This window comes from Callithrix jacchus, chromosome 16, assembly GCF_049354715.1.
Source record: "Callithrix jacchus isolate 240 chromosome 16, calJac240_pri, whole genome shotgun sequence".
Taxonomy (NCBI): domain Eukaryota; kingdom Metazoa; phylum Chordata; class Mammalia; order Primates; family Cebidae; genus Callithrix; species Callithrix jacchus.
In genome coordinates, this window is record NC_133517.1 from 75,688,999 (window position 1) to 75,761,087 (window position 72,089).

The 72,089-nt window shown below is 39.2% G+C and overlaps 1 protein-coding gene and 1 long non-coding RNA gene across 3 annotated transcripts; one reads left to right on the top strand and one right to left on the bottom strand.

Moving 5' to 3' along the window:
* Positions 1–24,298: 24,298 nt before the first annotated feature.
* On the top strand, positions 24,299–52,462 carry HAS2 (hyaluronan synthase 2). The gene is made up of 4 exons (XM_002759268.7): positions 24,299–24,871; positions 36,937–37,563; positions 47,364–47,465; positions 49,546–52,462. The coding sequence occupies exons 2-4, from the start codon at positions 36,937–36,939 to the stop codon at positions 50,473–50,475; spliced, it is 1,659 nt and encodes a 552-aa protein (XP_002759314.1). The 5' UTR covers positions 24,299–24,871; the 3' UTR covers positions 50,476–52,462.
* LOC128929930 (uncharacterized) lies at positions 24,570–26,412 on the bottom strand. Of its 2 annotated transcripts, none has more exons than XR_008477252.2 (2): positions 26,337–26,412; positions 24,570–25,187 (listed from the first exon to the last, which is right to left on the bottom strand). It is a non-coding gene; the product is annotated as an uncharacterized LOC128929930 (long non-coding RNA). The 2 variants fall into 2 exon arrangements; XR_013527805.1 differs by having other exon boundaries at positions 25,570–26,412.
* Positions 52,463–72,089: the final 19,627 nt, after the last annotated feature.

Here is a 72,089-nt window from a genome sequence, read left to right on the forward strand (position 1 = left end):
CCTCTTTATTTCAAGAGTTAGAAGACCAGGGCTCAGAGAATTTCAGCAATGTTAACGAGACTTAACAAATAGAGCCTGGCATTTTAGAGGTGGGCTCTCGAATCAGAATGCCTAGGTTGGAGTTTCTCCTCCACCACTTGCGCTATGATTTTAGGCAAGTTGTTTAAACTTTCTGTGCCTCTGTTTCATTATCTATAAAACAGGAATAATAATGTATATCTATGGCATATAATCTTGATACAAAAATTAAACTAATTAACATGTGCAAAGTGCTGATTCATTCGTAAGTATTAAATGTTAGCTTTCATCTTACCCTGATCTCACACACCAGTGTACAAGGCAGTGGGTCCTGGAACTTAGTTTCCTGACCACATGGACTGTGCTTCTGAAACTATACCACATGCTCTCCGATATGGCAGTTTAATTAATTATCAACATATACATATATACGGGGATATTGAGCCTGCTATGTATGCAGTACTGCACTAAGCGCCTTACTCTTTAACTCTCAGAATGATTTTAATGTGAATATTACAGGTTTAGAAAACCTTACGTGCAATTTCAAATTCAAAGTAGCTCCAAAAGTATTTCAAAATTCACTGGATGACTTGAACTCCTCTAGAGGCAAAATCTGCCTTGATTGACATAAAACTATTTGCAGACATGACATGCTTTATTCTGTGTAGTATGAATCTTTATCTGATTCATTATAGAATTATTATTAATACTATCCTTGGTTGTCTTTCCTTAGAGAGAAGAGCCTTTCTCTGTTGCCCAGGCTGGAGTGCAGTGGCACAATCTTAACTCACTGCTGGCTCGAACTCCTGACCTCAAGTGATCCTCCTGCCTCAGCTTCCCGAATAGCTGGGATGCATGCCACCATGCCCTCCTAATATATTTTTTAAATTTTCTTAGAGAGAGGGTCTTGCCATGTTGCCCAGACTGCTCTTGAACTCTTGCTCTCAAGCCACCCTCCTACCTCCCCAACTTCTGGGATTACAGATGAGAGCAATATCTTTTATAATGGAGTGCTGTCCCAAATCCCCTGAGAATGTTAATATGCATTATTTCATTGTTAGATAATGATATGATTTGAATCTGTATCCCCATCCAATTTTCACGTTCAATTGTAATCCCCAATGTTGAAGGTGGGGCCTGGTGGGAGGTGATTGGATCATTAAGGCAATTTCACATGAATGGCTTAGCACCATCGTTTTGGTGCTGTTCTTGTGATAATGAGTGAGCTCTCCTGAGATCTGGTTTTTGAAAAATGTGTAGCACTTCCCCACCTCTCTCTCTTGCTTCAGCTCCAGCCATGTGAAGTGGCTACTCCCATTTTACCTTCCATCATGATTGTTAAGTTTCCTGAGGTCTCCTCAGAAGCTGAGCAGATGCCAGCATTATGCTTCCTGTGTAGCCTGCTGAATCATAAGCCAATTAAACCTCTTTAATTTATAAATTTATAATTTAAATTTATAAATTACCCAGTCTCAGGTATTGTTAGCAATGTAAGAATGGACTGATACAGATAATATACAGTTTTTAACACCTCATTGACTTTGTATCATTCAAAACTTCTACACTCTCTCTTTTTAGGATGAGGAAAATGTTTAATAACTGGGTTGTGGTGGTAGATATATACCTCTGTAAATTTACTAAAAGTAAGCTTAAAACAAATACATCTTATGGTATGTAAAGTGTACCTTAATAATGCTATCTTCATAAGACCATTAAATTAGAAAACATATATAATTATTAAGAATAAGTTTAATCAGGGACACTTGTAACATTTCAAGTTTAGTATCACCCTGACTGTGATGTTTAATGTTTTTAGCCTGAAGTAGAGCTTAGCTGATACAAATACTTTAGTGCCATCCATACAGGGTTTGAATTTGTAATGATATAAATGGGACTACTGGTTTCTGTTTTTTTGTTACAATTTTCACAAAAGAGAGAAGAAAAGACAATTATACTAAAAAGAATAGTAAAAGGAACATGAAAAATTAATGAAATGGAAGAAACAAAATGGCATAAGATGGTATAAGTCCAAATACCATCTCTTTTCTAATTTTCCCTGAGTTATCTCACTGCATCAGAATTCATTTTCTCCCTCTGAGCGTCCACAGAATTGTATGTCTCTATAATGAAATTTAATAACTCATCCCAGTCATCTGCAACTATTAAACAGAATAGGGCTTACCCTAGACAGCAAAGACAGTTTGTATTCATTTTTGCATTATTCACTGTGTATAAAAATGCATAAATAGGAGTTTAATAAACATCTAAATTATATTGAACGATTTTCTCAATAAAAATTTATACATAAAAATTGTTTTTCTTCTAAATTCCAAAACACATCTGGGTTCCAATAGTTTTAATTAAGGCATTATAGGTCATTATTATTTGATTATTTTATAAAGGCAAAACCCAAAGGCTGAAAATTTTAAGTTACTTGTTTAAAATGACACAGCAGTGGCTGAGTATGGTGGCTCATGCCTATAATCCCAGCACTTTGGGAGGTAAAGGTGAGGGATTGCTTGAGCTTAGGTGTTTGAAATCAGCCTGGGCAACATGACAAAACCTGTTTCTACAAAAAGACAGGTTAGCCGGATGCAGTAGTGTGTACCCATAGTCCCAGCTACTCAGGAGGCTGAGGTGTGAGGATCGCTTGAGCACAGGAGGCAGAGGTTGCAGTAAGCCAAGATTGTATCACAGCACTCCAGCCTGGGTGACAGAGTGAAACCCTGTCTCCAAAATAAAAGAAAAAATAATAAAACGTGACTATCAAACAGTGGAGCTGGGATATTTCAATCTATGTCTAGCTGGCTTAGAACCCAAATCTTTACCTGCCTCTCATGAAGATATTTGCAATTGCGAGTATAATATTAACAAATAAAACATCTTGATTTTAAAAATGCTCTGTAATAAGCCAATGTTACAGACATGTAAAATTTTCTAACAGAGTTGGAAATATTTTAATTTAGGGAGTCAGAACATTATCTAATTTACTTTCTTCTCTTCAGAACCAATGTGTTCTATCAGAAGACTCAAAAATTTTTATTTTTTTCTTTATTCTCTTTAAACAGTAAGAATTGTGTTATTAATATGTGAGCTAAACAAAACAGTCAGAAACAGATAAGCTAGTAAAGAAAAAGCATATAAAACAAAAATGTTTATAATCAATTCCATTTTTCTCTTTTTATAAAAAGCACTTTAACAAATTATCTCCCAAAGCCTATCTTATCATGATGCAGTTGGGTCCCTTGCCATGGTGAGCGGCCACAAGATGAACTATCAGATTTAAAAGTCAATAAATATACTACAGTCCAGTTTCCCAGGAAAAATAAAATGTTTTGAATTTGACTTCCTTTCTATCCCTAAAATGACTTTGGAAAGAAAATACTGACGAATTCCTTATTGATCTTTTTCCTTTGTATGTTTTGTTAGTTGTTTTTTCTTAAAAAAACATAAAGTCTGTGAAAAGTTGTTGTTCATTAATGAAACTCAAAAAGCAGTCAAATCCCTTTGAAGTTTAAGACAGCATCTGTTCTAGTGACCAAAGAGAGTAGAAAATTAACATCTCCATCACATGGGTTTGAATGTCAAGTTACTGCCACCCAGAAGTTGCAGGTGCAAAGATACAGTTTTGTTTTATAAAGCATGTTTGTGGGTCTGTCTGTGTGTGCCTGTGTATCTCTGTGTGTGCATGTGTACAAAATAAGGACCAGGTCTCAAAAAAATTCATGTTTTCAAGTAACTTACAAACATATTTATATTTATTAAGCTAAAATTGTTCTTCAGGTGGATTTTTCTCAGTTACCTGTCAAAACCATTTAGAGTTCAGTCCATAATGATCTGGGTCCTGTTGCAGAAAATGAAAACATTCTAGTGGACAACTTAACTTTGCCAATTCAGCTAAATGAAATGAAGATATTTAATAGGAGGAAGTCAGATTCAAGCAGCATACAGAAGATGGTTATATCTCTTCTCTTTCCCAGTCAAGGTTTTTAAAAGTTACATTCGAATATTATAAAAATAATGATAAATACCATATTTTAATTTTTTTTGAGACAGCCTCACTCTGTTGCCCAGGCCCAGGCTGGAGTGCAATGGGACAATCTTAGCTCACTGCAACCACTGCCTGTCAGGTTCAAGTGATTCTCATGCCTCAGCCTCCTGAGTAGCTGGGAATACAGGCATGTGCCACCACACCCGGCTAATTTTTGTATTTTTAGTAGAGATGGGGTTTCACCATATTGGCCAAGCTGGTCTCGAACTCCTGGCCTCAAGAAATCTACCTGCCTAGGCCTCCCCATGTGCTGGGATTACAGGACTAAGCCACCGTGCCCAGCCCCATATTTTAATTTTAACTTTATGTATGTATGCATTAATTTGTCAGTATTTTGATATAGCGCTATGGCATTCAGGAAAGAGGGATTGAGGCATCAGTTCACTTATTTGTGCTATCTTTTATAAATCATATCAGTAATACGACTTCTATAATTTCCAGTTTTGACTTCCTTAGAGTTTACTGAAAATCTAGAAACACCTGAAAAACAATCCCAGTGTAGAAACCTTCAGTATTTTTAAGTTTCTCATTTGATGCCAATGATTTCAAACTAAGGTTGATTTTATAGTCCTCCCCACATTATATTTTGTTAATTTATGTATAATTTACTAACATAAGTAATTATAATTACTGTAAAAAGTACAGAAATCTGATTCTGAGAAGATAAAGTAGACATACTTTTCCCTATTCCTCCCACTAAGTACAACTAAAAACCATGGAAATTGTATAGAAGACCTGGAAGGATGGAGAAAAAAAAAAAGAGCAGACTGGCTAGGGACTTTGGGATCTAACGAATGACACAGTGGTGGGTTTCCTGGGATACACTTTTTGCCTCAAAAATCTCAGGTATGGAGTTGAAGAAGCTGGTCATCCCAGACAAAACAACAGTTACACCAACAATCAAAAGACCCCATCGAAGCCCTCTTTACTTAGATAGAGGAGCAGAAAAGGAGCAACCCAGTAAGACAGAAAACTTAAGCAAAACCTGCTTTACTTCAACAAGGCACTGCATAAAAAACTGTGACATATCTACCCAGGCCAGCAAAGGGAGAGTGGGGAGCCTACAAATCCACCCTCATTAGGCTGTGCCCCAACACCCACAGCCTTTTGCTTGGGTGCTGTCGAAGACTGAGCAGAGAGCCAATACTGCCTGCCTGGTGATAATGAGGCCTCCCTCCCCTGAGGTATCAGTGGAGATGATTTAGGGAAACTGAGGCTCCACCCATACCTGGCAGTACTGAGGCACCCTTCCTACTCTGTGCTGTCGTGATGCCAGCAAGGCCCAGTGGAGGTAAGTGACTTTTACTACTGCCCAGTGGTAAGGAGGTTATACCCTTGTCCCACCCATGGTGTCAGTGAAAGACACAACAAAAGCAGTAACACACCTGTTACCCCTCCTGGCCAGGGACCTAACAATGGAGGCTTAGTGGAAAGCAGAATTCCCACCTGCGCCAAACAATAACAAGGATATCCCCCAAGAGATATCAAGGGTAGACAAGTGGAGAACCTGGACTTCACCCTAACCTGGCAGAACTGAGGCAATACAACCTGTTTCCTTCCCAGTGTAATGTCAGCAAAAATGACCAGAGCAGGGTTTAAATAAAATCCAGTCTCATAACACAACACCCAAAATGTCCAAGTTTCAAATGAGAAACATTCATTATACCATGTACCAGGAAGGTTTCAAACTAAATTTAAAAAAATATCTGCAGATACCGATACCAACACCAAGATGACAGATATGTTGAGCTGTGTCACAATAATTTCTAAAACAGTTACTACAAAAATGCTTCAGTTATTTTAAAACAGCACTAAAATGAGCAATTGCAAACACTTGCAAGGAAATTAGAAAAACAGTCTCAGCAAAGAAATAGAAAATACATGCATTAATACTAGATTTCAATCCACACTCTCAGCAATGTACAGAATATCCAGACATAAGATTAATAAGGAAACAGAGGTCTTAAATAGCACATAGATTAAATGGACCTAAATGACATGTACAGAACATCACACCAACAGCAGCAGAATACACATTCTTCTCATGCGCCCATGGATCTTTCTCCAGGATATACTACATGTTAGGTCATAAAACAAGTCTTTATAAATTTAAAAAGACTAAAGTCATGCCAAATATCTTTTATGAATACAATGGAATGAAACTGAAAATTAATAGCAGAAAAAAAATGGGAAGATTTACAAATATGTATAAATTAAGCAACACAGTCTTGAATAGTCATTGGGTTAAATAAGAAATTAAAAAGAAAATCAGAAAATATCTTGGGACCCATGAAAAGAAAATACAAAATACCAAAACTTATGGGATACAGCAAAAGGCATACTCCTAGAGCAGTTTATAGTCATAAATATCTACATTACAAAAGAAGAAAGATCTCAAATAAACACCTAACTTTATATTTTAAAAAACTTAAAAAAAAAGAACAAACTAATCCCAAACGATGAAGTAGAAGGAAGGTAATAACAAAGATTTAGAGCATAAATAAACAAAATAAAAAATAGAAAAAGAGGTTAAGAATCAATAAAACTGAATTGGATTTTTAAAAAATATAAAACTGATAAACAACTAACTTAAAAGAGAATATTCAAACAATTAAAATAAAAATGAAAATAAACATTACAATGATGTTAACAGAAATAAAAAGAATCATAACAGATTATAGTCATGTGCCAATTAACAATAGAGATACATTCTGAGAAACGCATTGATAGGCAATTTCATTCTTGTGCAAACATGATACAGTGTACTTACACAAACCTAGATGGTATCGCCTCCTACACTTCTAGGCCACATGGTAAAGTCTGTTGTTCCTAGGCTACGAATCTATACAGCATGTTATTGTACTAAATACTGTAGGCGATTTTAACACAATGGTAAGTATTTGTGTATGTAAACATATATAAACATTAAAAAGGTACAGTAAAAATCTGGTATGATAATCTCATAGAACCACCATCATATATGAGATCCATCACTGACTGAAACATCATTATATGGCACATGACACTACTATGAACAAGCATTTGCCAATAAACTAGATAACCTAAAAAAGTTGATAAATTCCTAGAAATATTTACAAGCTATCAAGATAAACCATGAAGAAACAGAAAGTCTGAAGTGAAACATATAATTCATATGTAGACTGAATCAGTAATCAAAAACCTTCCAACAAAGAAAAGCCCAGGGCTGGACAACTCCAGTAGTGAATTGTTCCAAATATTTAAAGATAAATTAATGCCAATTCTTCTCAAACTCTTCTAATAAATTGAGGAGAAGAGAACACCTTTAAGCTCATTTTATAAGGAATTACTCTGATACCAAAGAAATCACAAGAAAAAAAAACTATAGACAAATATCCCTGATGAAAATAGATGCTAAAATCTTCAACAAAACGTCGCAAACCAGCCAGCCACGGTGGCTTACACCGGTAATCCCTACACTTTGGGAGGCCGAGATGAACGGATCACCTGGGGTCAGGAATTCGAGGCCAGCCTGGCCAACATGGCAAAACCCCATCTCTACTAAAAATACAAAAATTAGCCAGGCATGCTAGCGTGCACCTGTAATCCCAGCTACTCAGGAGGCTGAGGCAGGCGAATCACTGGAACCTGGGAGGCAGAGGCTTCAGTGAGGCAAGATTGCGCGACTGCACTCCAGCCTGGGTGACACAGTAAGACTCTTGTCTCAAAACAAAAACAAAAATAAAAACAAAACATAGCAAACCAAATAAAAAAACAAATGTAAAAGATTATATACCATGATAAAGTAGGATTTATCCCTGGGATTCAAGGATGGCCCAACATAAAAAAATCAATTAATGTGATATACCACATTAACAGAATACAGGAAATAAATACAAGATAAATCACATCATCTCAATAGATTCAGAACAAATGTTTGACGAATTCAATACCCTTTCACAATAAAAAGTCTCAACAAACTCAGACCAAAAGAAAATTACTTCAGCTTAATAAAGGACATTTATGAAAAGCCCGAGCTATCACCATGCTCACAGGTGAAAAACTGAAAACTTTTCTTCTAACATCAAAAGATCAGGAAAAAGCCAAGGATGACTGCTCTTATCACTCCTGTTTAAAATAGCACTACAAGTCCTAGGCCAGAGCAATTAGGCAACAAAGAAACAAATGGGAGTTAAATGATGAGACTTTATGGACATAAAGAGGGGAACAACAGACACTGGGCCCACCTGAGGGCAGAGGGTGGTGGAGGGAGGAAATCAGAAAAAATAACGTAACTATGGGGTACCAGGCTTAGTATATGGGTGACAAAATAATCTGTACAGCAAACCCCTGTGACACAAGTTTACCTATATAACAAACCTGCACATGTACCCCTGAATCTAAAATAAGTTAAACAGACAAACAGCTAGACTCGGTGGCTCACACCTGTAATCTCAGCACTTTGGGAGGTTGAGGCAGGTGGATCACCTGAAGTCAGGAGTTCGAGACCAGCCCAACCAGGAGAAACCCTGTCTCTACTAAAAATACAAAATGAGATGGGCATGGTGGCACATGCCTGTAATCCCAACTTCTCGAGAGGGTGAGGCAGGAGAATCGCTTGAACCTGGGAGGCAGAAGTTGTGGTAAGCCGAGATCACGCCATTGCATCTCCAGCCTAGGCAACAAGAGTGAAACTCTATCTCAAAAAAAAAAAAAATAATAATAACAACAACAACAACAAAAAAAAAAGGAAGAAGTAAAAAATTGTTCCTGTTTGCAGATTATACATACACACACACACACACACACACACACTCCATTAAAAAACTAATAAATAAAGTTGCAGGATATAAAATCAACAGCAAAAAATCAGTTGTCCTATATACTAACAATGCATTATGTGAAAAGGAAATTAGGGAAATTATCCTATTTAGAATAGTACCAAAAAATAAAATAGCCAGGCACAGTAGCTCATGCTTGTAATCCCAAGACTTTGGGAAGCTGAGGCAGGAGGATTACTTGAGCCCAGGCGTTTAAGACTGGTCTTGATAACACAGCAAGATCTCATCTCTACTTTTTAAAAATGTTTAAATATTAGCTGGGAATTGTGGTGTGTCCCTGGGGTTCCAGAATGCAGGAGACTGAGGCAGGAGGGTTGCTTGAGCCCAGGAGGTCAAGACCACAGTGAGCCGTGATCATGCCACACCGCATTCCAGCCCAGGCAACAGAGCGAGATGCTATCTCAGAAAAAAGAATAAAAAATCAAGGAAAAAACTTAACTAAAGAAGTGAAAAACCTGTATACTGAAAACTATAAAACATTGATGAAATGAATTTAAATGATACAAACAAATGAGGAGGCATCTTGTATTCCTGAACTGGAAGACTTACTATAGTTAAAATGCCTATATTACCCAAAATATTCTACAGATTCAATGTAATCCAACCAAAATCCCAATGGCATATTGACAAAAAGAGAAAAAAAGGATCCTAAAATTCATGTGGAACCATGAAAGAAACAAATAGCCAAATCAATCTTGAGAGAGAAGGACAAAGCCAGAGGCATCACAGTTCCTGATTTCAAAATATATTACCAAGTTACATAACATAACTGATGTAAAGACAGACACATAGACCAATGGAACAGAATAGAGAGCTCAGAAACAAATCCACCCAGTCAACTGATTTTCAACAAGGGTGTCAAAAATACACAATGGGGAAAATATAGTTTCTTCTACAAATGGTACTGGGAAAACTGGATATGTACAGATAAAACAGTAAAATTGGACTCTTACACCATACACATAACTATACTCAAAATGGGTTAAAAATTTAAATGTAAGACCCAAAACTATAAAACTGGAAGAAAATTAATAGAAAAAGCTTAGTTTTGATGATGATATTATGGATATAGCACCAAAAGCACAGGCGAAAAATAAAAATAAACATATAGAATTACATCAAACTAGAAAGCTTCTTCATAGCAAAGGGCAACTTGTAGAATAGGAGAAAAAAATTAGAAACCAAATATCTGATAAGGGGCTAGTCTCCAAAATAACAAGTTTTACAACTCGTTAGTAAAAACCTAAAACACCAATTAAAATATCAGCTAAGGACTTGAATAGATATTTTTCCAAAGACACACAGCCTAACAAGGATATGAAAAAAATGTTCAACATCACCAATCACCAGGGAAATGCAAATCAAAACTATACAATAGTATCTCATACCTGTCAGGATGGCTATTACCAAAAAAGTAAAAAACAAGTATTGCAAAGATGTGGAGAAACTGGAATCCTTGCACGCTGTTGTTGGGAATGAAAAATGTTGCAGTGACTATGAAAAGTAACATGGAGATTTTGCCAAAAAATTAAAACTATAATGTATTTCAGCAATCTTACTTTTGGTTATTTATCCAAAGAATTAAAATCAGAATTTTGGCCAGACACAGTGGCTCATGCCTATAATCCCAGCACTTTGGGAACCAAAGGTGGGAGGATCACTTGAGCCCAAGAGTTTGAAACCAGCCTGGCCAATGCAGTGAGACCCCATCTCTGTACATCTGTTTTATTTTGTTTTTTTATTAGACAGGTGTGGTGATGCATGTCTGTAGTCTCAGGTACTCAGGAGGCCAAGGGAGGAGGATTCTTTGAGCCCAGGAGTTTGAAGCTGCACTGAACTGTGATTATGCCACTGTGCCCAGGACAGCCTATGCAAAAGAGCAAAACCCTGTCTCAAAAGAAAAAAAAAAGGAAATTAGACAAGACATTAGCACTCTTAGTCCATTCAGAACAAAATATTTTAGAGAATTTATCACCAAGCAGACCTACCTGAAAAGAATGGGCAAAAGATGTTCTCTAAATAGAAAAACAGTAATAAAAGAAATCTTAGAAAATCTGAAAGGAAGAAAGAACAAGAGAAAGAGTAAAGATGTGAGTAATTGCAATGCATTTTCTTCTTCTGCTTGGGTTTTCTAAATTTTGTTTGATGGTGGAAATAAAAGTTACAACTTACATGATGTGATTGTAAATATATGGAGAAGAAATTTTTAAGATAATTATAAAAGGTGGAGGCTAAAGGGATTTAAAGGGAGGTAAGGTTTTTACATTTTACTCAAGGTGATCAACTTCCAATACCAGTAGTCTTTGTGGTAAGTTAGGTTTATATAACTAAATATATACATTATACAAGAGGTATATGTATATACAAGAGATAGACTGAAAATAATTGCAAACGAAATAAGATGAAACTTTTTAAAATGTTTAAGCATCCCATCAGAAGGAAGGAAAATAAAATATAGAAATGGAAATTAGGGAGAACAAGTAGAAAACAAAAATTTAAATGGCAGCCTAAAGCCCTAATATAATAATATTAAATGTAAATGGTCTAAATACATTGATTAAAAGACACAGATAAGCACATTGGAATAAAAAACATGACATAAGTATATATTGTCTATTAAATACTCATTTCAAATATAATAATACAGGCATGTTGAAAATAAAATGATGGAAAAAGATATTTCATGCAAACATTGAAAGAAAACAGGAGTGACTATATTAATATTACCTAAACTAGATTTTAGAGCAATGAAAATTACCATACATGAGAAAGTACATTATATAATAAAAGGGTCAATGTACCAAGAAAATGACAATTCTAAATATTTATGCATCAAACAACAAAACTGTAAAATCCATGAAGGCAAAACTGACAGAATTGAAAGGAAAAATAGAAAAATTCACAATTATAGCTAGAACTTCAACACATCTCTCTCAACAATTGAGAAAACAACTAGAGAAAAAAATAGCAAATAGAACTCAAAAATATCAAAATAATAGAACTCAAAAACATCATTAACCAATGGCTCTAATCAACATTTATAAAACACTCCATCCTGCAGGAGCAGAATATATTCAACTACCCACAGAACATACACTTAGAGCTGGGAGTGGCTCACACCTGTAATCCCAGCACTTTGGAAGGCTGAGGCAGGTGGATCACCTGAGGTCAGGAGTTCAAGACTGGTCTGTCCAACATGGTGAAACTCCATCTCTACTAAAACTACAGAAAAGAGTTGGCCATGATGGCGCATGCCTGTAATCCCAGCTACTCAGGAGGCTGAGACAGGAGAATTGCTTGAACCCGGGAGATGGAGGCTACAGTGAGCCAAGATTGCACCACTGCACTCCCTCTAAAAAAAAAAAAAAAGTACCTATGCCTAGAGAGATATATCTCAACAAATTTAAAGGAATTTATAAAGAATGTGTTTTCTGGTCACAATGAAATCAAACTAGAAATTGATAATAGAAAGGGCAGAAAGTCACCAAACATATGGAAACTAAGCAATTACATTTTAAACAATCCATGGGTCAAAGAGAAAGTATTTAAGTACACTTAAAAACACACTCAACTGAATGAAAGCAGAAAATCTCAGCATATCAAGATTGGTGGGATATAGCCAAAACAGTGCTGAGAGGGAAATTCATTGTGCTTATATATGTACATCAGAAAAGAGGAAGTGTCTAAAAAGCTATGGGAATGTTAAAAAATAACTAGCTATTAATTTAGGTTTTCTTACATATTCTTATAATCCTAGTTGCTATTTCATTCTACTACTACTAGTTTGCAAATGTATATGACTATGAGACAAAAAAATGTGTTGATAATTGGCAAGGTGAATAACAAATCAAAAGATAGAAGAAACATATAGGCCCCTATGATGTAGTAGCAGAGACAGAATAAGGTAACAACGATGTTGAATCACTATCCTGGATTTCATTTGGTGCATATTTCCTATCATTTCCAAATTTCAATTAGTTTTTTAAAATTCATTATGTTTTGTTTGACTTTTAAAAAAATCTGTCTGTTCAGCAAAAAAGAAAAAATAAATAGACTCATGAGTGTGTCGTGTAATGAAATTCTGTCTCTTTTGTTTCCAAGTAAGCTTGACACATTTATATTCATTGTAATTGCCACTATAATTGGATATAATTTTACCTTCTGGTTTCATATATTCTATTTATTGTGGAAATGAAAATGACACTTTAGATTTGCGCACTTCACATACCTCATATTGATGGCTCATATGAAATTAATTTATGACCAGGAGACCTGTTTATAAATACTGAGGACCTAAACAAAGGAATGATACATGAGCCAGAGGGGGGAAATTGGATTTGAAAAATATTTAAAGGTAAAATTAAAATGACTTGATTGTTAATTGAATGAGGGAAGTAGCAGACAAGAAGCTAATCTCTAGCTAGGAACCCTTAGTAAAGATTGGCATCATACAAGAAATGGAGTAAGTTACACCAAATACCCCATTCCTCTTTCTCTGCAAGTCCTGTTCTCTGCCTCCCAGGTTCAAGCAATTCTCCTGCCTCAGCCTCCCAAGTAGCTGGGATTATAAGTGTGTGCCACCACAATGGGCTAATTTTTGAATTTTCAGTAGACACAGGGTTTTGCCATGTTAGCCAGGTTGGTTTCAAACTCCTGACCTCAGGCAGTCTGTCCACCTCAGCCTCTCAAAGTGCTGGGATCACAGGCATGAGACACTGCACCTGGCATCTATATATACTTCCTAATATATGTGCATGTGTACATGTATATATATATGTGTGTGTATGTATATGTATACATATACACGTACACACATATACATGCACATTTTGCAAACTTTACATATATACACACAACTTAATTGCAAATGTAACATATATGATTGTATATATACATATATGTGACATATACATACACACAACTGCAAAATTATATATATATATGTATGCACACATAACTATAAAAGATGATGACTATGATGTGAAAGTTAGGCATGGAATACAGTCAGAGCTAAGAGAGGGACCAACGAGTACGAATACTGAAGTGGACAGAGATGGAAAAGAGTAGCGTAGACAGAAAGAGTAGTTTGGGACTGAGAGATATTGTAAAGAAAATGTGCACTAACTTGTTTCATATCATGTACTATAAAGAAAAACACTTGCAATTGGGTTGGAAAGTTTAAGTTCAGATCAGCCTAAGGAGTTTGGAGGACAGTGGTCCACAAAGAATAGTACAAGGGGGCCTGATTGCTATAGGTGTGGATGAGCTTCAGTGTGCAAGCTAGGGTATTCAAGGCATGTGTGCAAAATCCATCACGTTATGGGATGTGGCCATGAGTCGAGAAAACAGAGGGATGGGCTGAGGGCCAGAGGCAGGAGACTGGTACCTGGGTGCTGGTGGCTGGTAGTGCGTTCTTCTAGCACTGCTGTTCTGGCAGAGTATGCTGGAGCATTTTAATTTTGGCAAATATTTTGCCAACTTGTTTTATAACTATTAGGCATTTAGATATGTGGCATATGAGTCACTATTAGTACTCTTGTGCTGAGTCCTACAAATGCTAATGATAAGACTTGTACCTGGCCTACAGTAGATGCTTAATAAACTTCTGGTGAAAGAATATGCAGCAACAATGAACATGATGACTCAAAATGAGGAGAGATGGCTGAAAGTAGATCAAATTGGCCAGAATTTCCAAGAGGTGAAGTCTTCTGCTAGGGTCTAATGTGATAACAGTTAAAATAAATAAATTCAGTTATTTGGAAGAGAGTTAATCAGTCATATCTGAATTATTATGCTTAGAAATATTTTGTGTTTTATTTAGAACTTTAAATGGAATTAAAACATCAATAATAACAAAAGTATCCTTTCTCTTTGCTCTAAAAGCAAAGGTGTAAAGACTCAGTTTTAGTTACCTATTTATTCTCAGACACTCCTAGAAACTTGTCAAAAATGCTGACACAAAAATTCAATTTGGCCTGAATCTCTGACTCACTCTGTGTGACCTGGATGGGTCACTTGACCTCTATACACCTCAGATCATTGAGCTGGAAGCACGAGATGAAGCAAGGGTGTGCTGAAAACCAGATGAGAACTCTGTTAGTTTCCCTGGGTAAACACAATAGGCAAGAAAGAAAACACTCAACTATTTCAAAGAAGTATATAAACTTGGCTTTTAAGCCTTTTTGAATATGGAATTTCCCAATATTTAAGTATACGTGGTGAATACCCCTATAGTGAATTCCTTCTAAATTACATACTGCGGCTGATAATTAGTACTTTAAGGGGATTTTGTTTAGAAATTAAAAATCACATTTGTAGCTTTTAAGCGTTCAAGAAATCTTGACCAGCTTTTTACATTTTTGAATTCTGAGCATAATCTAGTAAGTATACAATAGCAGAACAGGAGAAACTGAAAATCTCCATTGTTGCCAAGGAGCAAGTTCTTAGGGATCAGTACACCTGTCATCTTTCAACCTAACAGTGTTTTCAACAACAACCATAATTATGCAAACATTTATTTCTGGCTTATCAGAGCTTTCAAAGGATAATTTTATTTACTCCCCACAATGAAATTCTAAGATCTTACTACCATATCTATTTTATATACAGAGAGTATAAATACAGAGAAACTGAGGTTTAGAGCGATTGAGCAGTTTTCCTGAGACCATGCAGATACAAGTGTGAGGGTGCCCCAAATCGGTAGAATCCTCAATTTTAGAATCAAGTCTCGAATCCTCAATTTTATACTTGATATTGTCTCATCTGTGATGGAAATCACTGGATTAATGTCCCAGCAGATAAGTATTGATTACATAAACCTCAGGGTGTTCAAGACAAACATACTGTCATTGAAGAGAAAAAATATTTAGAAATTACAATACTACTCTGCAAAAAAAATACTGCTCTATTTTTACTAGAGTAAGCATTGTTATGCTTTTGTTATCCAATTAGACTTAAGGACGCAAATATCATTTTAAAGAGGTATGTGTAAAAAGCTTAGGAAACTTGTGTTTCCATCTATAACACCCCTGAAGCAGAAGTTCCCAAGCTTCCCAGTTTATATAAGAATGACCTGGGGAAGTTTTTGCAAAGTAGGCATACTCCCAGAACCCACTACTATAAATTCTGATGAGATAGGTCTGGGGTTTGGACACAGGATTTACGTTTTTAACAGCAGCCAACTGATTGCAATGGAGACCACTCTCAGACCACTTGAGAAGTATAGATTTACATTTTTTTCACCGCTGAGTCTTGAAGCCACCTGGCTTTTCACAACAAAAGATTGCTTAATTAGAAGCCTGATGAATTTGGTGTGAACAAACAACAGGTGCTGTTTGCAAGAGACAAGTCAGGAACAAAATCAAAATAGGTACTGGTTCTCTGCCTATACATAATGCATAGTTGGAACCATTGCACACTAAGTTCTCAATCCCGCACTGAGCTGGATTGAACCTGGAAACCTTAAAATACTGGAAAGAAAATGCAATGAGAGAGAATGCACCTACAATTCACCAAAATATAATATGTTTGGTAAGCTTCTCAATTGCGTGCTTTCATCTTCAAGTGACCCTGCTATGGCTTTCACGGTAGGCAGGATGTGACTAATACCTGGAGTCGTACTTAATGGCATTATTAGGACTGCTAGAGACAGTATCAGCCATGGAATTGGAATAATTGCATTATTAGGACTGATAGCGACAGTACCAGCCTTGGAATTGCAATTGGAATGACAATTCTACTAACAGGATTTTGGAGCTAACACCTCTCTTGGATAAAGGTAGGAAGTCTCACTTTACTGAATTGGTTTAGCGGCCCTCCATGCTGCTGAGGATTTCAGCCACCTGTATTTGAACACAGAAAAAGAAAAGTTTTCTTAATTTGAAAACTGAAATAGAATTTGGATTGTCTTATTCTCCTGAAAACATAAAATCAGGTGTCAATGCCTGGGAAAAAAAGAAATGTAGTGGATTCTTGAAAAATCTTATATTCTCAGTTTCTTAGCTTTCTCCCAAATGACTACGATTTCCTTAGTTTGAGATTCTCTCTTTCAAATTGATGCGTTGAAAGAAAATTACTGTAAATCATTAGGAAAAAAAGAAATTGGCTTAACTTTTTTCTCCCTTTGTCTTCTTTTTAAACTTGTAAGTACTCTGAAGCTTGGGAACTTCTGCTTCAGGGATGTTGTAGATGAAAATACAAGTTTCCTAAGCTTTTTACTTTTTTTTTTTTTTTTTGAGACGGAGTTTCGCTCTGTCACCCAGGCTAGAGTGCAATGGCACGATCTCAGTTCACTGCAACCTTCACCTCCCAGGATCAAGTGATCCTCCTGCCTCAGCCTCCTGAATAGCTGGAATTACGGGGAACATGATACCATGCCTGTCTGATTTTTGTATTTTTAGTAGAGATGGGGTTTCACCATGGTGGTCAGGCTGGTCTCAAACTGCTGACCTCGTGATCCACCTGCCTCAGCATCCCAAAGTGCTGGGATTACAGGCGTGAGCCACTGCACCCAACCAGCTTTTTACTTTCTAATTAACTAGGAAGATGTTGGATGTCTTAGTCTTTCCAAAGACTGCACGATATTTCTATCCGACAAGAGACTTTTTAATCTGTCCAGGAACATGCCTGAGGGTTAGCAGTTTGTACTGTCCTGGAAATTGTGAGAAAAATTTCAAATGCACATTTGTCAATTTGGGAACAGTCACATTTTATCTCAAATTATCAAAGAAGATTCTTTTACCTAGAACAACTTAACAACTACACCCTCTAATAAGAAACAAATCAGTTTCCAGAAATGAAGCAAATCTTCTCAGGGTTTTAAAAAGCTGGAAAGCTTGTTAAGCTTTTTGGGAATAAGATAAAATGTCATATAATTTCCAAGAAAGATTATTTCTATAATATAGGTACTTAATCTCTTCCCCCATCGACACTATTAGCAATTGCTGTGGACACACACACACACATTTTAAAATCTTATCATCAAAGCCATAAAATATCAAAGGATGGTTAGATTACAAACCTTCCCCTTGAGTAACATTTTCTGCTATTGTTGTTTTGTCCTGGGAAGCACAAACTTTTCTTGACAGAGGTTGCTAATATTTAAATTAACGAGAGTTTTGTCCTTTCCTAATCTGGGTTCAGAAAAATGCAAGTGATAAACATATTATCTAGGCTATGTAAAATAACTTTTTCTGCCCTTAGGTATTAAAACACACATGAATCTGGAGATAAAATTTAAATAGTTTAACAATATGAAAATTTGCTCTTACATAATTATTCAGTGATCTAAGATAAAAGTTCTAAAGTACAGGATTTTCTTTTTCTTTTAAAATAAGTGATCCAGATGGCTATATTTGATCTGTTGTCAATCAGATCACAATTATTTACCTCAGATACTTTTGAATACCTACCTACCTTTTAGGGTACAGCCTTAGTCATATAATATTTTTAAGCTAGTTCCTTCATCTGTGGAAGGGACAATTGAGAGATGATTAGAAAGAGTTTTCCATGACTTTTGGATTTTTGTTCCTGTCATTTGCATTTTGGTAATCCTTAGAAAATAACTCAAGAAATATTCAGAGTCTAATTTGAAAGGATCAAAGATTAACAAATTACTACTCTGATATAGTGAAATCTTCAAAAACTACAATAAGAAATAAAATGATCTTCCTCTACCTATATCAACGAATCAATGAGTATTTTAATTTCTTCCAATCTGTTCATTCCAGTTTCTTGAGTGTCTGATGAATATTTAGATCTGGCTCTTCACATTTTAAAATCTAGTGGCCATCATTAACACAGCTTTACCATCTTCAACATTTTCTCTACATTAATTCTAGAGCCATGTGAGTTCAGCCTCGGAATTAACACTAAAAGGCAAGTAGTCCAATTTCTATGAGATTCTGGAAATCCCTTTGTCTCATGCAAACTGGAAATAGAAACTAAATTTCAGGTTAAATATTTCCTACCTTTACACAAGGATTTCAGACTCCGAAGAAATTCTATCATTTGTGGAGCTGAAATACGATGTGTTTTACTCCTTAGTGGTATACAGACAGTCTTGGAATCACAGGGCATATGCTAAATCTCACATGTGTATCTAAGACGTAAAAGTTTCCCAATCTCTTGTGTCCTCTGAATCTGTGCCATACTAAGCATTACTAATTCCTACAGCTATGCTTCATAAAACAGTTACTATCAATATTCTTCTTATTGCTAGACATCTTCTCAATGTGCAACACTTTGTCTATATTCTTAAAGTAAAAAAATCAGATTTGTACACCACTGCATTTGGTATGCTTAATACAAACCAGTATTTTCTACTGTGGTTTGTAAACATTTGGGGGACCCTGAGGCCCTTTTAGGGCACCAAAATGATTTTAATATTAATTTTAAGGCATTTTCATCTTTCACTTTGTTGACATTTATACTGATGATGCAGAGACAAAGCTGTTGGTACCTTAGCTGGATATTAGTCAGTGGTAGCAAACCATACTAGCAATCATTCTCACATACTTTACCCCCACGCCCTCAGCAGGAAATAAATAGCAAGTTTCATTTGAGAAAATCCTTGATAAAGCAGTAAATAGGTTTTTTTGTTTTTGTTTTTTGTTTGTTTGAGATGGAGTTTCACTCTTGTTGCCCAGGCTGGAGTGCAATGGCACAATCTTGGCTCACCACAACCTTTGCCTTCCGGGTTCAAGTGATTCTTCTGCCTCAGCCTCCCCAGTAGCTGGGATTACAGGCATGCACCACCACGCCCAGTTAATTTTGTATTGTTAGTAGAGAAGGGGTTTCTCCATGATGTTCAGGCTGGTCTCAAACTCCCAACCTCAGGTGATAGGCTCACCTCGGCCTCCCAAAATCCTGGGATTATAGGCGTGAGCCACTGCACCTGGCCAATAGTTTTAATTTTATTAAATTTTAATCCTTGAGTGTTTGGCTTTTTAATATTCTGTATGAAGAAATAGAAAGGACACAGTATAGATGTCTGCTGCACACCAAGCTAACTCCAATCTGCTAGCAATAGATTATGCCCTTTCTGTTCTATCCTATATCTACATGGCTGCCCATTCTTTGTTAAACTTAAGCATAAAAACAGTTTCTTCTGTATCTTTTGGTCTTCATTCTAAAGGGCCCTGGATATACACATTAAATAAATGTATATGCCCTGTCTCCTATTAATCTACTTCAGGTCAGTGATTTTCAACAAGTCTTCAGAGGGCCAAGCCCTGGGCCAATTTACAACACTGCAACTTACCAAGTTTTGATGTAGTATAAAGGAGGAATATCTTAAAAAGCCTACAAATAATCTTTCATTTCCCAATTACATTTGCATGTGACACCAGGTTTCTTTTATACATCAATCAAAACAATTGAATGCAAAGCAAATAGGAGAATCCAGCTGTTTTCTATCAGCTAGACAGCAAAGAGATTTGCGAACATGGAAAACAGTGCTACTTTTCTCACTTTTGATTTTGAAAAATAGCTATTTTGGCAAAATTTTATTGAGTTGGCATGTAAACGCACTTATTACTTTAAATGACGAGTATTTTAAAACTTTTTAAGTCAGATTTAATGTCTAATGTGGTTAATATTGATAGATGAAACATATATAAATGTTTTTTTTTAGTTTCTCAATAGGTAAGATTGTAAAGAGTTTCTTACCAACGTTTCTAGTAGCGAATATACAGAGGATTATGAAGGTACTAAACCCTTGTTCTGGATACTTTGTCTCTCAGACATACAAACATACGTCTGTGCTGCAGGATGGAGGTCAGCAACAATACACAGCTAACTCACATCTACACAAGTAAAAACTATCCTGTTTTTGCTGTTGTCTTATACAGGTGAAAACATAACAGGTATGAGTTCTATAAGGTATATTTCAGGATGTCAAAACCTGAAAGGGATGGGTGAAAGGATGTCATCTTCTGATCCAGACAGCTCATATAAGATAGAAAGCTGAGGTTTGACCGGGCACGGTAGTTCATGCCTGTAATCCCAGCACTTTGGGAGGCCGAGGCAGGTGGATCATGAGGTTAAGAGATCAAGACCATCCTGGTCAACATGGTGAAACCCCATCTCTACTAAAAATACAAAACTTAGCTGAGCATGGTGGTGCGCGCCTGTAATCCTAGCTACTCGGGAGGCTGAGGCAGGAGAATTGCTTGAACCCAAGAGGCGGAGGTTGCGATGAGCTGAGATTGTGCCATTGCACTCCAGCCTGGGTAACAACAGCAAAACTCCATCTCAAAAAAAAAAAAAAAAAAAGAAAGCTGAGGTTTATCTAATGTTATTCAATTGATTGGTGCCACAGCTTACTTGTGAAACTGGATCTTATGTCTCTTAGTTTGGTGCTTGTGAATCATTACTCACTGACCAGTGATTGTAATTTTGGCCTGAGACCCAGAAAAGAAGTTGCATTAAATGTGAATGTCTGGGATATATTCAGACACTGACTAAGTCAATCTAAAAGACTGAAGGGGCCAGGCAAAGTGGCTCACATCTATAATTGCAGCACTTTGGAAGGCAGAAGAAGAATTGCTTGAGCCTAGGAGTTCAAGACTAGTCTGGGCAACATAGTGAGACCCCAGGTCTATAAAAAATAATAATAAAGGACTGAGGGGTTGGCCGGGTGTGGTGGCCTATGCCTGTAATCCCATCAGCACTTTGGGAGGCCGAGGCAGGAAAATCATGACATCAGGAGTTCAAGATCAGCCTGGCAAATATAATGAAACCTCATCTCTATTAAAAATTCATAAATTAGCCAGGTATGGTGGTACACACCTGTATTTCCAGCTACTTCGGAGGTTGAGACAGGAGAATTGCTTGAGCCTGGGGGTCAGAGGTTGTAGTGAGCTGAGATCGCACCACTGCACTCCAGCCTGGGCCAAAGAGCGAGACCCCATCTAAAAAAAAAGGGGTGGGGGTGCACAGTAGAAAGCTGAAATAGGTCAAATAGGAGAGCCTAGAATGAAACCACAGTTAAGGCTCACTAAGAATAATTTAAGGAATAGAAAGGCAGGAAAAGAGTTCAGTACTAATGTTTTTCTAAATATGCACAGTGTTGCTGGCACTAAGTAAGCTCTTAATTTAACACATTATATCATCTAAACAATTTGTACCTATTTCCTCCATTTATCAACCAGGAAATGAAGATCCAGAGAGGTGAAATATGCTTCCAGGAGCTCACAAACAGCAAACAGCAAAGATGGGATTTGAACTTAGTCTCTCTCAAACTTGAAAGTTGGCTTTCAAGTAACTTTTACCTCTGGCTTCACGTTGTATTGTCCTCTTAACTCTTTCTTTGGCATGGAAATGGGAGGATGACAGAAATGTGTAGCTGTATATCCATTTGTAGTCAGAGAACATTTTACTTTTGTTTTATGGGTCATGAATTACAAGTACGAGGCAAGAAACGACATTAGTTTTTCTATAATAAAGTAAACTAGTTTTACTAAATGTGCTTCTTGCTTGAACTATTAGCACAGGCACAGTCAAATGCTAGTAAGCAATAATAGGTATTCCTGTATTACATATCATATCCATGAAAGTTTAGAGCTGGAAGGTTAAGTGTCCCCCTGGGGCCTCACAGCTAGACACTTGGCACCCCACAATTTCCACTCTACCTCTAAATCAGTCTAATCCACGTTATATGTCAGAGAGCAGAAGTTAGGTAATATGTTTAAAATTATAATTTAGCATTTGAAAACTACCGAATCAGGAAGATCGAGTCTGATTAAGTGGGATGAAATGGTGCTCTGAAATTTAAGCCAGTCTTTTGAAGAGTTAAACCACCTAAGGCAGAGTTCAAACAAAGGCTGAAGCGAGAGGGTTTGCTGGGGGAAATCAGTGAGTTTCCCCTGAGCAGCGGGAAGTCATCAGGCCAAGGTAATGCTTCCCAGAGGGGTAACCACTGTGTGTGGAGGTGGGGAGGCGTTGCGGAAACACAGTATTTTGCAGGTCGGCCCCTGGGGACTAGGATGGCTGACTCCCTGGTATTGCAGTAAAATGTTTGACCTCTAATCACATCCCCCAACACTACACCTTGTGCGAGGTGTTGAAAGCATCCTTTCCAGTTTATTCGACTTTTCTGTGTCGACTTGTTCATTATAGCCCAAATACGTGGTAAGGACTAAGAACCCAGTCTTCAAGGTCCTGTGGAGTGCTAAAGAAGCCCACCCTTCAGAGAATCCTTGGAAGGGGAGGAAAGGAAAGGAAAGGGAAAAGGAAAGGAAAAAAGAAAGGAAAGGAAAGGAAAATGGAAAATAAAGGAATGGAAGAAATAAAGAAAATCTGTTTTACCCTGTAACAATTTCAAGCGCAATCTCCAAAGACCAAGTGGGTTAATTTGTAAATTCAGTCATTTTTTTCTAAACAGTGCCACCTACTGTCCATTTTAAGTCATCAGAAGGCTTGTTGGCAAGGACCAAGTGAAAGAAAGGGGGCAGATGATGGGGGGAGTGGGGAGGACGGGGGGGGGGTACTAGCCAAAAACGAACTCTACCCAGCCTTGGGACGACTGTAAAAAACGACGAGAAAAGGCCATCTCCACGCAATACGTATTTTTACTCGTTAACTTTGCATTAGAAAGTTTGCAAGAAAAGCCACTTATGACATTTCCTTAGAGATGGCTAAATATCAGCCCTCCAGAAAACAATCTGGATTATTTTCAATGCGCGCTGTTTATTTTTATGTTAGGGAACCAGGTTAAGCAAAAATACACATATAATTATTTTTCTATTTTTTCCGACCACCCATGGCAGAAACCTCTTTAGGAGAAAGGCTTTGACACTTGACGTCAGCTCAGAAACTTTTGAGTAGGGGGGAAGAAAGGGTTAAGAAGTGGTGGAACAGCGCGGTCTTTTTAGAGTTTTAGCCGGCAGTCGAAGGCTCCTAGTACACACACACGTGCACACTTACACACACACACACACGTGCACACACTCCTCCCAACTATTCCTCCTCAGGGCCGTTACTTAGCCGAAGGGCACCATTTGGCTTTAAAACAAATTACTTAAGCACAACAGGAGTTTGTCGCTCGGAGGGAACGTGTAACGCGGGGCTTCAGGGAAGTCCACAAGGCAAGGGCTCCCACCTCCGCCGCCAGAAGAGAGCAGGGAATCAGGTGGTGGCCCCTATGTGGCTTGCATTTCTCTACACACGTTAGCAATCAAGTTAATTGAATTCATTGGAGTTTAGAGCCGGCCTCTAGCTCAGAGAAGGCTTTGAATGGCCAATTTCTCTCTCCCTCTCCCTCTCCCCCTCCCCGCCTCCCGCCCGCCCGCTTGCCCGCGCTCCCAGTTCCCTCCCCTCAGGGTTCCCCAGTCCACACCTCCCTCTCCACTTCCCTCACCCCCCCACTCCCTCCGCCGCCCTATTAAAGCACCCACCAGCTCACTTGTTAAGACCCCCTTAAGTTGGAGGAGGCAGAAAGGCAACAACGGCGAGGAAGGAGAAGTCAAGACGTCTGGAAAGAATTACCCAGTCCTGGCTTCGAGCAGCCCATTGAACCAGGGACTTGAAACAGCCCCAGCCAAAGACTTTTCTCCCGATTCTGCGCTTCCTGGGTTCTGCTGAGCCTCCCACAGGCTTTTTTTTTTTTTTTTTTTAAAGACAAAAAAGAGATTTTCTGTTATCGGGGGTGGGGGGAGAAAGACTGAAGCAAAAAAAAAAAAGAAGAAAGAAAAAAGTTAATTTATTTTTAAAGCATAATTTCTTTAAGAATTAGAAGACTGAAGTGCAACGAAAAAAATAAAGAGAATATTAGTGAAATTACTTTTTAAAGTGGGGGAGAATCAAACATTCAAGACTTCCCTATCCTGTGTAAATGTTGCTTTTAAATTTCTTATTTTTTTTGGCCGGTCGTCTCAAATTCATCTAATCTCTTATTACCTCAATTTTGGAAACTGCCCGCCACCGACCCTCCGGGACCACACAGACAGGCTGAGGACGACTTTATGACCAAGAGCTGAACAAGGTACGTTACACTGGCGCGGTTTGGTGAACGATGAAGGTCCTCAAATAGGCCAGGGAGAAGGAAGAAATTATCCATATAAGTGTTTTGAAATTTTTGGAAAATTTGGAGTTTTAAAAATTTCCAAGACGGAAGATCAGGGAATATTTCAGGTCGCTGTCAGGCTTAGCAACAGAGAGCCCTCTTTTCCCATCTCTGTGGCTCTCGCCAGAAATCCGCTGCCTTTCTGGGGACACAGGTAACCTCTCTGCCTGGGGAAGGCGGCACGTCCCCAGATGGACTTTTCCATTTTGCATCTTCCGGAGCAGCAGAGGGGCTCCTGAGTTAGGAAACAGAATTTCCAATGTGTAAGGAAAATGCATTCTGCACAGCCACCCCAACCCCTTCCTTTCTCCCCCGCCCCGCCCCGCCCCCCCCTCCCCCCACACACACACACACACTGTGGGGAGAAAAGCTGCAATAACCCAGCGCGTTTTACTTGTGAGAAACTTGCTGGGAATGCAAAGAGTTAAGCAATCTGGGCTTCCAGCTCCGGCTAGCTGGGACCCTGGAGAAGGAGGGTCCTTCTCTACCTCCTCGCAGCTACCGGCCCCTCTCGGCCACTCCCCCCTTTCCCGGGCCTCCCCTCCTGTACACTTCCCGCACCCCATTAAAGTGTCAGGCTCGTAAGCCTGGGCTCAGCTCGGCTCCGGAAGTCTTACTCGGGCCGGGGTCCCTGATGCAAGCGGTGGCACTCGCAGCTGGGAGCGGAAGGAGGGCGCGCATCCCTCCTCTCCGCGCCGAGCCAGTCCGCCGGCAGCCCGGGGGCAGGGCGTGCTAGGGGACCGCGTGCAGCGCTTCAGCAGCTGCAACGTCCCCAGAGCCAATTCCGACGTGGCACCGAGCACGCCGGCGCTTCTCTCCTCAGCTGCAGCTGGGGACACTGCCCAGTGGCAGATCTGGGGGCGCCGTCTCGAGCGCTCAGCCCGGGAAGGAGGCGAGTGGCCCGCGGGAGCTGGGGTGGAGGTGGGAGGGAAGCCAGAAGCTGGGTTTGGATGGATAATCAACACCTTGGGCGGAATTCGTCACGCCTGTTCCTGCCCAGCGTGAGCCAGGGCTCCGAAATGGGTCCCTGTGAACGGGAGGGCGGGTCTGAAAGAAGGGTCTGTGTGAGGGTGAGAACCGCGAGGCGAGAAAGCCTTTCTCCTCTGGCCACGGAAACGCAGCCGCGGGAGAACAGCGCTGAAAGGATAATTGAGGCTGCAAAGAGGCGCTGGGAGCATAGGGGCGGTGCCTGGGGACCAGGGCACGCAAGACCCGGGTCCTATTACACAGCCTGGGGTGCCAGTTTCCCCGAGCTCCCGAGCTCTCTCTCCGGCCCCCAAACGTCCGCTCCGAGTGCTTGGACTCAGGGACAGCGCACGCCTCTGGGGCAAACGAGCTAAACGTGTTGAAGCCCCGTCAGTCCCTCCCCTGTCCACTTCCTCACCCGTGGGACCGTTGCTGCCTGATGGATCTCGGGAGCAATTGCCCAGGAACGCTAGGCTGCTCCAACCCACGTGTCTGCGCTGGGATTGCCTTTGACGTCACACCCAGGGGGGAGGTGTGACGCAATAGATACGGAAGCCCTGATTGGCCACAAAGGGCTTCCCCCAACTGGCGGCCTGAGTATATATAGTCCGTCAGCTCAATGTTAGAATAAAGTGAAGCAAGTTGGTAGTTGGGTTTTGCCGAAGGAGTGAGGCCACTGTTAAGACGGAGACAACTCATTGTACATTCCAGGGCTTTAGCTCAGATTTCTCACTGAGGTTAAGGCATATGATAAGTACCTTTGGATTAAATCAGGTTATTTTTTTTAAAAAGGTTATTTTAAGAATAAAGTTTTTCACAATCAACACGTATTTACATTCACGATACTAGGTTTAAAATTAAAATGTGTATTTCTATAGCTCTAAGTCCATCAAATTCGTTGTAGATACAGCTTTAAGTTTTATGCTTATATGACTATTGAATTGAAAATAACTTTTAAATTCTAAATTTTTATTTCCTTCCAATGTGTGCAAGATGATTCATGCATTAAATTAGTTTTTACCACATTTTTCTAGAGCTTACTAAGATTACAGTACAGCTGAGGTACTGGTTTTTGAGCACCCATCACATTCCACCAAGTTTTCCTGAGAGTTTGGCGATTCTTTTACATTTTCAATGACAATTTAACACTTCAAAGTACTACTGTGTTTATATATTATGTCTTGTATGTGTTTCCAGTTCTGAGACAGATAATTCTGATCTCTAAGTGGACATTTGTAGAATAAAATATTGTAACTAGAGTATCATCCCTCCTATTCCTTTTTTTCTTAGATATCACTTGAGTTGGATAAATAGAAAAATATATTGTAGACATACTGACAACTGCGTATTACCTGAGTTGCTTGTACTGTAGCTGGAGCCAAAAACTTTATCAAAGAAAGTTATGCAGTTTATAAAGATTCAAGACTTAACACATCAGTGACTAGCATTAAATTCTAATGTCACTCTCCATAAAGCAAGGATTTAGTCAGCTTCCTTCCTGGAAAACAGGGATTGTGCAACAAGTAAGAAGACACTGTACCAGAGAGTAAGTTAGTTTGGAACCAGTCATTTTTGCTAGGTCTATAGAATATAGCCCCTTAGTATTGATTTTCATAAATACTTTCCCACACACGGTTTCCTTACCGGGTATGACGTTTTAATTTTTTTTCTTGAATTTTTAAACACCTGTCACTGGTTCATTTATTTCCTGTTGTTGGCACTGTGGGGAAAGTCCTTTCTCTATGGATCAAGGTAGACATACCCTTTATCAAAGTTATATTACACAGTTACTTTAAAAGTGTAAGGGCAAGCAGTTTGTTACATTACCTTCCTGGCTCTTATATGAAATGTGATCCCTGAGTTAAAGTAATGGGAGGACAGAGCATAACCCCTGTGTCTCAAAATGTGATCTGGGTTCTTCTTTTTATCCATGCCAACCTAGGCTGTGTCCCTCTAAAAGGCTGCAATGACAGAGTTGGTGGCAGCCGGTATGTCAACTGAGCTGGGGGACAGCTACCTGTAGAGAAGACTCATTTCCATCATCCCAACTTGGTGTTTTATCCTTTCCACTCTAGCAGCAATCTGTGTAGAGTATTATCCTACTGCATACAGCCTTATATTATTTAAGTGTATTTTTCTTACGCCTGTAATCCCAGCACTTTGGGAGGCCAAGGAGGGCAGATCACCTGAGGTCAGGAGTTGGAGACCAGGCTGGCCAACACGGTGAAACCCTGTCTCTACTAAAAATACAAAAATTAGCCAGGTGTGTTGGTAATTATCCCAGCTGAGGGATAGGCTGAGGCAGGTTATTATCCCTGCAGGTAAATAGGTTGGTAATTATACCTGCCTCGGAAGGCTGAGGCAGGAGAATCATGACCTCGGGAGGTAGAGGTTGTATTGTAGTGAGCTGAGATAGTGCCACTGTACTCCAGCCAGGGCAACAGAGCAAGTCTCCTTCTCAAAAAGAAAAAAATAAAAAGTATATTTTGAATGATAGTCTTGTGGAGTTCATATATATACTCCTTTTCCTTTCCCACAATCTAGGAGAATGTTACTGATGAGAGACAAATATAACAAGGTCACTGTTAAATATTTTCTTATTTAAATAAATTTATTAATGAATGCCTCTTAACTGAATATATCTGTTCTGCAGATAATTAAAAATCTGTTCAAAATGTATTTAATGAAATTTTAAAATAATCAGACTGTAAGGCAAAATATGATCAGGCCCATAAGAAACAGCAGCTATTGTTTATCACATGTCTAGTATGTTTCAGGCACTGGACTAGATGGTTTACGTAAGTATATCTAATCCTGATCTGCGAAGAAAGTTCTGTAAATAAAAGAACTTTGCCTCAGAAAAGTTAAGCAATTCACTCAAAGTGAATTAGTAAGGGGTGTGGCTGGAAATTAATCCAAGAGGTCTTGAATATAATGCCCTTGAACTGAATTCATGCTAATTTATGCTGCAGCTGCACTAGTCAATTTTATGGGGGTTCAAATTGAGAAGTCACATCTGATTGAGAGAGATCAGTAGAGACTTCCTGGGGAGACTTGGCATTCGTGCTACATTTAACTGTGTAGATAGGGTTTTGACCTATAGAGATAATTCCCAGGAGCCAAGGTAGGTTCATGTGAAACTAAGATTCCATGTCAAGTCTTTTGGCAATTTTTTTTCCCCCTACACTGTGAACTAACTTTAGGATGATGAAGTTCAGGAACCAGTTGAGCAGTTGGAAGAATATACATCCTAGAATATATTATCCTAGAAGTAATTGATTCATATGGATGGTGCAAAGGAAAAGAAGTCTGAAACCTACAGTTCTGAACCCAGACACCGCTGGGGTGACAAGCCCTGTAAAAGGCTTGTATTCTAAGCCTGCAAGCTTGGCTCAAGGGTCTTTGCTAGGATAACTGCAGTGGGACTAGAGAGAAAAAAGGCAGACTTCAAAGCCGGTGAGGAAGAGAGGGTCACAAGGAGAGAAGGGAGGTTGGAAGGGGGAGTTGGGAGGGTTCATGCTTTGTCTTCCAGGGCGTAATGTGCTTAATGTGAAGACTTTGGGGGAGACTTCATTTGGGTACTCCTATCTCAGATTTCTACTTAAGGTTAGTAGCAGAGGGAATACACATCAGGGATGGGTATCAGTGTGAATGAGGTAATGAAAGTCTTATTTTACTTTTTAACCTAGTGGTGCCAAACTTTGTTATATAGTTCAATTGCTGGAGGAGATTTTAAAACCTGTGATGACCTGGGCACAGCCCATAGCAATGAACTCAAAATGTGGGAGCCACAGATCAGATAATTTTATGGATTTGTGGGTAATTTGGATATATAGCAAAATTTGGGAACCACTACTTTTTAACCCTTTGCTCACCATACCTTCCTAATCCACTCTTAGCCAGCAGTTAGCTACCACCTGAGTATGTCATCTTAGAAGCAGATTTCTATGATCCTTGCTAGTGTCACCAGCCTAGATTAATGTTTCCAATTCTAATTATTATCCATATAAGGCCTATTGCCCCTTCTCCCATATAGCATGAGTTTATGCATGAAGACAGCCTGTTTTAGAAACAGTTCTACTATGTATTGAATGTGATCTTGAACAACGCCTTCATTAGACAAACATTCTTTAAATGTCTCATCATCTTTTGTGCCTTTGTGTGTTTAAATACTTGGCTATAAGTTAAAAAGACACTGAAGCTAGTCTTCAGTAGATTTTCAAATATAATGATGAAGCGAGGCAAGTGTACTGTACAACTTAAGTTCAAAGATATTACTTAAATTGTCCAGGACACATGACATTCATATAACCCTCAAGTGGTTTGTCTGAGGCAGGTTGCTAATATGAGGCAGAGTGCGGACTTGAATCCATTTCTTCTGACTCCCAGTCCTCCTATTCTTTTCATCATGCCATAGTTATTCCTTGTTTACCCACAAGTAATGGGTTAAATGGAAGGCGAGTCAGGCTAATTAGGTAGTTACTGGCAGGAAACTAACATCACTGAGAGCTGATTGTTGATAATTTCTTTTTAAAATATGTACTTACATTTCTTTTTTAAATCTGATAATCTGTTTTATGAGTCTATATGTTTGGCTCCATTTCATAGATGGAGAAACTGAAGATGACAAGTAGTGTATAACTTGCTCGAGGTCATCCAGCCACTGAAAGGAAGAGCGAGGATTCTGTCCTAACTCAGTCAGGTTCTAGTGGCCAAATTCTCTGAAACTGATAGTAGATGCAGAGCTGGGATTTGAACACTAGTATAGCTGATTTCAAAATATTTGCTAATCTGATTAATGCCAACTAATTTATTCAGTTGCAACTATAAGACAAGACATATATGAACACATGCTCACAAGTCACTAGAGCCAAAAAACCAAGCAGTATATGGATTAATGGACAATAAACACTGTAAGGGTACTGAAGGAGTTCAAGTTGATAAAACTTGATGCCCCAGTTTGACCCCTGAGCTCATAAAATAGCTCAGATTGCAACTCACAGTCCCTGTAAATGCTCTTGGGTACCGTCTGCCTTTTCTATCTTTGCTTTCCAAAGGTCTTCTAGACCTGGTCCAGGACTCCCCACAACCACTGCCTTGAGACATCTGGGTGAAAAATTATGGAGATGGTTTCTTTCAAAAACAAAAACGACTGGGGCCGGGCATGGTGGCTCACGCCTGTAATCCCAGCACTTTGGGAGGCCAAGGCGGGTAAATCACCTGAGGTCGGGAGTTTAAGACCAGCATGACCAACATAGATAAACCTCTTCTCTACTAAAAATATAAAATTAGCTGGGCATGGTGGCATATGCCTGTAATCCCAGCTACTCAGGAGGCTGAGGCAGGAGAATCACTTGAATCCAGGAGGCAGAGGTTGCAGTGAGCAGAGATCAAGGCATTACACTACAGCCTGGGAAACAAGAGTGAAACTCGGTCTCAAAAGACAAAAAAATAACTGCTTGAGGGGTACCCTTAAGGGCTTGGTTGTCTCCAGCACATATTCACTGCCTCTGCAGTAAAGATTGGGGTAGGACATGTGTCTATCAGTCTGCATTGACTGCCTGAGTCTAGATGGGCTTATTTCTTTATTGAAAATGTATTTATTGAGTACCTGCTATGTGCCAAGCCCTGGTTTTCATGCAGGGACCAACCAAGTCATTGAACCATACAAAGACCCATGGCTGTAGAGAATATATATATGTGTGCATGTGTGTGTGTGTGTGTGTGTGTGTGTGTGTGTGTGTGTATACATACATATGCCACTTAGAAAATCAAGCAGGTTAAAGGGAGAGAGCCTGGTAGGGGGTGAGGAGAACGCAGGCTTGGGTCGAGTAGAGGAGTTGCTTTAGAAGGACAGGTAAGCTAAGACCTCCCAGAAAAGGTATCATCAGATCTAATTGTAGGTCTTTCCCACATGCTGACTCAATAAATTTGAATTCATTTCAGCTTCTCCCAGATCCCAAATGGAAGGACCACTTTATGAAAACTAGGGTAACTCCATTGAACTCAATTCTCACTGTTGCACTAGAGCAGCAAGAATAGGTGTTATTCTCCTTTCATCCAACATTTTGCTCTCAGCTTAATATAAAAAGGTCAAGGGAGAGGAAAAGGCTTTGAGGTCCAGTGATTTGAAGAGTAACATTTGGGTATATGAGGCAACTGCAAGGCTGTATATCGGCTCCACAGGTGGAAGCAGCGGGAACACTAGTGCTGTTTTTATGGTAACAGGATATCGGCTGTTGACATTGGGAGCAGAATTGCTGTTGCATAGATGGAACCAGGCTCTTCCTTTGAAACAACCACTTTTCATGTCTTTTTAGGTCATACCCCCATAGAAAATACATGAGCCCAGAAATCTCAGTATTGGCTGGCCTTGAGTGAGTGCCAATTCCCCATTTTCTATAACAGTAGAGAAACAGTTTTCAGGCCTAGTGCAGTGGCTCACGCCAGTAATCCCAACACTTTGGGAGGCTGAGGCTGGTGGATCACCTGAGGTCAGTTCAAGACTGGTCTGGCCAACATGGTGAAACTTCTCTCTACTAAAAATACCAAAAATTATGCAGGTGTGGTGGAGCATGCCTGTAGTCCCAGCTACCTGGGAGACTGAGGCAGGGGAATTGATTGGACCCAGGAAGAGGAGATTGCAGTGAGCCAAAATTACACCACTACACTCCAGCCTAGGAACCTCAGTGACAGAGCAAGACTCCATCTCAAAAAGAAAAAGGGAAACAATTTTCAAAATTTATTTCTAACCTCTCCTTATACAATGACATTTTATTAGCCGGAAACAAAAGAATGATACCTATTTTTCATGAGGATTCAAATATATTCAGCAAATTTACTGAGATTAATCATCTGGCATTATATCACTGTTTGAATCCAACTTTTAGTTTTTTGACTATGGCAATTAAATACCCAGAATCTTGGTTTCCTTATATGCATAATTATTTATAACATGAGATTAATCATGTGCTTACCACCCAAAGTCATTAAGAGTAAATAAGATTATGCTTAAAAAAATTTTTGCCCCACTGCCTGAAACCTAATAAATGATGAATAAATGTTAGCTGCCATTATAATGATGATGATGATGATGATGAATAAAGTTGCACTCATGCATTCAACAAATGTTTACTGATCACCATCTATAACCCAGGAAGTATTTTATGTCCTTGGGACGCATTAGTGAAAACAGATTATATATCTCTGCTGACTTAGTGGAGATATATATAATGATATACTATACTATAGCAAGCCATTCTTTAACACTTGGTTTGGCCTAGTTCCCTGAAGAATACAAATTAGTAAATATTTGGTATTAATTAATAGGCCAAAGTCTCATAGTGGGGAAAAATGTCTGAGTTTTTTATTTTAAATATTTAGAGAGTATAGATTTCTAACTCATCTTTCTATCTAGTAGTAAGTACTTATAATTTAGGATTGAACTAACTCTGTTTTCCAATTTAACTATAAAGTCATATGTCTGACAAGGAGAGTATGCTTATGAAACAGAGTATTTGAATTGGGGACTGCCTCAGACAGTCTAACATGTATAGTACCCATATCTATGCAATTGCCCAGGGGAAATTATAAAAAAACACATCTTGTGTGTCATTCCTTGAGGTCAATGTATTCCCTCAGCAGAGCTGGCTCTAAAATGTGCCTTTTACCCTTTGGCCTGTTCCGAGTTGCTGTATGTGCCATGCTAGACAACACGGAGATATCTGGTAGAAATATAAATGTTCACTCTAGCCACGTTGCTGCAGTTTGCTAGTAACTTTTCCCAAGCTTCAAAAGGACATTCTGTAGAGTCTTATGATGTAAGAGGGCGTTCCCACTTCAGCTGTGGCCAGCAGATGCTATGTCAACACTCTCTATGTCCACGTGTGCTGATAAAAGCAAGGAAAATATGAATAATGAAAAAGAATGGCAGGCAGTTCTTTTGCTGTCTATGGTGATTTTTAAACACAAGCTGAATACGCACTTCATCCTGGCAAAGTGTTTTAGTCCCGTTGAAATTTTTCACTCTTGTGAGAATGACTCACGTCTTGGAAATGACAAGTTTCAAGTCTGGTGCTCCCAGTACCTTTAGGCATTGGTTAATGTACCATGTGGGAGTTTTCAGCATCCCCTCAGCTGTGTTAATTAATAAGAGATGCTGTACTTGCCTGCCTTTCACTGAAAGCTCAGCATTTCACCATTCCCCAACAGTCTAAACTTTCCACTTGTGTTATGGTTACATTTATCAGACTCCGACATCACACGCTGTGGCATCCCATATAGCTGCTAGGAGTGGAACATCAATATGCTTTTTGTTATGTTTGCTCTTTAGCTCCCTAGTTAACTGATCCTTTAAGCTGCAATGCATTCTGGGTTTTAAAAACACTTTCATAAACACTGTTCCATTTTGCTCCTCTCCATAGCCCTGTGGGGCCTTTGACAAGTTCTGTTACTTCCATTTAAAAACAATAAAAAAAAATGACATCTGCAAACCAGAATCCTGATCTCTAGGGTGCTTTGCATTATTTAAGTTATACTAGTTGAGTACACTAAGCCCCAAATGCATAAAGGATAAACAAACAAAAATCCAGAAATTATTTTGTGCTAACATAAGAGTCCATGGCAGGTATTCCTGTTTGGTGGGTGGCATCCTTTCATATGGCAATCCAAGGACCAAGTTCCATCTATCTGGGGCTCTTCAGTTCCCTAAAACATTGTTGATAAGTGTATCAAGCCTGTGGAGGGACCAGAGAAATGAGAGGAGGAATATTCTCTTTCTAAAAAGACCCTAGTGGAAGTGGCACATCTCAGATTTCCAAAGCCTGGAATGTCTTGGCCACACCAAGTCTATGCTCAGGAAGGAAAGGGAATGCAATTGGTAAAAAGCCACACTAAGGTTTCCCAAAAGTACAGTGCAGATCTCCTTAGGATCATCCCAATGTACTATTGCAGGGAATAGCAGGTGACTGTGTGAATGGTGCCTCTTGGAGCTAAGCAACATGGTGGCCATACAGCTCTTAATAGCTTAGTGGATACTGTGTGAACACTCAATGTTAAGTTTGCATGTGGATTAGGAAATTATAAATAGCACATCGAGCAAAAGGTTTTACAAAAGTAATTGCTTAGTCTAAGTTTCTATTTAAAATAAATTTATTTCTCTTTTAAAAATCAGTTGAATTAGGCCGAGCGTGGTGGCTCACGCCTGTAATCCCAGCACTTTGGGAGGCCAAGGCAGGCAGATCACCTAAGGTCAGGAGTTTGAGCCCAGCCTGGCCAACATGGTGAAACCCCACATCTCCTAAAAATGCAAAAGTTAGCTGGGCGTGGTGGTGGGCATCTGTAATCCCAGGTACTCAGGAGGCTGAGGCAGGAGAATTGCTTGAACCCAGGAGGTGAAGGTTGCAGTGAGCCAAGATCGCACTACTGCGCTCCAGCCTGAACGACAGAGCGAGACTTCATCTCAAGAAAAAAAAAGAAAATCAGTTTAATTAAAGAAAAAGCACTAAATATCTATAAATATGACAAAAGCCCAAAAATGAATGCAAATTACTAAAGAGGAAGATAAAACTCCAGGAGGAAGAAAAATAAAATTAAAGGTTTGCAAAGCACCCCGTTAATGCTAAGCACTGGAAATGCTTTGGGAAATACAGAAAAATGGTTCTTTTGTCCTTGAGTTGTTTACAACTTTTTTCAGGAGATAGACAAAATTTAGGGATGATAGCAAAACAGACTGTTACTGAGTGGAAATGTGTTTCAGGTCTAATGCGCTGTAGCATTTTTTTTTTTTTTTGAGATGGAGTCTCGCCTTGTCGCCCAGGCTGGAATGCAGTGGCGAGATTTTGGCTCACCACAACCTCCGCCTCCTGGGTTCAAATGGTTCTCTTGCTTCACTCTCCGAAGTAACTTGGATTACAGGTGTGCCACCACGCCCAACTAATTTTCATATTTTTAATAGAGACGGAGTTTTACCTTGTTGGCCAGGATGGTCTCAAAATCCTGACCTTATGATCTTCCTTCCTTGGCCTTCCAAAGTGCTGGGATTACAGGCATGAGCCACCGTGCCCAGCCTATGTGCTATAGCTTTTAATAGAATGGAAACTCACTTGCTGAAATAAATCATGATGTTATTTGTCCTTTAATTTATTCACTATTTCTGCAAATATTTATTGTGTTTACTGGGTTCCAGTAAGGTTCATGATGCTTAGGATCTAATCAGCTAGTATTGATGATGGTGGATGGAGGAGACAGACATTGGAACAAAGGAGTATAATTCCGAATTATGGGGCTTTGATAGATATCTATGCAGGGTACTTAGGAATGGAAGATTTTTAGTATCAGTGGAGAGTTCACAAATAATCAATTCTAAAATCCCTCATTTAACAGATATTTTAAAAAATAAAGAACTACTGAGGCCCAGAGAGGTGTGGTGACTCCCCCAAGTTCACATTTAGTTAATGAGCTAGTACTAGAATCCAGTACTCTGATCTCCAATTTCAGCTGGCTGAACGGAAAGGATGTAAGTTGAGTAGTATGCATTGGAGGTGAGATTAAATCACACATGAGAAATTTAGCAAAATCTCCAGTGGATTTTTTTCATTAGCCAGTATCAAGGGGTGAGGGGACTATATGGAAGAATGACTGCTTTGGGTGTTAGAAACTTTAGGTTCCATGCCTGGCTATGACCACATATATAGACTGCAGCCTTAGTTGAGTGATCTAACACATTAAAGCAATGTATGCAGCATTCGATTAATACATTATGGTTTAATACATTATGGTATCTTGTACCATTATCTGATTTGACTCTTGAAATAACCCTCTGAGGTATGCTGGAAGGGCATCCTTATCCCTATTTTGCAGATGAGCAAACTGCAGAAAGTCACCCAATGAGCTAGATGAGAGACTGAGTGTCAAAACCCCTGAATGCTTCTAGTCCAATACTCTCCCCAGGATACTAGGTATATGACAAGTGTGGGACAATCACGGTTAACCAAGAATATCATTTGATTATATTACAGATGCATTGTGAGAGGTTTCTATGTATCCTGAGGATAATTGGAACCACACTCTTTGGAGTCTCTCTCCTCCTTGGAATCACAGCTGCTTATATTGTTGGCTACCAGTTTATCCAAACGGATAATTACTATTTCTCTTTTGGACTGTACGGTGCATTTTTGGCATCACACCTCATCATCCAAAGCCTGTTTGCCTTTTTGGAGCACCGAAAAATGAAAAAGTCCCTAGAAACCCCCATAAAATTGAACAAAACCGTTGCCCTTTGCATCGCTGCCTATCAAGAAGATCCAGACTACTTAAGGAAATGTTTGCAATCTGTGAAAAGGCTGACCTACCCTGGGATTAAAGTTGTCATGGTCATAGATGGGAACTCAGAAGATGACCTCTACATGATGGACATCTTCAGTGAAGTCATGGGCAGAGACAAATCAGCCACTTATATCTGGAAGAACAACTTCCACGAAAAGGGTCCCGGTGAGACAGATGAGTCACATAAAGAAAGCTCACAACATGTAACGCAATTGGTCTTGTCCAACAAAAGTATTTGCATCATGCAAAAATGGGGTGGAAAAAGAGAAGTCATGTACACAGCCTTCAGAGCACTGGGACGAAGTGTGGATTATGTACAGGTAGGTCTCCACATTCCTGCCAGGGCAAACATACATTTAAATAAAGCAGCTTTTGTATCTGTCCAGTCATATGCTATAGCCCATCCTTGTACCTTCTGAACACAGTACTTCTTTCAGTTCATTTGAAAACAGCATGACTGTTGAAAGCACATTTTGAAAAAGAGAAAAAAAATCTTGTAAAACTGTTAAGACTATCTATGAAAATGCTTAATTTGTACCATGTTATTGGTTAAAAATCAGGATTATTTTGACAGGAGACTCTTCCTTCCCTTCCCTCCCCCCTCTTACCTTCTCTGCCCCCTTGGTTCTGCCAAATCAAATCCAACGTCATTTTCCACTCTCTAAAACTCTCCAGCTTTGTAAGAAAATAGTGTCTGCCTGAGCAGAAGGGTCTTGAGAAAATCTGTAGGCTGAAGGGAGGCTATAAAATGTTTTTCACAGAGACTGGGCAAAATGAGGGTGATCAGAACAATTCTGATTTAAAAGAGGGGAAAAAATTAAAATTGAGAGAAGGAAAAGGAAAACAAAAAATGGAAAAAAAAAATCTTAGAGCAAAAGCAATGTTTATTTCACTCTCCAAACAGCATTACCTCACTCACTGCAACTTGACCTTTGAAAGCATTTGTGATGGTGTTTGCCTGCATGAAAATTAGACAGGCTTTCCCTCCCATTAGTTTCCTGATAGCTCACTATAGGGGTTCTCCTCTCCTGCTTCTCACTGAAGCTTCCTTCTTTAGAACATTAGCAGGGTCCTTGTGAGTTTCTAGTTTTAATTTTCTGCAGATACTTTATAATAATTAGATTTTGGCCATGATGGTATTTAGAGGGGAAAAATGTCTCTGGCTTAAGAAAGGCACTGGGATGTTCTTCCTCTCTTCTAGAATTTCTAGTGAAATTCCAGTGTTTAGAAGACCCATCCTATTCTTTAGGGTGTTTTACTGTCACAGTCACGCCCAGTGGCTGTCAGGTAGTGAGATAGGAACAGGCATCAGCTTTAGAGTCAGTTGACCAAGGTTCTAATCATAGCGATTACTAGCTGGTTGACCATGAGCAAGACCACCCACCTCTCTGAGTCTCAGTTTTCTGAATAGAATAAATTAATGTATTCCAAGTGTTTAGCAAAAGTTATTTATGATGTTATCACTGATATAAGCAAAGCTTTTTCTATTAATATTATTATTTATTATGTTATCATTTGGTCCTTACTCAAATTACAGTACCTGTAAGTTGTCACCATATGATGAATTTCAGTTGATGTCTGAAGAGTTAAGAGGCATTTCTTCATTATATTAATCTGCATGTTCATCTCCCTTCTAGACAGTTGGGAGCATTTCTCTGTCAAGCTTCTCCTAATTTCTCCAAGGTAAAACTTACAAGTTAAGGTAGTTTCAGCTAATTTCCAGACATTCAGTATTGACATAGTACAGCTTTGGGCCTAGATGAGAGGATAATAGGCTATTTTTAAAGGGAAAGGATGACAGAGAACTTATAGAAGAGATCAAGAATGAAGTTCTTAGCTCTAAATACGAAAACATCTGTTTTGTTAGTTTGTTAGCAATAGTTAAAACTATTGCTGCATTTGGCATTTCTAATCAAGGCCTCATTGTGTGGATTTTGTCTTCCTTTTCTTTAAACTTGCTTCTCCGAAACCCTTTTCTTCCATCATTTTTGTTTTGAATTTTGTTTGTATCCTTGACAACTTTATACTATGCCTGTCCAGGAAAAAATAATATAAAATGTGAAATATTAGAGTAGGCTTCCTGCTAGAGCCCTAATCAGGCTTGAGAACTTTTCTTTCTCTGGGCTGAAATAGGGGAGGCCTCCAGATATACTGACCCGACCAGCTGCCCTTAACTAAGACCTGATGCCTCCAGGCAGTGTCAGCCAGGTCCAAGCACTCACACAGAGATACAAATCTCTTAGCATTCTGAAACTGGTAATTCCATCCTTCCATCCCTCAGTAAATTTCCCTATATTTAATCATGGCTGACCTATGAAAATGGCAATTTCCTAAGGTTCAGTATAAACGGTAAACACTCCCATCTTCTATTCTGATTGACCCAGGGTTTGAGAATTGCAAAGCAGAAACCACAGAAAGAGAAGAAGGGAAGAAGGATGTGAGGATGTTGGCTGCTAAGCATTACAAGTGATGGAACTTGGAATGCAGGCTGGTTAGGGAAAGAAGGAAGCAAATTTCAGGTGGTAATACACAAGAGAAAATGGGGGCTGGAAAGAAATTGACCATCTGCTCACAAACTTGCTGGAGAATTCTGCTTAACTGTGGAAAGAGGTGGCCAAAAGGATTGGTTTCCAATTGCAGCTGAATCCTTGGCACTCTTCAGCACTCTTTTCACTTGGTCTTGAATAGATGTCTTGCTTACTGCTCTTATAACCTATTATTTCATACCTTCACCACTCTCCCAAAACCCTATCCAAACTCCTCTCTGCTTAACTATTAACAGATGACCTTGCCTCCTATTAAAGAAAGAGTCAGAAGCACTGATTCTTAATGCTGTCAAGATCATCTTTACTCTCTTCTTACACTGTTTCAACAGTATCCAACCTTACTTCTTGTCTCAAGGTTCTCCTTTTGATCTATGCTCCTGAGATAGCTGGGCCTGCTTCCTCTTGTCTCCTCGGGAACAAAGCTTGATCAATTACCAGCTCTAACTCTGTCTGTCTCAGCTTTCATCTCTAGTCTTCTCTATTGACTGCTCTCTTGGCCTTGTAGCTGTTCAAATAATTAATGCTGACATAGAACAGTGAGGAGGTCACTAGTCAAGGAGAAAGCTGGTGTGGCAGCAAATTTATCTGATTATGCTGGTGGGTGCTTTCAGAGGTAAAGGAGATAGAAAACAGAAGAAGGGAAAAAACAAAATGAGAAAAGAAGTTGAAAAGGGTCAGTGTGGTAGCTCATGCCTGTAATTCCAGTGCTCTTAAGAGGTTAAGGTGGGAGGATTGCTTGAGCCCAGGACTTCAAGACCAGCCTGGGCAACATAGGGAGACCTCGTCTCTCTAAAAAAAATAATAAATTAGCTGGACTTGGTGGTGCACATCTCTTGTCCCAGCTATTCAGGAGGTTGAGGAGGAAGGATTGCTAGAGCCCAGGAGGTCAAGGCTGCACTGAGCCATGATCACATCAACCTGTAACAGAGCAAGACCCTGTCTAAAGAAAAAAAAAAATGTGGAAGGGAATGAAATTTTGTATTTTGTATTTTTCTTTTTAAAAATGGAGAATGAGAAAGATTTTTAAAATTCAGAATCAATGTATTTTCTAGAGGAACTTTGTTTTCAAAAAAAAGGATAGATTCTGGCTTGTTCTGAGTATGGCTTAATGTTGGACAAAAGTCTTGTGTATCAAAATACTGTTTATATTGGATTTTTTATTTACAGAAGTAACACATGCTTATAGAAGCATGTTTTAAAAGTATTAAAAAAACACAATGAACAAAATTAAAATTATCTTAAACAAATACCCAACTGATTGATCAATACTTTCCAATGTATATTTTTCTATTTTTTTTCTTGTTTTTAGAACACTTTGGGATTATGTTAAATTTTTGATCTTTTTTTACATAATGTTACCATAAAACTTAAAATAGTTTTGATGTCTTGATTATGTAATTGCTTTATTCCTATCTCTCATTGAACATAATTCATTCTACTAAGAAAGGCTTGTATATTCCTAATACCTTTTAAGAAGAATTACAAAGAAGTACCAAACTGCTTAGGTGTCTATAATGTAAAGGCTTTCTGTTGGCTGGATTTGAAATCCTGTACCATAAACCAAGTCACTGCAAGAGAAGAACATCCTCCCATCCCTCATTCCTTTCATAAAAGAAAGACCATGTTTTCTTTGAGGACATTTTTTTTTCCAAAATGGTTTTAAACATTAATTTCAAAAAGGTTTTGTAGCTCTAAAATGTTTAGATTTTGTATTTGCTGCTTAATTTGAGGCTGTTTAATTTAACTATATGTTTACATGTAAATTCCATTCATCTAGAATTCATATAAATAGAAAATCAAGATTAAAATAATAAAGTTATACAATCTTGATAAAGTCTTAGAAGTTTGTTGTAATATAATTAATGAACATGCACTAGAGCTTTGGGTTGATTTTTTTTTTTTAGTTGTATGAGAAATTTTAAATTGTGTGTAGTGTTCTATTTTTATAAAGTCATCTTCTGTCCTCACTGTTTTGTTTCCCCCATATCTCACATGTATGTGGCCCACTTTTTAGTATATAAGAGTTCCATTTACTGAGCATTTACTATAAGCTAGCCATTATTAAGAGCTTTACATACATTATCTTATTAACTAACCATTACAACAAACTTATGAGGTAGATATGATTATCCATATTTTTCACCTACAGAATGGAAGCTTAGTAGGTAAAGAATCTACAGTGAGGTCCAGGTTTACATACTGGTTAATGGTGGATTGGGATCCAGATCAGTTTGATTCCCAGGCCTTATGCAGTACATTTTTTTGTTTGTTTGTTTCAGTCGTATGTTTACTCTGGGGTTGTACTGGTAGGAGTTCAGGGAGAATGGTACCATCTTGTATTTACTAAGTAAGTAAGTAAGTGTGGAAGTTTTTGTTCTTGCCATTATCCCTTTTTGCTAGAGAAATTGGGCTGGTGGGGGTGATGCAGAATTTCTATTTATTTTTAGGTTAAGTTGTGGCAGGAACTAATAACAGATTCCACACATTCTATAGATAGTCTCTTTGGGTCAAGGTTAAGATGAAGGGTTAAGCCTTACAAGCAGGAAAAAGGTGAAGCCAGTAGCAAAAGAAAGAGTTTTGATTTATTTTCAACCTGTTTCCTCATTGAAGGCAGCCAGAGTAATTAATATTTCTTTCTGGCTGTTAGCTGTCAATGCCCTTTGAAGTGGTATGGGAGGAAGTGAGGAGACCCTCCGTCAGTCTGAAAACAAAAGACATTAAAAATAAAACATGGAGATCTGGCATTTTAGACTTGGGTCTTAGAATTTAAAAGGCATCTGGTGGAATAGATAACAGTATTTCTACAAACAATTTTTATTTAGATTGTTGTGAGATAAATTAACTTTAAGATTAGTGAGATAAATTAGAGGAATGCTACAGATGCTTTCAGATAAATTTGAGTTTGTTCACTGATAAGAGATTCTCTGTATGTAATCAATTCCTATGTTCCTATTAGTGATTGTTGCTACTGAGCCATCTATTTGTGATAATAATTGACATAATCCTTTAGGTGTGGGTTTACTTACAAAGTATAACATATTAAAGACTATAACCGTATACTAATGGAATACTTCTTTACATTCGTTTGTAATTCACAGGGTACGTTTATTTGTAGTGTCTCACAAATGTGTCATGATGATGGCAAATGGCTTGTTCAAGGTCAGAGAAGTAGTAAGTTACAGGACTTCAGACTTTAATTAAGGCTTCTTGATTTGATGGGTACTTGCTCATATAATAGGCAAAATCTTGGCTGAATAAAATCTAATTTATTAATATCCTACCCGTTAGGTTCTTCATAACACAGGGAGATGGAGACAGCTTTTACAAAATCTACAAAATTAAAATTGGGCTTCAAACATATTTAATCTCAACTTCACAGTTATTTTTAAGAAAGCAGAACCTTCCCCTTGTAACCAGTTATTTTGAACCCAGGGTTGGCAAACTTTGCTTATAAAAGACTAAATAGTAAATATTAGGCTTTGCAGGCTATATGGTCTCTGTCGTAACTACTCAGTTTTGCTGTTGCAGTGTAAAAAGTGGCCATAGATAGTAAGTAAATGAGGAAGCATGACTGGATTCCAATAAAACGTTATTTGTGAACATTAAAATTTTAATTTTATATAATTCCCATGTGTCACAAAATATTCTTCTTTTCCAACTATTGAATAACGTGAAACCATTCTTAGCCCATGAGCCATATCAAAACAGGTGGCAGGCTAGACTTGATCAGTAAGCCTCGGTTCGCCAACCCCTGTTTTAGATAGGGAGGAAATGGGGGGAATTAACTCTTGGCTGGAGTAGCAAGGCAGAAAGAGTGATGGTCTTGTACAATTTAGTTGATGATTTTGTGGTTACGACTGAGGTGGCTCGTTCTTCTAAATAATGCCTTCTTGTTTCATTTACTCATAAATTGGTGACTTACTTCTTTTTCATATCTCCTAGTAAGAAGTCTTGTAACTAGTGATCATGTGGTTTCAGCAAATTACAGTGATACATTTACTGTGGCCAAAAAGATGTGTCAGTTTGTTCTGTTTCCTGTGTGCAAATCCTGTCCTGTACCTTTTCCTTCTATGAGGTTCAGTTCTCTTTGAACTGGTGGATGTCTCTCACAGATTCTAATCCAGAGCTAAACAGCTGACATTCATGAAATTGCATACTTGTTATCGATTAATGAGGAGATGGCTAGAAAGCCTGCTCTTGCTGGATGGATTTTAAGAAGGGATCAAGTTATGCTCTTTACACCCTACTGAGCAAATTCCCTTGTGTCCATGAATATACATGCTTTCACAGACTGTCAAAGACCATGGCTTTCTAGCTGGCATTCTGTCACCAAACAACATCCAGAAGTTGAAAAATTTTAAAGCTCTTAAATCCGACGATAACAAACCCTTTCCCAAGAGATTTCTGAGCTTTCCTTTCTGATACAGCTAAATTCACCATGTGAACAATCTCTCTCAGAGAACTTCTGGCACTATGCTATTGGAAATTGGGAGGGGCAGGGACCAATTTAAATATGCAGAACCTCATAAATTTGGTTCCAGTGTGGTCATTTCAAAGAGGCAGTTCCCCCGGCTGGCTTGTGCTCAGGAGCAGGCGGAGTTATTTGAACATTAACTCTGGATTGCCCTTTTCCTGTTGTTTTTAGTCTTATTTTAGCTTTCTGGTTTTACCTTTTCCAGCTTGAGTCAACAGAGGTGGGTGTGGTCATAAACTCAGGATGCTGGATGCTAAAGATGAGTTAGACTTCTGCCTTCATCTTTTTCTAGCCTCATGACAGACCTTCTGCCCAGTTTGTAGCCACATACAAACCAGTGATTGACAGGGCATGGGAGAGACAAAACATCGCTTTTGGAGGAATTCTTCTAGGTTCCGGAGGCTTGGGATACTTGGGTACAAACCCAAGTGTCAGTAAAATCCTGTTCTTTTTTTTTTAACAATGAAAAACGAATGCCTAGCTTCTGCCTAAGTTTTTTTTTTCTTGAAATAAGTAAGACTATGCTGACTAAATGGAATGACAAAAAGACAAACAATAGGGTTTCATTTAGAAAATGAGTGCTTCTAAATAAGCAGAATAAAGTTTTGTAAATTCAGAAGTTAACCCAAAAATTGCTATAATTAAATCTAGAAGGGTGATAGGTTCACTATCTGATGCCCTGTATACTCTACATGGTATAATTTCCAATAATTCATTTAAATTGCTATTTTCACCAGCATTCTTTATTAATGTGAAACCTTTTTGGGAAAAAAACGCTATTAGCAAAATTGAGGAAGATACTTTTATTTTTTATTTTATTTTATTTTATTTTTTGAGATGGGGGTCTCGCTGTGTTGCCCAGGCTGGTCTCAAACTCCTGGGCTGAAAGAAGCCTCCTGCCTTGACTTCCCAAAGTGCTGAGACTACAGATGTTAGCCACTGCACCCAGGCTAGATGCTTTTAAAAATGTTGGGATTCCTTAGTTACTAATGTGAGGGACTCATGCTACAGGTAGCTAAAGTCCTCTTTAATTCTGAGACTTGATGCTTCTACTAATTAGTTAATTTTTTAAAAAATTCAAAACTGGTATATCAAATACTATTTATTTTCTGTGAGACAGGGTCTCACTTTGTCACTCGGGCTGAAATACTATTTTTATAGAGTGGTTTGCTGAACTGTTAAATAATTTCTTTTGATATTTAAAAAAATGCTAAATCTTTTTTTTTTTTTTTTTTTGAGACAGAGTTTCGCTCTTGTTTCCCAGGCTGGAGTGCAATGGCGCAATCTCGGCTCACCGCAACCTCCGCCTCCTGGGTTCAGGCTATTCTCCTGCCTCAGCCTTCCGAGTAGCTGGAATTACAGGCATGCGCCACCATGCCCAGCTAATTTTTTGTATCTTTAGTAGAGACGGGGTTTCACCATATTGACCAGGATGATCTCGTTCTCTTGACCTTGTGATCCACCCGCCTCGGCCTCCCAAAGTGCTGGGATTACAGGCTTGAGCCACCGCGCCCGGCCAAAAATGCTAAATCTTGATTCAGTCCAACCAGTACAGTCAGACTTGATGGCAGAATAATGAGATAATAAATACTCAATCTCTGCCAGTCGTGCCACTCATTATCTGAATGGGGATGTCAAGCTGATTAATCACATGACAATTCGGATCAATTTATATTTGTTAGAACTTTGCTGCATTCAGCAAAAAATAACATGTCCAGTTAGTAAATGTTTCAGGGATAGGGAGATGGGGATTTTTTTTTCTCCTTTTTTTCTACTTCTGATTTTATCTCATCATATGGAGGAAGCTGCATCATCAGGTATAAGCCACCCAGCCTTTTCCAGCTGTCTCACTCCTTTCCTAAGAGAAAAGGAATGTCTTATTCTTATTAGTGAGTATGGAAGGAATAAGGGGAAGCTCAGCTCTTTTTCCCTGGCTTCTGGGAGTGGGCAAATCCGAGGAACAAGTATCGGCTGTACCTTTTGAAGGGACATAGACTGTATCTGCAGGAGGCTAGTCCCACTTATAGTCTGAACTCTCTGGAACTGAGTAAAGTCTCCAGAACTGAGTAATTCTGAGAAATAGAATTATGAAGTCCACTCTTCCACATATAAATCTCCATTCTCCATATCAGCTTTGTAAGTATACAAGTAAAAGTTTGGTTTTGTATTTGCTTTATTATTCTTCTGTTTAATTTTTCAATTGATTTGGAAATCAGGCTGGAAAGAGAAGCAAGTATGTAGCCCTTTGCTCTTGAGTCTCCAATAGAAGCATCTATTAGGAATACAGTTATAAACTAATTCCAACAATTTTTTTGAAGTGGCTGGTCTGGTTTCAGACTTGCTTTTTTTTTTTCTGGCTTATAGAAAGATTGTGTTTAAAAACAACAATGGGCCTCTCTACTTTTAAATTCAGAGGGCTAGTTGAACACTTAATAGTTTAGAATAAAAAGGTGTCGAAGGTCCTCCAAATCCCCTTCCTGATACAATGTCATTTGCTAAGCCTAGATCATATGGACTTTAGAACTATAAAATCTTTAGAACTATACAATCATATGTAGGAGAACTGCTCTCCTGTCATTTATTTACCATATTAAAATGAAAGGTAAAATCATTGTTAAATATGTCTCCCTTTCAATAATGTCATAGAATTTTCTTATCATTCAGACCTGAAAGACAAAAAAGCCTAAAAGCCTTATTGAAGGTAACGGGGTATTTTTTTTTTTTTCTTAAACAGACCTCTAGGGGGACCAGATGTTACAGTTTGCCAGGACCGGGGGTTACCTGGGATGTGAGACTTTCATTGACAAAACTGGGAGCATCTATGGCAAACTGGGACAAGTTTATCACCCTACAAGTCATACTTGACACATCACTTCAGCTGTTGTACCCAGCAATGTCATTAACTTAAATATTGACTTTGCTGAAAAATAGGCTCTTTGTATTGGCCATGATATAACAAGCCCTCTGTTATCACCATGATACTTGCTTACTGAGGCCTTGTGGCAGTAAGATGAGGACACAGTATGTATGCCCAATTTTGACTAGAGGGAATGCATTTATAGTTCTTCCTTTAACTTAATTTTCACATTCTTCTTTTCAGGTTTGTGATTCAGATACTATGCTTGACCCAGCCTCATCTGTGGAAATGGTAAAAGTTTTAGAAGAAGATCCCATGGTTGGAGGTGTTGGGGGAGATGTCCAGGTACGTGGCTTCATTTTTTCTTTTTTTCACAAAACACTTTTAAGAGCACTCTTACTCATTGACTCATTGAACATATATTTATTACACACCAACTCTGTGCCAGGTTCTGTTCTTGGTGTTTGAGACACTTTAAAATGTGCCTCAGATCTGCTTCACTGCTTCTTTTCCTATGGAAACTGAAATAATTTAGAATTGTCTTGCTTAGTCCTGGGGTATAACCCATTTCTGTAGTAGCTAATAAGTTATATGCAACCTAAAATAAATGCATAATGATTTCCACCATATATCCTTGGGCCATAACTTAATATTCCATGTTCTGCTAAAAATTATTTGGTTACAAGGGTTAAGAAATAGAAGTATGATCCAGGTACAGTGGCTCATGCCTATAAGCCCAGCACTTTGGGAGGCCGAGGCAGGTGAATCACCTGAGGTTAGGAGTTTGAGACCCCCCCTGACCAATATGGTGAAACTCCATCTCTACTAAAAATACAAAAGTTAGCTGCATGTGGTGGGGTGTGCCTGTAATCCCAGCCACTTAGGAGGCTGAGACAGGAGAATTTATTGAACCTGGGAGGCAGAGGTTGCAATGAGCTGAGATCGTGCCACTGTACTTCAGCCTGGGCTACAGAGTAACACTTGGTCTCAAAAAAAAAAAAAAAAAAAAAAAAAGAAATAGAAGTATGGTAAGAAATTGACATATATCTTATACCTATATACTTAAAGGATGATCAGTATATGGTTGATTAAAAAAATCTGAGTCAAAAAACAAAGGAAATAAAGATAGCGACTCAAATTTATACTAGTGAGAAAGGCAAAGAATGGATAAGTGGTTTTCCAATATTGTCCATCATGTGCTATTGAAGAAGAAACAGTAATGAAACAAATATTAATGGAGGTAATTTGATGTTTGTGGGATGGAAAAATGAATATGTGAAAATATGTGAAGATTAAAATAAGATTCCCTTGCAAATATGAGGTTAGATTTTAGTAAAAGTTAAGATAGGACATGGAAAATAGACTTCAAAATTTGGATATTATCCTGCTGTATAACCCATTTTATATATGTTGGTTGATAGAAAAGGCAAATAAATTACATTAGAAGGGACAAAGAAATAGCCTGGTGATTTTTTTCTTTTAAAGAAAGCTTGCAAAATCCAGATGAAAATGGAACAAAATTGAGACAGATAAGAGAATTTAGAAATATTGCCAAGAAAAGTTGATAATTTTCAATAACCTTTATATAAAGCTTTATTTCATGATTCGAATTTTGCAGGAAGGCGATGGGAAACTCTCCTATCACTGGCATTGCAAAAGCTTGATAAAGGAGAGGAAAATTAACAGCCAAGGATAGGATCAGTTTGAAATGAACCAGCACACAGGAGAGATGGGACCTAAAAACATTCAAATCTTAGATGTTATGAAAGAGTGCCTGGAAAAAGAGTTTAGGGATTGAGAACCAAAGCCTTAAAAAAAAATCTCAATATGGCCGTGTGCAGTGGCTTGCTCCTGTAATCCTAGCACTTTGGGAGGCCGACGTGGGCAGATGACCTGAGGTCAGGAGCAGGAGCAGCCTGGTCAACATGACAAAACCTGTCTCTACTAACAATACAAAAATTAGTCAAGCGTGGTGGCGCACACCTGTAGTCATAGCTACTTGGGAGGCTGAGGCAGGAAAAAACTGCTTGAACCCAGAAGGCAGAGGCTGTAGTGAGCCAAGCTGGTGCCACTGCACTCCAGCTTGGGTGACAGAGTGAGACTCGATCTCTAAATAAATAAATATCATCTCAGTATGATAACACAACAAACAGAATAAGAATAGCAAAACGAGGATAGAGAATGATGAAGTAGAAAAAAATATTCACCATCAAAGAATCACAACACATGCATACAACTAAACAAATTAGTAATAGCATCAGAGAATCAGAGAAAATATAAAGTAACCATGCCAAAAAGAGGAAGGAGGCCAAAAGAGGAGCATCAGATAACAAATCTTACTGCAGGTAGTCACCTCAGGGTGGAGCAGGTTTTGCCGGAATTTTTAGCTAACGCTTACCTTTTACTTATGTTTTTCTTCTTGCAGATTTTAAACAAGTATGATTCCTGGATCTCATTCCTCAGCAGTGTGAGATACTGGATGGCTTTTAATATAGAAAGGGCCTGTCAGTCTTATTTTGGGTGTGTCCAGTGCATTAGTGGACCTCTGGGAATGTACAGAAACTCCTTGTTGCATGAGTTTGTGGAAGACTGGTACAATCAAGAATTTATGGGCAACCAATGTAGCTTTGGTGATGATAGGCATCTAACGAACCGGGTGCTGAGTCTGGGCTATGCAACGAAGTACACAGCTCGATCTAAGTGCCTTACTGAAACACCTATAGAATATCTCAGATGGTTAAACCAGCAGACCCGTTGGAGCAAGTCCTACTTCCGAGAATGGCTGTACAATGCAATGTGGTTTCACAAACATCACTTGTGGATGACCTATGAAGCGATTATCACTGGATTCTTTCCTTTCTTTCTCATTGCCACAGTAATCCAGCTCTTCTACCGGGGTAAAATTTGGAACATCCTCCTCTTCTTGTTAACTGTCCAGCTAGTAGGTCTTATAAAATCATCTTTTGCCAGCTGCCTTAGAGGAAATATCGTCATGGTCTTCATGTCTCTCTACTCAGTGTTATACATGTCAAGTTTACTTCCTGCCAAGATGTTTGCAATTGCAACAATAAACAAAGCTGGGTGGGGCACATCAGGAAGGAAAACCATTGTTGTTAATTTCATAGGACTCATTCCAGTATCAGTTTGGTTTACAATCCTCCTGGGTGGTGTGATTTTCACCATTTATAAGGAATCTAAAAGGCCATTTTCAGAATCCAAACAGACAGTTCTAATTGTTGGAACGTTGCTCTATGCATGCTATTGGGTCATGCTTTTGACGCTGTATGTAGTTCTCATCAATAAGTGTGGCAGGCGAAAGAAGGGACAACAGTATGACATGGTGCTTGATGTATGATCTTCCATAGTTTGACGTTTGCAGTCACACACAACACCTTAGTTCCTCTAGGGGCTGTACAGTATTGTGGCATCAGATAGTGCCACCAAAGGAGACATATCACTGCTGCTGGGACTTGAACAAAGACATTTATGTGGGTTTATTTTCATTCTGCCAAAGTAAAACAATACATCAACAAGAAGAAACTCAGATTTAACCTGTTATTTCTATGAAAATGGGATGAATTCTTTGTTTGTGCACTTTTTCCTTACTGTGCATCCGCCTGAAAGTGTTTTGCCCTATATACCTCACTAGCCATGCTTTATGTGGGTTATCATGGAAGAAAAGGATTTTGGAAACTCAAGGAAACATTCTTTCAACCTATACAACCTAACTTATGGACTGTTTGATAGATAATTTTTTTTAGGAAGGATTTTCTTTTTAACTTTACCAAATAAAATGCCAAAGGAAGTTTTAAAGGCCGTTGGCTGTGCTGTATTTTGATATAATTGTACTGTGTTTTAAAATTCTGTATGCCAATCTTAAAGACAAATTTTGCATATTCTATATTTTACTTCTCTGCAAAAATAAACCTGTTCTTCCTTTTTTAAATAAAATAAGTTCCTAAAAAATTTATACTTAAAAAATCCTGCCCAAAATGTGAAGCTTGGTTGACTGATGTTCATGATAGAAAGAATAAAATGTTTCTCTCTCTCTATCTTTTAAAACTGAATAGTTTATTTCTGTGAAAAAAAAGTATTTAAACTTTCAATATTTTAACTTTTGTTTTTATTTCTTTTAGAAAAGGCCAATATACCTGTCATACTTTGGAAATAAAAATACATGCTTTTGTGTGTACAAAAAAAAATCATTGAAAATCAAGGCCAAAGGTAGTGCAATTTTTTCGTAAGATTTTTTTTAAAAAGGGAATGATAGTCTTTGAAAGAAAACAGTAGGCATCCATCACTGGACAAAACATGAATATCAAAGAGGAATATTCTTTGGAGATTCTGACAGTATTTTCCCAGACCAAGTAAAGTGGAAAGTGGAGAAATTATCTGTATAATTTGGGCACGTACAATGCGGTTTATCAAAGATTTTGTTCCGTGGCCCAAATTTACTGGATTCTATCTATACATTGAACGTGTTTTGCCTGTCTTTTTTTATTTTTTTCAACTTGCCAGTTCACTTTACATGTTCGTATGATGTTTACATGGGTGAGTTGGATAAATTATAAATATAAAACATATAAATTAAAAATTGGCAGATGTCAGCATCAAGCATCTATCCTTTTTTACTTTCAAATGAGGAATTTTGCTTTTCTCAATTATACAGATCATTGCTTCCTATTTCCTGTTCTGGGCCTGTATAAAAATGTCTACACAGTAGAAGTGATATCAAGGTTTAGTAAGTCTATCCATAACTGGCACATACAAAAATTTGAACCAAATACTCTGAACTTGCCTAATGTAGTTACTACAGGGTCTCCATTATCCAGTTTTATTTTTTACACAATTGACTTTGCCTTGTAGCTGGTGCTGTGTAGACTTGTGTTGAAAACACAATCATTGGAAATATGAATAATTGAATCAACAGCATTATGGTGAGGCAGAGACACATGGAGAATTGTTAAACGATGCATTTCCTGCCTTTCTGCCTCATTTTTATGCAGTCATCTATGTTACATCTATCCTGCCTAAGAAAAAGCTGCACATTCTATCTTCAGAGTACAAACAGGTACACATTCTGAAACTCAAGACTCTCACTGATTTGGGAGCTTGTGGGAAACAAACACACCATGCCAATAAATGAAACTAAAACTTGAGTTTGCCTTTTTAACTATTTATGTTCTAAGTTAAGCTTTGATAACATTCAAATGTCAAATTCTCTCATTCTTATAAAAAGTTGAATTAATTGCCTGTATTTATTTTAGCAATTATTCAATGTATTTCCAGTATAGGATGTATAGTATAATTAATTTTTTGTAAATAAAATATTTTTGATAAGATTATTGCCTTTTTTTCTAAGGGAAGGGGGACCTTTGTTTTCCTGATTATAATGGTATGGATTTAGGAAGGGGGATTTGTAAAAAATATGATGGCTGGTAAAAGAGAACATGTCATTTAATATTACTTATTATTAGGGAGAAATCCCCAAAATTGGTGTGGTTTGGAAATCTGCAAAACCAGAGTGAGAGAGAGGAGAGAGACTGTTTAATTATCATTACCCTTGTCTACAGTCTTTTTCTTCTGCTTCCCTTGAAAGCAACATAAATTTAGAAAATTTTTTTTTATTGTAGTAACTTGTAGCAGGAAAAAAAATCAAAGATATGCAGAAATATAAGCAAGCTTGTTTATTTTAGCATTATTTAGAAATAACAAAACCTTAACCTAAGATCAATTCATGAGGGTAATAAATAAATCATGACATTTCTAAAAATTGGGACATCATTAGCTATTGAACAAAATGTTCTCAGATAATATATGTGAATTTTGGAGAAATGTCACTTTAAAAATATAACCATTTTGTACAGTAACATCCAATTTTATAAAAGTGAAGATGTTTAAACATGATTACCTCTAATACTGGGAATAATTGATTTATATTCTGTATATGTTTTTGTATTTTCCAAATACTATAAGTGTGTTTTTATAATCAGAACAAAAGACAATAAATATCAAGTTTTTTAAAAGTGGGTTGGGACATCTGACAGCATTTTCTGATTAGAGGAGCTTAGATATTAATTATCTTTTACCTCTTATCCCTCAAATTCATCTTATTTCCAAGTTCTTTTTGTATTATCTGTTTTATAAGAATCCTTTGTTACTTTTCTACTGCTACCTTATAAACTATATACCCACTGCACACTATTGTCAGATAATGGAGATAACAGAAATACTGATGGTTCTAATCTTAATAATTCACTGATAAAGTCACCACTTGTTGACAATCTTTTAATGTAAAGAGGCTTAAAGTACACATTTTAGGACTGGGCATGGTGGCTCACACCTGTAATTCCAGCACTGTGGGAGGATTGCTTGAGGCCAGGATTTTGAGACTAGCCTGGGCAACATGGCAAGACCCCACCTCTACATACTTTTTTTTTTTTTTAATTAGCCTGGTGTGGTGGTGTCACCTGTGACCCAGCTACTCAGAAGGCTGAGGTGGAAGTATTGCTTTAGCCCCAGAGGTAGAGGAGGCTACACTGAGCTGTGTTTGTACCACTGCACTGCAACCTGGGCAACAAGAGAGACCCTGTCTCAAAAAAAAAAAAATACAAACCAACAAATAACAACTATTCTTAATTCACCAGCATTATGAAAGCAGGCAGTGAGCCAGATATATCCTGCAGGCCATAGTGTAATGACCACTGCTCTTTAGGAATCTGTTGACTTAGTTGTACCATTAAGTATTCCCACTGACACCTAAGTTTTGAACACCTGCTACTGTGTATCACCTACTACGTGTTAGGTACTACGAGGAGGATGCTTTATGGCTTGGCTTAGTTATTTATCATGACAGTCCCAAGATGTTCCATTATTATTGCCATTTTAGAAGCAAGGACGCTGAGAGAGGTTTAAAGAAATTTGGCAACTTAAGATTATAAAGTCAGTACATTGTAGTGGTGAAATTCAAGTCCAGGCATTATGACATCAAGCTTGCCCCTTCAACTAATCCTACTCAGTATTTTGTCCACTGTCCAGTAGCAACAGCAGCATGTGGGAATTTATTAGAAATGCAAATTCACTGCCCTACCCCAGACCTACTGAATCAAATTCTCTGGGGCATCTGTCTAATAAGATTTTCATCCAAGTGACTTTTACTCACATTAAAGTTTGAGAAGCATTGCCCTAATCTAGTATCTTATATTGTACCCTTCAAACTGTGTATCATTTCCAAGATAGCTATTCATTCAAATACTATATTCTCCCATTGAACTTTTCTACTTTAATATAATTTATGGGTGTTGGCAGATATCTGGTTTTAATTAAATTTATTAAGTACCTGTTATGGAGTGGGCACCGTGGCTCACACCTGTAATCCCAGCACTGGAGTTCAATAGCAGCCTGGCCAACATGGTGAAAACCTGTCTCTACTAAATATGCAAAAATTAGCCGGGGGTGATGGCTCACGCTTATAGTCCCAGCTACTCAGGAAGCTGAGGCAAAGGAATTACTTGAACCCAGAAGGCAGAGGTTGCAGCGAGCAGATAACATGCCATTGCACTTCAGTCTAGGCAACAAAGTAAGACTCTGTCTCAAAAAAAAAAAAAAAAAATTCCTGTTATGGGCAAGAAATGAAGTGGTATAGTATACACTGTCTCTATACTCAAAGAGCTTATAATTGCATAAGAGGGATATGGTAATTACACAGGGATTTGATGCAAAATAGAGGTTTAGAGTGGCATGGGAGGTAAAGTAAAGGTATAGAGTGGTATAGAGTGGCATGGGATGTAAAAAGAAGAAGGTGAACATGTACAATTAGCCTCATAATGGCAGGTTTTAAGATAGCCTGGTATTTAGGTTGATTCTTTAAAGATGTATAAACTTGGATGGAAATTAAGGACTTTTCAGGTAAAAGAAATAACATGAATACAGCTATCGTGATGTAATTTTATTATATGGTCCTTTAAACAGAATTAACAAATTTAAAGTGGAGGTTGTAGTTAACCAAGAGTGGGACATGACTATAGAAAATAAATTTGAAGATGGTTGATAGGAGAACATAACACAGTGTGGAGAAATACTAGTATTTACATGACTTTTGATAGATCACGCACCTATGGAATTTTTGGACCGGCTTCTAACATTGTCATAACGCGGTGGCTCATGACTGTAATCCCAGCACTTTGGGAGGCTGAGGTGAGTGGATTGCTGGAGGTCAGGAGTTCGAGAGTAGCCTGGTCAATGTAGTGAAATGCTATCTCTACTAAAAATACAAAATATTAGCTGGGCATGGTGGCGGGCACCTGTAATCCCAGCTACTAGGGAGGCCGAGGCAAGAGAATCCCTTGAACGCAGGAGGCAGAGGTTGCAGTGAGCTGAGATCGTGCCACTGTACTCCAGCCTGGGCAATAAGAGTCAAACTCCATCTCAAAACAAAAAACAAAACAAACAAACAAAGTGAGTCACTTTATGATGATTTGATTTTGAAGATCTCACAGAAACAATTGTGTTTATAATTGCGATTTGGCCTGAGCATGCTTATAACAAACTGGTATTGCTCTCCCAGGCACCTGACCACATTCATCATATTTCTTCCCAGTCTGCCTCTTATTTACATTCTCAGGTCATCACCTCATGCCAATTACCAAGCACTCTCTTCAGCTTTTGTTTTGGTATAAGAAGCCCATAACCAGCTGGTTATTATAGCCATTTGATCTTAGCTTTGCCATGTCATTCAAATTCATCTCTCATCTTTGTTAAGACTTTTTAAATCCCTTAGCTGAACTGTTGAAAATACCTCCTGATGACAGGGCATGGTAGCTCTCACCTGTAATCCCAGCACTTTGGGAGGTCAAGGCGGGCAGATCACCTGAGGTCAGCAGTTCGAGACCAGCCTTGCCAACATGGCAAAACCCTGTCTCTACTAAAAATACAAAAATTAGCAGGGCTTGGGGGCACGCACTTGTAGTCCCAGCTACTCGGGAGGCTGAGGCAGGGGAATCGCTTGAACCTGGGAAGTGGTAGTTGCAGTGAACCAAGATTGCACCACTGCACTCTAGCCTGGGTGACAGAGTGAGACTCCAGCTTAAGAAAAAAAAAAAGAAAGAAAATACTTCCTGACTACCTTTCTACTCTCCATTGCTGTTTTATCCAATGGATTCTTTGCATTTCTATTAAAATTATCATTCTAAGGTCCAATTCTGAATATTTAACTTCACCTCATTGTCAACAAGATAAAAGCATTTAATATACAAGAAATTATTCAAGGCTGATGATTATCTCTTTTCTCTTTTGCAGTCCTTTAGGCCTACTATTTTTTATGTCCTACTAAACTAAATGTTGCTGCTCCCTCTTGAACACACTTTGCCCTTCTCCTTGATCTTTGTTAATATTTGTTCTCGATTTTAAGTGGCTTTTCACCTTCCCCCATTCCGCTATCTACTTGTCAAAATTCTTCCATATTCTTCATTTTACTAGCATATCCTTTACCCAATACCTCAATTTAAAATAATTCAATTTCCTTCACTTTTAGTGTTCCATTTTTATCTCTGTCATGCAGTCCAGACGTTCTTCTGCCTTGTTTTATGAGTATTAGTGCACATGGTAACAACCTGGTACACTAAATGGTTTTTGAGGCTAAGTCTGCATCTTTGTCATTTTGTCAAAAAGCAGGAGCTCAACAATCATGGGTTGGATCATGTTAAATTTGTTTCTACAGGAAAAAAATATTTATAGTACAAGTTAAATATGTCCTTACTTTACATGATTTCATTCGTTCATGCACTCATTTGATCTTCAACAAATATTGATTGGGTGTCTACTATATGTGAGGCTTTGTGCTTGGAAAAGGAAAAACTGTTGCTTCATGGAATCCTCCATGGTAACTTGCACAGTCAGGTGTTCAATAAAATTTGGTAAATAGGCCAGGGGGTGGTTCACATCTGTAATCTCAGCACTTTGGGAGGCTGAGGCAGGCAGATCACGTGAGGTCAAGAGTTCAACACCAGCCTGACCAATCTGGTGAAACCCTGTCTCTACTAAAATATACAAAAAAAATAAATAAATAAAAATAAAATAAAATAGCCAGGCATGGTGGCAGGGGCCTATAATCCCAACTACTTGGGAGGCTGAGGCAGGAAAATGGCTTGAACCCAGGAGGTGGAGGTTGCAGTGATGTGAGATTGTGCCACTGCACTCCAGCCTAGGTGACAGTGACTCAGTCTCAAAAAAAAAAAAAAGAAAAAGAAAAAGAAAAAATTGGTGAATAAATAAATGAACCCATGAAGGAACCAGGAAGGATGCATGTACTCAAGTAACAAGTCTTCTTTCAGTAAAGTTGGTAGTATTCTAGGCATTCTGCTGCAGGATAAGCTTTGGGGCGGTATTCTAGGAGTTCTGCTGCAGGATCAGCTTTGGGGCGGTATTCTAGGCGTTCTGCTGCAGGATCAGCTTTGGGGCGGTATTCTAGGCGTTCTGCTGGAGGATCAGCTTTGGGGCGGTATTCTAGGCGTTCTGCTGCAGGATCAGCTTTGGGGCGGTATTCTAGGCGTTCTGCTGCAGGATCAGCTTTGGGGCGGTATTCTAGGCGTTCTGCTGCAGGATCAGCTTTGGGGCGGTATTCTAGGCGTTCTGCTGCAGGATCAGCTTTGGGGCGGTATTCTAGGCGTTCTGCTGCAGGATCAGCTTTGGGGCGGTATTCTAGGCGTTCTGCTGCAGGATCAGCTTTGGGGCGGTATTCTAGGCGTTCTGCTGCAGGATCAGCTTTGGGGCGGTATTCTAGGCGTTCTGCTGCAGGATCAGCTTTGGGGCAGTATTCTAGGCGTTCTGCTGCAGGATCAGCTTTGGGGCGGTATTCTAGGCGTTCTGCTGCAGGATCAGCTTTGGGGCGGTATTCTAGGCGTTCTGCTGCTTGGGGCAGTATTCTAGGCATTCTGCTGCAGGATCAGCTTTGGGGCGGTATTCTAGGAATTCTGCTGCAGAATATGCTTTGGGGCAGTATTCTAGGCATTTTACACAGGATAAGCTTTGGGGCAGTATTCTAGGCATTCTGCTGCAGGATAAGCTTTGGGGCAGTATTCTAGGCATTCTGCTGCAGGATCAGCTTTGGGGCAGTATTCTAGGCATTCTGCTGCAGGATCAGCTTTGGGGCAGTATTCCAGGCATTCTGCTGCAGGATAAGCTTTGGGGCAGTATTCTAGGCATTCTGCTGCAGGATCAGCTTTGGGGCAGTATTCTAGGCATTCTGCTGCAGGATCAGCTTTGGGGCAGTATTCTAGGCATTCTGCTGCAGGATCAGCTTTGGGGCAGTATTCTAGGCATTCTGCTGCAGGATAAGCTTTGGGGCAGTATTCTAGGCATTTTACACAGTATAAGCTTTGGGGCAGTTTTCTAGGCATTCTGCTGCAGGATCAGCTTTGGGGCAGTATTCTAGGCATTCTGCTGCAGGATAAGCTTTGGGGCAGTATTCTAGGCATTTTACACAGGATAAGCTTTGGGGCAGTATTCTAGGCATTCTGCTGCAGGATAAGCTTTGGGGCAGTATTCTAGGCATTCTGCTGCAGGATAAGCTTTGGGGCAGTATTCTAGGCATTTTACACAGGATAAGCTTTGGGGCAGTATTCTAGGCATTCTGCTGCAGGATAAGCTTTGGGGCAGTATTCTAGGCATTCTGCTGCAGGATCAGCTTTGGGGCAGTATTCTAAGGAATTTTGCTGCAGAATATGCTTTGGGGCAGTATTCTAGGCATTTTACACAGGATAAGCTTTGGGGTAGTATTCTAGGCATTCTGCTGCAGGATCAGCTTTGGGGCAGTATTCTAGGCATTCTGCTGGAGGATAAGCTTTGGGGCAGTATTCTAGGCATTCTGCTGCAGGATAAGCTTTGGGGTAGTATTCTAGGCATTCTGCTGCAGGATAAGCTTTGGGGTAGTATTCTAGGCATTCTGCTGCAGGATAAGCTTTGGGGTAGTATTCTAGGCATTCTGCTGCAGGATAAGCTTTGGGGTAGTATTCTAGGCATTCTGCTGCAGGATCAGCTTTGGGGCGGTATTCTAGGAATTTTGCTGCAGAATATGCTTTGGGGCAGTATTCTAGGCATTTTACACAGGATAAGCTTTGGGGTAGTATTCTAGGCATTCTGCTGCAGGATCAGCTTTGGGGCAGTATTCTAGGCATTCTGCTGGAGGATAAGCTTTGGGGCAGTATTCTAGGCATTCTGCTGCAGGATAAGCTTTGGGGCAGTATTCTAGGCGTTCTGCTGCAGGATCAGCTTTGGGGCAGTATTCTAGGCATTCTGCTGCAGGATAAGCTTTGGGGCAGTATTCTAGGCATTCTGCTGCAGGATAAGCTTTGGGGCAGTATTCTAGGCATTCTGCTGCAGGATCAGCTTTGGGGCGGTATTCTAGGAATTTTGCTGCAGAATATGCTTTGGGGCAGTATTCTAGGCATTTTACACAGGATAAGCTTTGGGGTAGTATTCTAGGCATTCTGCTGCAGGATCAGCTTTGGGGCAGTATTCTAGGCATTCTGCTGGAGGATAAGCTTTGGGGTAGTATTCTAGGCATTCTGCTGCAGGATCAGCTTTGGGGTAGTATTCTAGGCATTCTGCTGCAGGATCAGCTTTGGGGCAGTATTCTAGGCATTCTGCTGCAGGATAAGCTTTGGGGCAGTATTCTAGGCGTTCTGCTGCAGGATCAGCTTTGGGGCGGTATTCTAGGCGTTCTGCTGCAGGATCAGCTTTGGGGCGGTATTCTAGGCGTTCTGCTGCAGGATCAGCTTTGGGGCGGTATTCTAGGCGTTCTGCTGCTTGGGGCAGTATTCTAGGCATTCTGCTGCAGGATCAGCTTTGGGGCGGTATTCTAGGAATTCTGCTGCAGAATATGCTTTGGGGCAGTATTCTAGGCATTTTACACAGGATAAGCTTTGGGGCAGTATTCTAGGCATTCTGCTGCAGGATAAGCTTTGGGGCAGTATTCTAGGCATTCTGCTGCAGGATCAGCTTTGGGGCAGTATTCCAGGCATTCTGCTGCAGGATAAGCTTTGGGGCAGTATTCTAGGCATTCTGCTGCAGGATCAGCTTTGGGGCAGTATTCTAGGCATTCTGCTGCAGGATCAGCTTTGGGGCAGTATTCTAGGCATTCTGCTGCAGGATCAGCTTTGGGGCAGTATTCTAGGCATTCTGCTGCAGGATAAGCTTTGGGGCAGTATTCTAGGCATTTTACACAGTATAAGCTTTGGGGCAGTTTTCTAGGCATTCTGCTGCAGGATCAGCTTTGGGGCAGTATTCTAGGCATTCTGCTGCAGGATAAGCTTTGGGGCAGTATTCTAGGCATTTTACACAGGATAAGCTTTGGGGCAGTATTCTAGGCATTCTGCTGCAGGATAAGCTTTGGGGCAGTATTCTAGGCATTCTGCTGCAGGATAAGCTTTGGGGCAGTATTCTAGGCATTTTACACAGGATAAGCTTTGGGGCAGTATTCTAGGCATTCTGCTGCAGGATCAGCTTTGGGGCAGTATTCTAGGCATTCTGCTGCAGGATAAGCTTTGGGGCAGTATTCTAGGCATTCTGCTGCAGGATCAGCTTTGGGGCAGTATTCTAAGGAATTTTGCTGCAGAATATGCTTTGGGGCAGTATTCTAGGCATTTTACACAGGATAAGCTTTGGGGTAGTATTCTAGGCATTCTGCTGCAGGATCAGCTTTGGGGCAGTATTCTAGGCATTCTGCTGGAGGATAAGCTTTGGGGCAGTATTCTAGGCGTTCTGCTGCAGGATCAGCTTTGGGGCAGTATTCTAAGGAATTTTGCTGCAGAATATGCTTTGGGGCAGTATTCTAGGCATTTTACACAGGATAAGCTTTGGGGTAGTATTCTAGGCATTCTGCTGCAGGATCAGCTTTGGGGCAGTATTCTAGGCATTCTGCTGGAGGATAAGCTTTGGGGCAGTATTCTAGGCATTCTGCTGCAGGATAAGCTTTGGGGTAGTATTCTAGGCATTCTGCTGCAGGATAAGCTTTGGGGTAGTATTCTAGGCATTCTGCTGCAGGATAAGCTTTGGGGTAGTATTCTAGGCATTCTGCTGCAGGATAAGCTTTGGGGTAGTATTCTAGGCATTCTGCTGCAGGATCAGCTTTGGGGCGGTATTCTAGGAATTTTGCTGCAGAATATGCTTTGGGGCAGTATTCTAGGCATTTTACACAGGATAAGCTTTGGGGCAGTATTCTAGGCATTCTGCTGGAGGATAAGCTTTGGGGCAGTATTCTAGGCATTCTGCTGCAGGATAAGCTTTGGGGCAGTATTCTAGGCGTTCTGCTGCAGGATCAGCTTTGGGGCAGTATTCTAGGCATTCTGCTGCAGGATAAGCTTTGGGGCAGTATTCTAGGCATTCTGCTGCAGGATAAGCTTTGGGGCAGTATTCTAGGCATTCTGCTCCAGGATCAGCTTTGGGGTGGTATTCTAGGAATTTTGCTGCAGAATATGCTTTGGGGCAGTATTCTAGGCATTTTACACAGGATAAGCTTTGGGGTAGTATTCTAGGCATTCTGCTGCAGGATCAGCTTTGGGGCAGTATTCTAGGCATTCTGCTGGAGGATAAGCTTTGGGGTAGTATTCTAGGCATTCTGCTGCAGGATCAGCTTTGGGGTAGTATTCTAGGCATTCTGCTGCAGGATCAGCTTTGGGGCAGTATTCTAGGCATTCTGCTGCAGGATAAGCTTTGGGGCAGTATTCTAGGCGTTCTGCTGCAGGATCAGCTTTGGGGCAGTATTCTAGGCATTCTGCTGCAGGATAAGCTTTGGGGCAGTATTCTAGGCGTTCTGCTGCAGGATCAGCTTTGGGGCAGTATTCTAGGCATTCTGCTGCAGGATAAGCTTTGAGGTAGTATTCTAGGCATTTTGCTGCAAGATAAGCACATCAATTTTCGAAGGTATTTAAAGATTGTAATCCCAGCCCCTTGGGAGGCTAAAGCTACACATTTTTTTTGCTTTGGGCAGAGAACTGATGCTTTTGTCAATAAAAGAAAAAGTATCTTGGTACTGTCTATCAAGTTAAGGCATTCATCGACAAACAGTTTTTGAGTAGTGATGATTTGCCAGACTTTGCTGTGATATCAGAAATAAAAAATTATACTTTTCTTCAAAATGTTGTTTAAAGGAACTTAAAGTTAGCCCTGCTCTTACTTTACTGTGGTCTTTTGCAGAAGCTCTTCCTGACCCCACTTCTCTCCCACTGCCACCTTTGTATAGTTAACTCCTACCCTTCAGCCTCAGCTCAATCATCACTTCCTCCAGGAAGTCTTCCATAACTCCTTGGTTAGTATCTGTCTCTTCCAGTAAAGGATAAGCTGGAATGATAAAAGGAGTGTGTGAAATCGTTATCAGCATTGCATGCACTGATCTGAGCACACACTGTGTCACAGGTTAGGAACTCAATGTAAATTTGTGAACAGCATAAAAGTGTGAGGGAATAAAATTCCCAATACAGGTTGGGAAACACCCACAGAGTCAGTTATTTTTTCTTTTAAGTCAAAATCTTGGTTTTTAGCTATAAGGACTTCTTCATCCCTGGGTAGACTTATAACTTATGATATAAAGAGAAGCTAGAGACAGAAATACATCAGTGTTGGGAAAGAAAAATCTATGGGCAGGAGACTGCTCTTCAGTTGTGAGAAGGTGAAGTAGTAGAGATCACTAGAATTCTTATAAGGAGGATGCACAGATCACCCACAAAAATTGTCTTTTTTTTAACTTACTAATTTAAATGCTAAGTGCTACATTTCCTGTATTGTTTAATTGTTCATGTTTTTCTTTGATGTAATTTGGACAAGTACTGTTGACACATCTTCTCATATTATTTGGTTCCCGGGAGTACCTAGCCTTCTCCTTGAACAAAGCCATTTCTGATACAATGTTCTACCTTCACGTCATAAAATGCTAATGTGTATTTTATATGCCATTAAACTGTATTACAATGCTGTACATCTGAAGCTTTTCTTATACATGCATATCATATACATGCATGTAGTCACCTCTTTTCATAGCTAACTCTGCCGTGTCATTTATGACTCAATTCGATATTATCTTCACCAGAAAGCTTCCCTGACTCCCCCTGCCCCACCAGTATTGCATAACATGTTTTCTTTACCCCTAGTGATCTCTCTTCCACATGTGATCATCATCTTGTTCTAGATTCTGGGCTCCCCCACACCTAGCATAAGATCTCTCCAAAAGCAGGAGCTCAAAAATCATGGGTTGGATCACGTTAAATTTGTTTCTATAGGGAAAAAAAATTTTACAGTACAAGTCTATGCATCTAAATATATATCCTTACTTTACATGATTTCATTTATTCATGCACTCATTTGATCTTCAACAAATATTGATTAGGTGTCTGCTGTATACTAGGCGTTGTGCTTGGAAAAGGAAAAACTGTTTCTTCAGTGCTCCAAGGTATTGAAAGATCATTCATTAAGAGTTCTAATCTCAGGCATGTTTACAAAAAGTAGCTGGGTGTGGTGGCGTGCCTGTAATCCCAGATACTTGGGAGGCTGAGGCAGGAGAATCCCTTGAAGCTGGGAGGTGGAGATTGCAGTGAGCCAAGATCGCACCACTGCACTCCAGCCTGGCGTTGGCAACGGAGCAAGACCCCCTCTCAATAAAGAAAGAGAAAGGGAGAGAGGGAAAGAGGGAGAGAGGGAGAGAGGGAGAGAGGGAGAGAGGGAGAGAGGGAGAGAGGGAAGGGGGAGAGAGGGAGGGAGGAGAGAGGGAGGGGGAGGGGGAGAGAGGGAGAGAGGGAGTGGGGAAGAGAGAGATTGAGAGAGAGAAGGAGGGAGGGAGGGAAAAGAAAGAAAGAAAAGAAACACCATATTTCTTTGCGGGCTGTAGAAATGCTCAGAAAGTTTTAATGTGCTGATGAGCTTTATGAATCTATAAGAAAGGCCCATCACATACAGAAATCCCCACACTTACATGACTGTGGTATTCTTTCCACGGGGTGTCTGTTAACATCTAGATTCACATTATTATTCTGCAGAATATAGTTCAGGTGACACTGGCATATATTTTCTGACATCACAAGCTGAATTCTTTTTCACTCACCATCTAGGAACACCACTCAGAGCTTAACCTCCTTCTTATTTGAGTAATCAGCTCCAGGTATGGGGATCACAAGGTTAAGTAAGAGAAAGAACCTTCAGGTTTATTTGGCTTAGCCTCCCAGCTACAGAAACAGGCTCTTCTATGAAGAGTTCAACTTACCCACCTGTGGTCAGAAAGCTCTCCACACTATAGCTTAGGCAAACCTAAGTGATTTAATTCTGCTTTTCAGGGCAACAAGGAGTTTAATCCTCACATGGTGGGGAAAATGTACAATTAGTGGGTTAGCTAGTCTTTGAAGCAACTCTGGCAATATATGAGAGCACTGACAGTAAATAAGCACTGTTGCTTTATAAACCAAGGGAAATTTTGCTTTTTATTCTCTACCTTGGATTGTGTTGATTGTTGAGTAACAAAATCAAATACTATCAGTTAAAAACAAACAAACAAACAAAAAACAGCTGAGGATAGAATCACAGTACACATATCTTCCTCTCAGAATGAACCAGGCACTCGTATGTTATATAAGTAAACAATTCGTCTCTGCAGACAACAGGTAATGTGTCTCTAATTTTAAAAAAAGATGCAAGAATTACAAAAATAAAAATCCTGGAAAAAGGATCTTTGGGAATTGAAAATACATGGCTGTTTTATGATGCTTAGTGGAATCACTGTAGATAGAAAACCTAAAGTTCATTTGGTCCAATTCAGCTGCTTCAAATCTTTCAGGAATGGAGCGAGGTATAAAGAAAGAGAGAGAGGAAAGAAAGAAAGAAAGAAAGAAAGAAAGAAAGAAAGAAAGAAAGAAAGAAAGAAAGAAAGGAGGAAGGAAGGAAGGAAAGAAGGAAGGAAGGAAGGAAGGAAGGAAGGAAGGAAGGAAGGAAGGAAGGAAGGAAGGAAGGAAAGAAAGAGAGTGGAAAAAGTTCAAGCTCCTTATCTCAAGTAAGTAGACAACAATCCATCTGATTTTTCTCTGGAGTTCTAGCTTCACAGCCAGTTACAAGCCCTGGAGCTAACATCTGGCTCTCTTTCATCCAGATAACTGTTTGAGGTCTGCTTTATAATGCAGAAAACCTCTAATTTGCAATTTCTGGGCTGCTTCTCTAATCTTGAACCTGACGTATTGAGGCTATGCTTAAATCCATTCCCTTCAAAAGGAGTTGTAAATTATAAGCTTTCAGGATTACAGGTCTTTGATACTTAGATTTTAAATATAAGACCACTCTGAGTAGTACAGCACAGTACCTGAAATTTTCAGCTCCATTAGAAAATATCATAACATATTTTAAAAAATTGAGATTCTAAAGTTCTTGCTCCGAAACAAATTGCTGCCATATTAGCCATTTTGGAAGTGTGGACGGCCAGACAAGCTTGCAGCTCTGACTGATTGTGTACTTGGGCTCTGGTTGCGGATTGACTTGTATTCAAACTACTGCTCTGCTATTCAGCTGTATAAACTTGAAAAGACTACACCGTTACTTGGAGCCTCATTTTCTTCATCTGAATAACAAAGGAAATGACACCTTTCAGAGTTACTCTGTGATCAAAATATCCTATGAAAAATACATAGGAAAAATACTTACTATATCATAAGAATTTAATAAAATTTTAATTTTTCCTTCTCTCACAAACAACTAACTTCATTAATATTCCTTTCTTCCTATACTTTCTTTACTCAGCAAAACACTGCACTGAGGACTTGGATATATAACTCAAATACTAAGGAATTTTACCTCTTAAAACTGCATTTTGGCTGGGCGTGGTAGCTCACACCTGTAATCCCAGCACTTTGAGAGGCTGAGGTGGGCCGATCGCAAGGTTAGGAGTTCGAGACCAGCCTGGCTAATATGGTGAAACCCCATCTCTACTAAAAATACAAAAATTAGCTGGGTGTGGTGGCACATGCCTGTAATCCTAGCTACTCGAGAGGCTGAGGCAAGAGAATTGCTTGAACTCAGGAGGTGGAGGTTGCAGTGAGCTGAGATTGCGCCACTGCACCCCTGCCTGGGCAACTCCATGTCAAAAAAAAAAAAAAAAAGCCCTGCATTTCAAGCCTCCCATGTTTAGGTTTCTATACAGACTTGATTTTTCTTTTTCTCTCTCAGAATAGGTGGCCACCCTTTTCAGACACTGAACTGGTACTCATGTAATTGTCTAGTATCTGACTTTCAGAATAACACAAAATACAGAAAATTTTACATCTGATAAAATAAATGCTTTGGAATGTCTAAAATACGGTAAATGGGACAGAGGAAAAGTATGATGTTGGCATTAGTTGAATTTGAGTCCTGGCTTCATTGGGTTTTGGTTGACTTTTGATGAATATCTCAATTTCTCCATTTGAAAAGTATAGGAGGTCCCCTGCTACAAACCTCATAGGGAGTCTATTGAGACTAAATAATAATATTAGTAACAATAATAGAAGGAAAAGGCCATTGGGAATTTTTTTTAAAAACTCTGCACATTTGCATTATGATGATTAGTTCTGAGCACTAGGACACAGGAAGATTTTTACTTTACAAAGGTCAGCTAAGGGCCTGAGTCCTGGTGGGCTCTTCTCTTCATCACTGTCACCACCCTGAGCCAAGCCACCAGCATCTTGTTGTATTGTCAGACATCCACCCTTTCTCCCACTCCTGCACCTTTCTAACAGTCAGGGTGAGAGCATCTGTCTCACCTGCTTAGAAGCCTTCACACATCTTATCTTAGAGTACCAAATTCCACAAGATGCAACATGATCTGCCTTCTGCATGTTTCCATGGCTTCCTGTTGAACCTCTCTCCTTCCTTATTACATTACACACTGGCATCGTTTCTGTTCCTCAGCCAAGACAAGCTTGTTCCCGCTTCAGGGGCCATTAACCGTTGCTATTTATTTGCCTAAAGGGCTCTTCTCCAAGAATACAGCACGGTTGATTTCTTCTTGTCACTGAGCTCACCTCTTTGGAGAGTTATTTCCTGGCCATGCCATCAAAGTGATATCCTGTCCCCCACTCTCTTTCTACCATATCGTCATATTGTTTTTCTCAAAGCATTTGCTGTTGGAAATTAGCATATTTATTTATTTATTTTTTACTTGATTGTTGTCTCTCTGAGCACCCAGAGTGTAAAATTCAGAGAATAGGGACATCTCAGAGCTCAGGACAGTGTTCAACATACCGAAAATACTAAATGAATGTGGCTGAATATATACAGGTATAAAATATTGCTGCTAAATATCTCATTTTGGTAAGTCCGTTTCTGCTTGCCCCAAACTGAATTGTAAGACATGCCAAAGAGGACATCAAGGGTTTAAAGAATGACTTATTTGTTGTTTTAAAGTGAAAAAAAAAGAAGCCTTTTTTCCCTTTTCCCTGATATTCATTTCCACAAATTAACAATTTACCCTGCAAGTTAGACTCAAGTATAATAAATACTTATAAATGTATGGCTTAGTTATGTATAGACCGTGAAACTGGAGGTTTATCTCTTCTTTTGAAAAATTGTTTTAATTTAACAATGAGAACACATGGACACAGGGAGGGGAGCACTACACACTGGGGTCTATTGGGGGGAATAGGGGAGGGACAGTAGGGCAGGGGGAGCTGGGGAGGGATAGCATGGGGAGAAATGCCAGATGTGGGTGAAGGGGAGGAAGACAGCAAATCACACTGCCACGTGTGTACCTATGCAACTATCTTGCATGTTCTGCACATGTACCCCCAAACCTAAAATGCAATAAAAACAATTGTTTTAATCAATACTACATGAATGTTTATTTAAGCTTATACCCAGGATTTTAAATTTTGTAACTCTCTTTGATATCGGATAATATTTTTCAAGTCTAAGTATCTGGTTGGGAAAAGACACTGTAAGGAAAAGAAACATACTAATTATCTGTGTACTGATGGCCACAGTTACTGCTTGCTCAGTTTTAAGTCGTACCCAGGAGAAGTCCTACATCACATTGCCAGGAATCTAGGCACCGGATGGTGATTTGTGGCCAGCAATAACCTTTTCTAAGTAGAATTTTGGCAGAAGGAATATAGTTAGAGATTAGCAAGTACAAAGAGTGCTGAGAACTTCCATTGACCTTCCAGGACCATGACAGAGGCTGCTTATGTTGCTATGACCTGTTAGATGGCCAACTTCCAAACTGTTCGGAACATGACTTCTGGGCATATAGAGCTTGTATCTCACTATATGGATAGAAGTCCAGCCTAAACAAGGTCTAATTAAGAAAGTGTCTCCACAAAAATTATACTATCTGGCAAGGGGCAAACTCAATGATGCCATAGGTATTTTCCATCTTTCCTTCCCATGCTTGAGTCATTTCCTTTCTAGAGCAGATAATGGGTAGTCTACAGACTGTGACTGGGTGAGAATGTATGTGTAAAGGTTAAAATATTTCTCCAGAATTGATCTAATCCAGCTGAGCTTCTGAAGTCAGATAAATACAGGTCCTCACAACTATAGTCTTATTCCTTCTTCCCTTCTATGATTGTGAATAAGAACATAACTCTAAACCTGCTGATAAAACAAATTAGTTTTCTTTTTTCCCTGTTTAAGCTAACAGGTGTGACTGGTAGATTGAAGGGAGGCTTAGATTTGGAGTAAACATTAGCTAGTAGCTGATCACTCTAATCCAAGCACTTCCTACTCATGTGATTTTGGTTAATTCACTTATTTAAGCTTCACTCACCTTATTTCATTATCCTGCAAAGCCCTGGTGAATCATCAACCTCTCTGAGAAGCTTTTCTGGTGGTAAGTAACAGTCAGTAACTCTGTTCTTTATTTCCAAATATCACTTGTGTTTTCCAGTAATGCATTTAATACATTACATTTAATTATTCAAAACTTTCTCATGTTCCCTCTTTAAGAGACTGTGATCTACTCAACAAGGAAGCCTATGTCTTACTCATCTTTGTAAACATAGTTTATCAATATGAAATGCTTTTTCAAGGAGTGAAGACTATATTTGTTGATCAAGTGAATGAATAAGCAATCTTGTCATTTATGATGATTAGCAAAAAATAGAGAAATATTCCCTAAGTCAATAACAAGTAAATATCAGGTAGGTTGGGTGACTACCAAATGACAAGCAATTTTAAATATATGATTTCATTTAGTCCCAAACAAGCCTATAAGTTAAGCATTAAGAACCTCATTTTAAGATGAGGGAATTGACATTTGGAAGTATTAGATTTTGCCCAAGTCCATTAACACATAAAGGTGGAATTCAAAATAAAATTATTCAAGTCTGACACTTTTTCCAATCTCCCATAACCATCTTTACAAGTGCTTTCTTCAGACTGGGTGCAGTGGCTAGTGCCTATAATCCCAGCACTTTGGGAGGCCCAGGTGGGTGGATCACATGAGGTCAGGAGTTCAAAACTAGCCTGGCCAACATGGCGAAACCCTGTCTCTACTAAAACATTCAAAAAGTAGCCAGATGCAGTGGTGGGTGCCTATAATCCCAGCTACTTGGGAGGCTGAGGCAGAAGAATCACTTGAACCTGGGAAGCAGAGGTGGCAGTAAGCCAAGATCACACCACTGCACTCCAGCTTGGGTGACAGAGCAAGACTGTCCAAAAATAAAAATGCTTTCTTCAATAAATGTGACTAGCATTAAATTAAACTGTATCTCAAAAAACACATTCTTACAGGGTATTAAAATAATGAAATTCATTTATGTTACTTTTCAATTATCAAGCAACATAGAGATCTATATATCTAACAATACATGGCTTGGATAATCTAAAACACTGATGCATCTAAGATTCGAGTGGTTAAACATATAGGCTTTGAGCTAGGTTGTGAATTCTGATCCCAACTCTGCCATTTATAAGACATGTGACCCTGGGCAAGTTATGTAGACTCAATGAGACTAATTTTCCTCATCTTTAAGAGATTTCTTTCTTGAATACAACAGAGCAAGCCTGACCAACTGAGGCAGAGAAGGAATGTATTGAAGACCAAAGGTCAGGGAATCAGGCAGAAATGGAAGAGGGCAGAGACATTGTAGCTGTGGATAATTAAAAGAGAATTCTTGTTCTGATTCGGGGGTCTTCTTTCCCATGTCTGCCTCCTACAGTGAAGGAGCTTCAGCTATGTTTTTGTCTTTGTGTTGTTCTACAATTAAGAGTCCATTTCTCATGAGGGAGATTCTGATTGGTTCAGCTTAGGTCACATGCCCAATCTTTGACTAAGGGAGGCAGGGCTCTCTACTGGCCCTTACTGTCAATTGTGTGTAGAGCAAGAAGGAAGCAATTTTCCAAAAGATTATAGGGGTTCTCTTACCAAAAAAAATATAAAAAAACCTTTCAAAAAATGGAAGTCTCAAAACAATGAACATCTATAAAACTTCTTCAAAGGGTTAGTGTGAAGATTAAGTGTGTTTTAGAAAATACATGACAGTGTTGGCTAATAGTAAGTATTCACAAATGTCCAATTTTTAAAATAATATGAATAGAAGTATCTTTATCTTAGATATATGATATAACACACTGATTGGAGCAGAATGCCTATGTGTGAAATTTGATTGTTTCACCTATCACCTGTGTTATCACTGGTGAGTTAAGTAAGCTCCCTGCTTCACTCTCTGCATTTGTCAAAAGGTATCATAAAAGTATTAGTTTCAAGGATTATGAAGGTTATTTTAATTGTCGATTGTGTGTAATAAATTGTGCCAAAATGTAGTGACTTAAAACAAAAACAATTTATTATTTCTCACAACAAATCAAGCCAACTCTTGACCACAGTGATTTCTTAGCCAGGCATCTTCTACATCATTTCTCTCTCTCCCCTCTCTACGTGCTCTTTCCAGCAGAGTAGCTGAGTCAGAAAAAACTATCCAAACTGTGTTTTTCCTCTGCTCTCACACCATGACAATCAACACAGAAGACTTCTGTGACCCAATGTGTGCGGGTTTTCCCACACACACCAAGCAGTGGACACCAGCTGGATGTTCTTTAATTCATTTCAACCCTTATCTATCTGGGGAATAGTGTCAGATCCAACACATATAAGACTCAGTCCGCAAGACTACCCTCCCTTCCCCAGATACCAGTCAAAAGGCCAGGTCTCTCAAACTTCTGACCTACCAGGTTTGAGTTGGGGTTCTCATGTTCTGTTAATTCATTGGAACAGCCCACAGAACTCAGAGAAACAATTGTGTTTATCGGTTTATTACTAAGGATATTGTAAAGGCTACAGATAAAGAGACTTGCAGGGTGAGGTACGAAGGAAGGAGAACAGAGCTTCCAAGACCTCCCTGGATACCACCCTCCAGAAACCTCCATGTGCTCAGCCATCCAGATGCTCTCTGAATCCAGTCTTCTTGGATTTTTAAGGAAATTTCATGATGTCAGCATTCCTTCCCCCAGTATATGCGGGGGTGACTCTATCTAGGGAGTGTCCTAAGATCCATACCCAGAAAAGTGGGAGAAGATTAGAGTCCTGTCTTGGGGCAGTAAAAGAAAAATAGAAGAAGATCAGAGTAATTCTGTTTTTTGAGGCCCAAGACACCCAACATTATAACCAAAGACTGTAACAAGGACTAGGGGAGTTACGAGCCAGGAACTGCGGAAAAAGACATATATATAGTTATATTTACTGTAGCGTTTTATATATATGTAACACTACAATAGCCAAACCTCTTTATAGGGTAGCTGTAGCTTTGGGGAACTCTCAGAGGGGGACAGAAAATTTTAAGGGAAGAAGCCCTAGTGCATAAGCAACTATTGGGCCTCTGCGTGTCTCAGGCTCGCTCATGTACAGCTAGCCAAATAAATTAGCCTGACCAAGTTCAGAATTGCTGTGCAAGGACTATACACAGGATACACATAGTTTAGGGTACAATAGTTAATTGACATGTTCAACAGTCTATGACAATAATTACGTGA

Coding starts and splice junctions, on each gene's coding strand:
- HAS2 (XM_002759268.7), top strand. CDS start 36,937: ATGCATTGTGAGAGGTTTCTATGTATCCTGAGGATAATTGGAACCACA. Junction 37,564..47,363: donor GAAGTGTGGATTATGTACAG/GTAGGTCTCCAC, acceptor TCTTCTTTTCAG/GTTTGTGATTCAGATACTAT. Junction 47,466..49,545: donor GTGTTGGGGGAGATGTCCAG/GTACGTGGCTTC, acceptor TTCTTCTTGCAG/ATTTTAAACAAGTATGATTC.